The sequence below is a fragment of the Gastrolobium bilobum genome, unplaced genomic scaffold (genome assembly GCF_033153095.1).
Source record: "Gastrolobium bilobum isolate Gb01-03AN ecotype WA unplaced genomic scaffold, APGP_CSIRO_Gbil_v1 utg15598, whole genome shotgun sequence".
Classification (NCBI taxonomy): domain Eukaryota; kingdom Viridiplantae; phylum Streptophyta; class Magnoliopsida; order Fabales; family Fabaceae; genus Gastrolobium; species Gastrolobium bilobum.
Genome location: NW_026899987.1, coordinates 35,854 through 107,942, shown reverse-complemented (window position 1 = coordinate 107,942; position 72,089 = coordinate 35,854). Strand labels below are relative to the sequence as shown.

Genomic DNA, 72,089 nt, shown 5'->3' with positions numbered 1-72,089 from the left:
TTACTCATATAAAATATTAACAGTAATATTGAGACAAAATATGAAACAGGATAAATAGTGCTTTTATTTATTTGCGACAATACGAAGGTCCACATATGTCCTAATCTAATTAAAAGAGTGTCTCTAGGACATCCATATACTAACAAGCTCCCACTTGGCCTAGAGCCAATCAGACCTAAGTCGTATACCCAAAGCCTCATAATGACTATCATGTTTTCTCTGAGAAACAGCCTTTGTCAAAGAATTGGCTAGGTTATCATCTGTGGAAATATAATCCATCTTTACATCCATCCTATCAATGATTTCTCTAATCAGGTGATATCTGCTGAGCACGTGCTTAGATCTTTGATGAGACCTAGGTTCTTTTGGCTGCGCAATGGCTCCAGTGTTGTCGCAAAGCAACTGTATGGGCTCATCCACGCTTCGAACCACCCTAAGTTCAGATATGAACTTCTTGATCCACACGGCCTCCTTAGCTGCTTCTGAAGCAGATATATATTCAGCTTCTGTCGTTGAATCTGCTGTTGTCTCCTGCTTGGAACTCTTCCAAGATACTGCCCACCATTTAAGGTGAATACGAACCCTGACTGTGACTTGCAGTCATCTTTGTCACTCTGAAAGCTGGCATCAGTGAACCCTTTCACTGTTAGCTCATCAACCCCTCCATAGACCAGAAATGCATCCTTAGTTCTTCTTAAGTATTTAAGGATGGTCTTGACTGTTGTCCAGTGACCCTCTCCAGGGTTCGACTGCTATCTGCTCGTAATGCTCAAAGCATATGAGACATCTGGTCTCGTACATATCATGGCATACATGATGGATCCAATAGCCGAAGCGTATGGAATTCCACTCATGCAATCCTTCTCAGGCTGTGACTTAGGACACATAGCCTTTGAAAGATGTACCCCATGACTGACGGGAAGAAAACCCCTTTTCGACCCTTCCATGCTAAACCTCTTTAGCATCTTGTCAACATACGTCGATTGAGATAAACCCAGCAGCCTCTTGGATCTATCTCTATAGATCTTTATACCAAGTATAAAGGCCGCTTCTCCCAAATCCTTCATGGTGAAGCTTTTTGAAAGCCACTCTTTCGTTATTTGTAATGTGGGAATGTCATTTCCTATTAACAATATGACATCTACATAAAGTACCAGGAAGACGACATTACTCCCACTAACCTTCTTGTAAACACAAGGTTCATCCTCGTTCTTGATAAAACCGTTACTCTTAACGACTTCATCAAAACGAATATTCCAACTCCTTGATGCTTGCTTTAGCCCATATATCGACCTTTGAAGTTTGCATACCATATGCTCCTGATCTTTGATTTCAAAGCCCTCAGGTTGTGTCATGTACACTTCTTCCTTCAAGAACCCATTCAAGAAGGCGGTCTTGACATCCATTTGCCAAATTTCATAGTCGTGATATGCCGCTATTGCAAGCATGATCCTAATAGATTTGATCATGGCAACAGGCGAGAAAGTCTCATCATAGTCAACTCCTTGTCTTTGACGATACCCTTTCGTAACCAACCTAACTTTGTAGGTCTGAACGTTGCCATCTGCATCAGTCTTTCTTTTAAAGACCCATTTGTTACCGATAGGAACTATTCCTTGCGGTTTAGGAACCAAGGTCCATACCTTGTTTTGATACATCGAATCCATTTCAGATTCCATGGCTTCAAGCAATCTAGAAGAGTCAACATCCTTGACTTCCTCTTCGTAGTTACTTGGTTCATCATCCTCGACAGTTTGCTGATTCTCAATCACAAACCCATACCTCTCAGGTGGATGGAAGACCCTTGTTGACCTTTTACTTCTCCATTGGAGAACGTCGCCTGCGGAGCAGACTCGGGTTCCTCAATCTGTTCATGTGGTTCTTGAACTTCTTCAAGATCAATCTTACTCCCACTGGCTCCTTGAGAGATCAAATCCTTCTCAAGGAACTCAGCATTCTTTGACACAAACACCTTGTGTTCATCCATGGAGTAAAAGTAGTATCCCTTAGTACCTTTGGGATACCCCACAAATAGACATTTAGTACTCTTAGCACTAAGCTTGTCTGATGCCAATGCTTTGACATAAGCTGGCGATCCCCATACCCTGAGGTAACTCAGGTTGGGTCTCTTACCATTCCATATCTCATATGGTGTGGTCTGAACAGATTTAGACGGTACCCTATTTAAAAGGTATGCCGTTGTGTCTAAGGTATATCCCCAAAATGATTTTGGAAGTTGAGTCTCACTCATCATAGACCTGACCATGTCTAACAAGGTCCTGTTTCTCCTTTCGGAGACACCATTTTGGTGTGGTGTGTAAGGTGCAGTAAACTGCGAGAGAATTGCATTTTCTCTCAGATAATCCTGAAACTCATGGCTCAGATATTCACCGCCACGATCTGATCGTAATGTCTTAATCATCTTGCCACGTTGTTTCTCTACTTCATTCCTAAACTCTTTGAACTTTTCAAAGGCTTCAGATTTATATCTCATTAGGTACACGTACCCAAATCTTGATTTGTCATCAGTAAAGGTGATGAAATAGGAGTATCCTCCTCTAGCCTCTATAGACATTGGCCCACAAACATCAGTGTGAATGAGTTCTAATAACTCACTAGCCCTATGACTCTCAAGCCCTTTGGGCTTGTGACAAGTCATTTTCCCAGCTAGACGAGATTCACATTGTCCATATGATTCCAAATCCATGGAATCTAGGTATCCATTTGCATGCATCCTAGACAATCTTGTTTCGTTTATGTGCCCTAGTCTACAATGCCAAAGATAAGATTGATTATCTATCCTAGATCGTTTCACGGCTATATTGAGCACTTCAGTTTCCGTTTCCAGAACATACAATCCATTTATTAAAGAAGCAGTACCATAAACAATATCATTTGAAATGATAGAAAATGTACCATTCTTAATACTAAAAGTAAAACCATCTTGTTCTAAACAAGAAATAGAAATAATGTTTCTAGAAATGTTTGGAACATAAAGACAATTATTCAAATGCAATAAAAGGTCCGTAGGCAAAATAAGGTCGGCATCTCCAACAGAATGAGCAGCAACCCTTGCTCCATTGTCAACGCGGAGGTCCACCTCGTTTCTCTCCAATCTCCTTGGGCTCCTAAGCACCTGCAACATATTGCAGATATGAGAACCACAACCGATATCCAATACCCATGAGGTAGGATTAGCACAAGAATAATTTATCTCAATCATGAAAGTACCTGAGGTAGAAGCATCACCATGCTTCTTGTCCTTCACACTCTTCAGGTAGTCTGGAGAATTCCTCTTCCAATGGCCTTTCTTGCCACAATGGAAGCACTCATCATCGCTTTTGTCCTTGGATGCACTCTTACCCTTCTTTTTTCCTTTCTTCTTCTTGGGTTTTCCTTTGGGTTTAAGGGAGTCTCCTTTCGCAGGCTCCTTGCCCTTACCTTTTTCCTTGCTAGGCCCACCAATCAGAAGAGCATGTGTCCTATCCTTCTTGATAGACACTTCAGCAGTTGTTAACATGCTTAACAATTCAAGCAAGCTCACAAGCATCCCATGCATGTTGTAATTCATAATGAATTGACTGAAGGAAGGTGGAAGCGAGGTCAGGACTAAGTCATTACTTAGCTTGGCATCCATCACGAAGCCTAGATTTCCTAGCTTCTCAATGAGCCCGATCATCTTAAGAACATGACTGCTCACAGACATGCTCTCAGACATCCTGCATGAGAACAATTCTCTAGAGGCCTCATACCTCTCATGTCTGCCTTTAATGTCATACAACTCTTTGATATGTAAGACAATAGAGGGAGCATCCATATGCTCATGCTGCTTTTGCAGTTCAGGCGACATAGATGCCAACATGATGCAGACAGTCAACATATTGTCATCCATGTGCTGTTTATGGGCCTCGAAATCAAATTCCGCGAACCCATCTTCCCCTTCCTTAGGAACTACGGGTAATGCAGCATCCAGGACATAAGCTATTTTTTCGACCCTAAGAACAATTCTTAAGTTCTGTTGGACATTTAGCAAGTGCACTAGTCGTACAAGTAATAAAATGATAAGTAAAGATCGTTCCCACGAGGATTTGTGTCAAGCACTGACTAACCATATGTACTTGAGTTGAATCGAACAAAAATTTATAGATTGCATAGATTTCTTGTGACCAGAAACTACATTGAATTGAATTAAAACTTGATAAACAAATAAAATGTAAAATTATAATGTAAACAAGTAGTCAGATGTCATTTTCCCTCAAACATGAATTTATAGATGAAACAATTTCCATTATGAATTATCTACTATGTGATGTTGATCAACCTTTTTCTTATCATCTCAAGATGTAATCCCTTACTACCCTGATAGACACATTAATCAGAAACCTCAATCCCTTGGTGATTCTTTTCTTAATACATGCATTAATTACTAAGGTCTTAAGATCACATCAGAATCCTAGCATCAATCCCTTGACTACTAGAACACTGATGATGAAGTTGTCAAAAATAGAGAAACAATGTAAACATATTTGTTTTACACTATTCCTCAACATGAAGAATTAATCAAGACAACTTCATACAATCATATAATAGATAAACAAAACATCTAATTAACCATTCATAAATTCAAACTTGAGTTTCATTGAATCAGACTACAAAGGACTCTACTCAGACATAATACAAATAATAACAAGAGAAGAAGAAGAAAGATCAAACTCCATTGTCATGATAGTTGAGTCTTCAATCTTCAAGTACAATTACATGAAAGTATACTAACTATTACAATACTAAGTCCTAAGAATTTGGAAAGTCAGAGAAAATGAGGAGTCAGATCAGATCTATGAAAGACCTGATCTGATCTCCCTTCTCCTAGTGTGATGAGAAAAGTCAGAATGAGATATGATGGATTGGATCTGATATCTGGAATCTCCCAGAATGTGAAGGCCCCTTGTCCTTTTATAATTTACAAATTACAACTGAAAACTGACATGGGCGCTAAAACTCTCATTTCTGGACGTTTTAGCGTTCAACCTTGACGGATGCCCAACTGCTTTTAACTGTCTTGGGCGCTAAAACGCTCAGTTTTGGGCGTTTTAATGTTCAGGCGCTAAAACGCTCAGTTTTGGGCGTTTTAATGTTCAACACCAGCATCTTTTGTGCAACAGGGCGCTAAAACGCTCAGTTTTGGGCGTTTTAGCGCCCAACACTTAGAATTTTCTCATTCTTCATAATCTTCTTCCTTCTCTCTTTTGCTTCTTGAGCTTCATTTCCCTACAAAAACAATGTAAATTTTCAACATAAGCTTCAGAACTTGTATTTGAGAGATTTCCAGGACATTAACCTCTTTTCCATCCATTTAATCACACAAATTGATATTAATTCATGCTTAAAAACCTGATGAACTAAGGGTTCATCACAATTCCCAGATTTGAACATTGTTGTCCTCAGCAATGAATTAAAACAGAGAAGGACTTGAGATTCTTTACAGATGAAATTCATGAGGATGGACTTCAATTAACAAAAGATCAACATTTCATGATACAAAATTATAACCATGCAATCTCTTATTTCTTATGATTTGCCCAACATCATTTGTGACTTTTCAACAGATCAGTAAAGATGATATACAGAGACTTCCAAACAACAACACCCCCTCACTAGGAACTTCTCAAAAATTATGAGAATTTTAACACTCTTGCACACTAGTGTTTAAGGATGTACTTATCACTCACTCTTCACTGCACTCAAACTACCATAGGCTTGCCTATCTTCTCACTATTCATAGTAACAATGATCCATAAGGTAGATCAAAAAGGTTTTGGTATGATTAGCAATGAGGCTTGGTGTGTGGCTTGACTAAAGGTAAGGATTTCTGTGAAAGGGTAAGTTCAGATCAAATGAATCAGATTCAGATAAGAGGGAAGTCACAGTAATTAATCAATTTCTTCCTAATTCCCTCAACTTTCTTCCTTTTCATTCCTTGTTCTTTTCTTTGAACCTTTCTTCCTCCTTTTCTTCCTGACACTTTATATCTTTAACAAATTTTTTTCTATTTCTTTCAGACACTTTGTGTCTTTAATACTTTCCTCTGTCTCTTCCAAACACTTTGTGTTTCACAACCTTTTCTTTCTTTTCCTTCTTTCTTTCTTATGTTTCCAACACCTTGCATTCACTTATTGTAAAAACACTTTCCTCCCCACAGAACACTCCATCCCTTATCACTTATATGAAACTTTTAATCTGAAGGATTGGAATAAATGTGGTTCTTGGCTTGATAGACAACAGGCTAGGCTCAAGTGTTTCATGCAATTGGAACTTAAAGGTTGGCCATTTGACTTTCTGGTTCAAGAAGGAAATGCCTCTACCCTACACATCATCAACCATTTCAAGCAAGAAACAGGGCAAGTTCTAGAGCTATTCATGCAGTGAAGTGCTCTCTGAACAAAATTTTCTGTATAGGCTCAATTTCCTCACAGTTCAGAGTGCATGCTTGACTTTCTCTATATGCATCAAAACTAATCTTTCTACTCTTACACATTGAATGAGTCATGCAATCATTTCATTTAAGCTCAGCATGCAAGGTATAAGATTGTATCCTTTAATTTGATCAATCATATAAAACTTTGATCAGTCAAATCCTCATGAAATTCCATATCAAAACTGAAATCCAAATTCAATATTACAGCTAAAATCTAAATCACACAAGAAAACTTAGAAAAGAAAAAGATTGAGATATTTCCCTGTTTTGACTCATCAATTCGTGTGACATCTCCATGAAATTTGCTTGCCATTCAATCACACCCAATTCCCAGATTTAAACATTGTTGTCCCCAGCAACTAATTTGAATCTAAAGCAGCAATTGATCACTGAAACACATATATATATAACTCAATAGCATCAGTACTATCGCAATGTGCATCAATCAAAACAGTGAATATCCCAATGTACTAAACTGAATTACAAAAATAAACAAACAGCAAAATAAAACTAAAGAAAACTACCCAGAAACATGTAAATCATATGAGTGGACCAGCGCTAAAACGTTGAAATCAAGCGTTTTAGCGCTGGTCTCCAGAGACATGTGCACATTGATGTGCGTCGCATCGCGCTAAAACGGTCACGTCTGAACGTTTTAGCGCTCTGGACCAAAAAGAACAAAAATTCACACATAAATTTAAATTGCTGAAAAATAAAAGATTCAATCTCAAATATTAATGGTGTCTGCCAATGTTGAAGAACAAATCCCCGGCAACAACGCCAAAAACTTGTTGGACATTTAGCAAGTGCACTAGTCGTACAAGTAATAAAATGATAAGTAAAGATCGTTCCCACGAGGATTTGTGTCAAGCACTGACTAACCATATGTACTTGAGTTGAATCGAACAAAAATTTATAGATTGCATAGATTTCTTGTCACCAGAAACTACACTGAATTGAATTAAAACTTGATAAATAAATAAAATGTAAAATTATAATGTAAACAAGTAGTCAGATGTCATTTTCCCTCAAACATGAATTTATAGATGAAACAATTTCCATTATGAATTATCTACTATGTGACGTTGATCAACCTTTTTCTTATCATCTCAAGATGTAATCCCTTACTACCCTGATAGACACATTAATCAGAAACCTCAATCCCTTGGTGATTCTTTTCTTAATACATGCATTAATTACTAAGGTCTTAAGATCACATCAGAATCCTAGCATCAATCCCTTGACTACTAGAACACTGATGATGAAGTTGTCAAAAATAGAGAAACAATGTAAACATGTCTGTTCTACACTATTCCTCAACATGAAGAATTAATCAAGACAACTTCATACAATCATATAATAGATAAACAAAACATCTAATTAACCATTCATAAATTCAAACTTGAGTTCCATTGAATCAGACTACAAAGGACTCTACTCAGACATAATACAAATAATAACAAGAGAAGAAGAAGAAAGATCAAACTCCATTGTCATGATAGTTGAGTCTTCAATCTTCAAGTACAATTACATGAAAGTATACTAACTATTACAATACTAAGTCCTAAGAATTTGGAAAGTCAGAGAAAATGAGGAGTCAGATCAGATCTATGAAAGACCTGATCTGATCTCCCTTCTCCTAGTGTGATGAGAAAAGTCAGAATAAGATATGATGGATTGGATCTGATATCTGGAATCTCCCAGAATGTGAAGGCCCCTTGTCCTTTTATAATTTACAAATTACAACTGAGAACTGACATGGGCGCTAAAACTCTCATTTCTGGACGTTTTAGCGCTCAACCTTGACGGATGCCCAACTGCTTTTAACTGTCTTGGGCGCTAAAACGCTCAGTTTTGGGCGTTTTAATGTTCAGGCGCTAAAACGCTCAGTTTTGGGCGTTTTAATGTTCAGCACCAGCATCTTTTGTGCAACAGGGCGCTAAAACGCTCAGTTTTGGGCGTTTTAGCGCCCAACACTTAGAATTTTCTCATTCTTCATAATCTTCTTCCTTATCTCTTTTGCTTCTTGAGCTTCATTTCCCTACAAAAACAATGTAAATTTTCAACATAAGCTTCAGAACTTGTATTTGAGAGATTTCCAGGACATTAACCTCTTTTCCATCCATTTAATCACACAAATTGATATTAATTCATGCTTAAAAACCTGATGAACTTAGGGTTCATCAAGTTCCGATACCAGTCCATATTTGTTCGTATCGAGTATTGAGCGCAGTGACAGTGGATTAGTCATACTAAAAACTGAAAAAGATGTAAAGATGATTTAATTAATATATTTAGACATGTTGTATAAACAAATTATTAAAGACTTTAAATAATTTTCCCCTCCCACTATTTTATCTAAGTCATTGACCCTTCCCATTTGACTTAGGGTTAATCTACTTTTAGATTTTACCTTAGTGAGATTAAGAGTGCGATTATCTATTTTAACCCCCGTCTGTGATCGGAAGATTAATTTAAATAATGGGTTGATCCTCATCAACAGTATCTCATACCCTCTCTTAACATTAGGTTAACAACTCCTTGTCACTTAGTGGTGCATCTCATGCAACCAACCTAGCATTATTACCCTAAGCACATAAGCCCGGCTGAGCCTGCAACTTATGTCTCAGTTAAGTATTAACCAGCACCCTAAGTGTCTAACACTTCTAATACTACTCTTACTCAACGAAACAGTGGGTCCCAACTGAGTTGTGGAGCACCACTATGTAGAGGAGGTTCGAGTAATATTGGTGGTGGGAGGTAATCATATGCTTAATAATTTATTCCTTTAAGGGTTCCTTTTATTTGCGGTTTATTAGGTCTCATCAAACGCATTTATATTATTATCATGCTAGTCGTTATCGTATGTCAAACATCTATCGGATTACACTAGTCGTAATTGGACATGCATAATAATACATACAAACGCGATTTGTCCAATTCATGCATACTAGTCGTTCAAAACATAAAAGCATACATGCATATAGAACAGTTTTATGTGAGATGGTCATGGTGCTCGTGCATTTGTCCATCTTTCTTCTCAAGCATCGGCTCCTCGTCGTCTATACGCCACTAGCCTAATTCTCTAATTACATATAATTAAAGAAACTCCAAAACATCTTTGGAGGGACAAATGAAAAATTACAAAATTTAAAATTCAAATTACACCTCTAATTTAAATAGTGCAAAATTACACATTAATTTAAAATTTTGAAAGTCAAATTTCGGGCACCATGACCATCCCCTTCCTTTTTGCACCTGAAAGGTTAAACAGCTTGCAAGCACATAATATCAAATATTATATAAATATTTCCTCGCATATATTTTGATAATTTAACAATTAAAATATCAAAACAAGAATCAAAATTCAAAAATTTTCCAATTTCTCCCAATGGTCGAATTTTGCATCTTTATTCATAATTCAAATCTTTGTCAAATCTTTCTCAAAGATTACAAAAATTAAACCATTTATTCAACCATAACTCATATGGCCGAACCATACATCATCATATACAAAAATTTTATTAAATAAAATCATGGCGAAATAATGCATTTGAATATTCACATCATGTCAGAATTATATTCCCTTTTCAAAAAAATGTTTCTTTTGAAAACTTTCGCAAAGAATCAAAACAAACAAAACCATGAGGTCATGTAGATATAAACACCATAATCATATTAAACATGTTCATAAAAAAAATCCACTTGCAAAGAATTAATCTGTAACAAAAAGACCTTTTGACCGTGAGAAAATTAATTTCACGAACAAAGTACCATCACCCGCCGATGGTAAAGCGACCGGGCTCTGATACCACTTGAAAGTAAATGGCCTTGAAGGTCGTAGCATGTGAGAGGGAAAAACAAAATTTTTCATATGCGGAATTACACATGCAATCAAGAATCATGCTTTATGGCATGTGATGTTACCTTTGTTTGTGAGTTCAAAACTCCAAGACGATCAGTGTTAGGTTTGAAGGGTTCAAATCCTCTAACGTTGATCCACACCACCCACGTCAAGATGCAAGAACACTTTCTTGAAAGCCACCAATTGACCACCACAGAGAGGCTTCTATGCGCTCAATAGGTGAAGAAGGAGGCTAGGTATATGTGTTTAGAAGAGTGAAGTTTCCAGCATGAAAACTTCACAAGAGTGGAAATGGTATATAGAATAATTGGCTAGGTTCTTTTGAAAAACCTTAAGGAGGAACTCACCAACTAGGCGCACAAGAGAGAGAGAGAATTAATGTATCAAATCAGAATTTTTACTTCTTTTTTTTTTTTTTGATAACAAAATCAGAATTTTTACTTTACTTATAATGAAAATGGCGCACAAGTGAGTGAGACAAAGGTGGAGTTGTTGCAATTTAAAAATCCCAACAACCTCCCCTTTGAATCCTCATAAGACTAGGTATTTATCTAGTCAAAATTCTGAACCAATGGTCATCTTATGACCACCAATTCATGCGCCCCTATTCAGCCCAAAAAGGGTCCAGATACATTTGAGCTGTTGCATTCAAGTTTGAACCAACTAGCTTACTGATTCTCTCAACAACCAAATCTGATTGGAGCTTGTTGGTTTGACAAGATGACAATCATCTCCCACCAAAATGGCGCCCCAAATCAGCCCTTGGAGATCCCCATAGATCTTCTCTTGATATAAGGGATTTGTTCCAACAAGATATCATCTTATCCTTTTGTTATGAAACAACTTTTCATAGCCAATTCAAATTTGAATTCAAACGTTCAAACATTTAAAATCTAAATTCAAATTCAAATTCAAATTTCAAATTCAAATTCAAAATTCAAAATTCAAATTCAAAATTCAAATTTCAAAATTCAAATTTCAAATTTCAAATTTCAAATTCAAAATTCGAATTTCAAAATTCCAATTCAAAATTCAAAATTTAAATATTTGATAATTAATTTAACTAATTAAATTAATTAGTAATGTGTTGGACCATCCAAGCTCATTAACAATACCATGCGCCCTCTCCCTCTTAGGTGGGCTTCCAAACTTCATCTTTGGCTAACAACCATTATTAGGCCCAATACCTTTAATGCTATATCATCATGACATTAAGGTGTTAGTGTGTGACCCATTAAGTCCAACATAGCCACTGACATAAATGGGCTCGGTCCCAACAAGCTCACAACCCATTTAATGACAACACAGAGCACTAGCAATGCTTTGTTGCCCCAGAGCTAGTTAGATTAATGACTTGATCATCCTATTACACATATTTGGTTGCCGTATATATTTCTTTTCGTCTCGGTTACCTTCCCATGAAACCTAGGGTAAGGAAGCGTATCAACCCTTGCGGTTTAGGGTAAGCTTTATTCGAAATAGGGAATCTTCAATTTACTGACTCTAAATGCATATCATCTCATGATCTCTTTTACTATGCATAGATTCCCGAGTCCCTGTAAATGTCATCCTGATTTCTCCGATTTACAGATAACCTAATCTCTCACAAAGATTTGACGAATTCCTTCAGCTTATCACCCTAGCCTTGTGCTCTTTCAGGACAAGCCCAACAGTATACCTATGAGTCTCTATGTTTCAGGTAGACGAGGTATACAATCAAAGCATGCCTTCTAGAATACAGTCTAGGTAATAACTTCTGGTCTAAGGAAAGACATACCCAAATATAAAGAGACTACTCTAATGATACTCTCAGTGAGATTTCCTCATAGAGTCTCTTTTGTGGGTCTGTTCAGTGCGAGCTATACCCTTATAGATCCACCCACGACTTTAGGTAAGACATCTCCATATCTGTAGCTCATGAGGTCTTTACCTTGCATCCGAATACAAGTAGATAAGTCGTGCTAGTCTTACCCGAGATCACTGATCCCCATTCTCAGTGTCTCTAGACTAGGAACATAAAATTAGGAATAAATATCCAGTATCCTTGAATCCTCATGATCGTGATCTCATCACAGATACTCAAGAGATACATATTTTATTCCAAGGGGTTTATCCAGTTACTCATATAAAATATTAACAGTAATATTGAGACAAAATATGAAACAGGATAAATAGTGCTTTTATTTATTTGAGACAATACAAAGGTCCACATATGTTCTAATCTAATTAAAAGATTGTCTCTAGGACATCCATATACTAATAGACATCACCACTTTCTTAGCACAACAATCAATCATCACACAATTCTTGGACAACCAATCCATGCCAAGGATGATCTCCAAATTAGCCATCGGCAATCCAATCAGATCTATCGAGTACTCACGGCCATCCCACTGAAACAGGACATCTCGATGTACAAAGGAGGTATCACACTTTTCTCCAGTGGCGGTGGTAACTCGCAAAGGTGGAGAAAACACAGAAATAAGAAACTCAAGCCCCACAGCAATTGGGGTCACGATGAAAGAATGCGTAGCCCCGGAGTCAAACAATACATCTACGACATGACTACCAATAGAAACAGTACTTCTCACAAGGTTCAGAGCTCTGTCCGACTGCTGGCGATCTAAGGTATACACTCGGCCAGTGGCTGGTGGCACAACAGGTGCCGCTGTAGGTGGAGTAGGGATCATCTGAAGATGAATCTCTTGAATTGCTGGAGCTCTAGCAGCTGATGAAGGACACTCTTTGGCGTAATGTCCCTCCTTGCCACACTGAAAACAAATGGCTTGACCAGTGGCACACGACCCAACATGGAATCTCCCACATCCAGTACACCTGGGAGTAACTCTAGCTACACTCCCCTGAGTCAAAGTCTTCTTGAACTAATTCGGCGTCTGCCTAGCAGATAACTGCTTCCCTTTTCTTTTTCCTTTAAACTTCTTGTCTCTCCAAGAAGTGGAACTACCAGCTCCCTTCACCTAAGATACTTTGGCCTTTTTGGCCTTGCTCACCACACAAACGTTGTAACATCCCGGATGCTGACGAGGGCGGGAAGTGATCGCCAGTGCGCAAGGGAACGGACACGGAGCGACTCCTGGTAGGCTTCCAGCGACGGGGTACATGAATGAATCAAATAACACCGGAAAGAGAGGGATTCCAAAGATTGTGCTGGTGTAGGACAACCCAGCTAAGGATAACTTATAAGAATTAATTGGTAATACCTATACTAACAAGATGCATCTATTTTTCGGTAGCCCGGATCGGAAGAACTCCATAGTTAAGCGTGCTTGACTTGAGCAATTCAGGGATGGGTGACCTCCTGGGAAGTCTTCTAGGGAAGTGTGCGAGTGAGGACAAAGCAAGCTGAAAAGTCTCGTGTTAGTGTGTGGGGATAGTCGTTGATGCTTGCAAGTGGCCGGGCGTTACAAACGTCCTCAATAACACGACACTGCTGAACCAAGGTGCCAAAGTCTCAGGATGCCGCTCCTGCTATCCTATCTGCTATATCCTCATTAAGTCCCTTACGGATCTTAGAAGCCAAAAATGTCGGAGCAGGTATAGCAATCCTGAAGTGTGCAAATTTAGCCAGTTCATTGAACTTAGCCAAGTACTCATCAACTGTCATCGTGCTCTGCACCAACCGCTCGAACTCCCCCTGTTTTCTCTCTTGCGCATCATAGGGAAAATACCTCCCAAGAAACAGCTCCTCGAAGAATGGCCACGTGATCACATGACCCTACATCTCATAAGCCTGAAAGGTGTTCATCCACCACTCATGAGCATCTCCCTCCAACATGTAAGTAGCTATCACTAGCTTCTGCGGGTCCGTGCACTGCATCACCCTGAATATCTTGTCCAGGGCCTGAAGCCATCTCGCAGCAACTATTGGATCATAGGATCCATCAAAGGAAGATGGCTTATGCTTACGAAAAGCATTCAGCCAACGGTCTCGCGTCTCCTGGTCCTCCGCAGGCTCATAAAAGGTTTGCATTATCCCTGTGAGGTGACTCACACCCTCCATACGACTCTAAGTATTGTCCTCAGGAGCATGTTCCCCACCTGCTCCATGCTCATCTTGATGACTGGGTGGAGGCAGCAGCGGTGGCGGAGGATGCTGGCCACCAACATGACCAGTCCTCATCTCCTCTAACATAACCCTTATCATGGTCATGTTCGCCAACCGGTTCGCCTTGAGTACATCCTCTGTAGCTTTCCGGTTCGCCTCTCTAACGGCATCCAACATCGCCTGATTGGCCACTCTAATGGCCTCCTGGTTGGCTTGTCGAGCCGCATGAATCTCAGTCAATACAGCCAGGACCGGGTCAGACTGACCCTCTCTCGTCTCTCGAGTCCTCCTCGAAAGTACCATGACTCTGCATATGTTACACAAAGAGTGAGTTGATCAGGCCCACACAATGTAGTCACGTATGCATCATCATAGTAAAACCCAAAAGAAACTCACCAGACAGAACACACAGCAAAGCATCCTAAGTTATTGCAATACATACAGGCTTTTTTTTCCCTAGAAAGTGCTTTGATACCATAAAATGTATCCTCTCATGTGCACCCGGCGTATTAAACATACATATGGTAATGGCGCAGTTGAATAAATGCAGAAGCTAACTTTTTCTTTCCAATTATGACCTCATCATTATTAACCAAGTTGATTACTTATTCCTTTTTCAAAATATAGCCTGTATGTAAATTGCAAAAAAGAACTAACTGAATAACCTCATGATATAAATGTGTATCTAGTCACGGAACTACAACACGTAGACCGAACAATATCCTGATACTTTATACAACTCAAGACTAAATAGGCATAACAAAATCAATGTGGCATGGACAACCACCATGCTCACCAAATCAGGCAACATAGCCAAACAATGTCTCAAATCAAATAATAATCTACTGAAAGTAAAACATAGTCAACATCCAGGCATATAAGTAAAAATAAAATGCATAGTCAACTCAACTCCGGCCTCCTGTCGCTAGAGGTGTCTACCCTAGAGATACCTATACCTGAAAATGTGGCCCAACATGGGGTAAGATCTCTAAAAAGAAATCTCAGTAAGACAAGGGATCCTTAAGGATCTCTCCACCCCAAGCTCACTTACATGTGCAATATAAGTTTCAAAACAGTATAATATTATCATTTCCAAAATCTGTGCAATGCAGCATATATCCATGTCATGCGTGTGTATGCATCCTACTGGCCAGAGAATAAAAATGTAGGGATTACATACGACTACAACCTACAGTACAAGGAACACAACTTGTACCTCACCCACGGGTTCATCATCTTGTATGTCTCCACATACTTAGGGTTACCGTCTAGGTGATACACCACATACATATTATATGGCACTTGTACTTAATTAAATAGCTCAATAACATTTCAGTAATCATCACATAATTTCATAAACACATCATGCATATAAACCATCCCTCCATGAGGTATGGTGGAACCAATAATAGGCAAAACCGAGGACATGAAAGCTTACATCGCAAGCTATCAAACAAATCTCAAGAGTCCACACCAGTCCAAGGTCCACAAACAGCACGCTCACGGTCTGTTTGTAACAGAAACATCATCAACATTCATCATCTAGAATTTTATTACATAACGACAACATTTCCTCTTTCGTTTCATGCCATTAGGCTTCTCTCGAAGCCATAAGCCCTTAATCTAAGTGATTCTGACTTAGTTAACTTATTACAGAGGTTCAACTTAATCAATCATAATCATGGGTCCAAAAACCCAATCTACACTTCTGTTTTGATAAAACAGTGCACAACATCAAAATTCTCAGAATATCCGGATATTTCACGGTGCCATATCCGGATATCCTTATCCGGATATCACCAACCCCATATCCGAATATCTATATTCGGATATCACCAACCCCATATCCGGATATCCATATCCGGATATCATATCCAGATATTTCACGACAGATCCTTTCAAGGTTCCATTTTTAACACATACACGTCCAAGAATTCATTTTTAGACATATTTAGACCAGTGTTCATACTAATTACTTAATCATCTCATTACACATGCCAAGACTTAGCCTTTAACAAGGAAAAGTCATGAGTAAAGGTTGGGAATGTATACCAAGCTTCCAAAACAGAGACAAAAGGTGCTCTTGGAGCTCTCTACTCAGCCCCAAGGTTCTGTCACTAGAAGGCCACAAAATGCACCCACAAGGTTGGCCCTTTCTCTCCAAAAGTAGCTTTTGGATCAACACAACAAAGAAAATGGCTCCCACTCTACCAAAACAGTGAAGTCAGCCCACCAATCTCACAACACAGAGACCACAACTCAGAAATGTGCAGCAACACTCTATCACAAGGCTAGCTCTCACTCATCAATGGTATTTTGGTGAAGAAAATGTGAGGAAAGGTGATCACTTGGGCTCCTTTGTGAAGGAGGATGAAGGTGGCTGCCCAAGGCTTCAGAAACTTCACGTAGAGAAATGAAGAAACTGACCTAGAAGTTTGTGCCATGTCTATTTATATGCGCATTAAATTTAATCTCACTGTATTAGCACTAATAGATCTGCTAATCGTTTTAACTTAGAACTTCAGATTCTGAATCTAGCCATTTTTCTAGGATTTGTCATATTTTTATTATAATTTTCGCAGCACTTTGCCGGTACGCGCTTTTACGTTGCCGGTATCAGTCCTAACGTCAGTTCTCATTATTTTGACTCCAAACTTGGTATACCAGTCGTAAATATTATTTTAGGAATATTCTTACACTTATTATAATTTTTTTGATACTTCATCGGTACACACTTATACCGTGAAGCAGAACTGGTATCTGCACTTTTCGTTAGAAAAATGACTTTCAACGTTATTAAGCCCTTATATTAATTATTTAAGCCCTCCCATAATTATTCAAGGTCAATTATGGAATGTATCTCTTAACTCATAATTAAATTAATTAAATTCTTAATTTAACGGTGCAGGTTCTTACAGAACTCATTCAGATACCATTAGCTCGGCAAGACATGACACTAGCTAGGGTTAGTCTAGCTCGGCTAGCCCCTCTAAGAGCCCGTAACTTGGTGCACTAGCTAACCTCCATCAACTTGAACCAATAACCTTTTCCAAGCTCGTATGATGCAATGCGACCCAAAGCCACAATGCCCTTATTATCAAGAAGGGCCTTAATCATAAGCAGCATTGTAGCCCAACAGACCGAACTCTCAAACCATCGAGTTGGGGGCCAACTATTTTGGACCAATATAATGGGCCCTTTCCAACCAAACAAAATGGGCCCAGTCCATTAGTAGGTAAAAACCCCAGTATTAGTACAAGGTTAAGCCTCACAGGTATGAGCTTTTGAAGTCTAATCCTATTTTGCTGTTATTGTGCAGACACCTCACTTCCTTTGGCTTCCTACCTTCTCTTGGTGTACAATGATCTGTCTGTCTCCTAAATACCGTTGAACCACAAATCCTTCAATAACCTTATTCTCCGATCAAATAAAAGTACTGTCAACCTTATCTTTTAGTGGTCCCTTTATGTGTAGTAATGTATATATAATTATATTGAATCTAGACAAAGGTGTATTTCATATACGAACTTATTTTTTAAAATAAAAAAACAAAATGAAGATTTTTTCTCTTGAAAAGGAAAGGCTATTTGCAAGGAATATCATTTAATGCTAAGGGGAGACTATCCACTCAACTATCATTCAAACTTAAATGGGTCCCAATTACCATTGCCGACATTAATTATTTCTTTTGTTCCCCACACATCAATCTTTTTCTAATAAATTTACTTTCGTCATTGTTAGTTACTTAGAATGATAGATACTATATAAAAAAGTTGAAATATTTAACGTAACAAATTTCCAAATTATTTAATGTTATTTAAATAATTATGAACATTATTAAAAGACTCTTTATGGGAATATAAAATTATTTAAACTTTTGATATTTTTTTCCTTAACATATATAGCTTCAATATCAACCACATATTCAGATCTTTTCACCTGTATGTCTAACAAAAAATAATGACGAATTAACTTCAAGAGCAGCTAACAGTATTGTTTCGGACTGGACCCTATTTAGCACTAAAAAGCAGATCGAGATTCAATAATTATGATTAGCTTTTGTCTTCTAGTAATCATTAAAGTGAAGAGCATTTTAATGATAATGGTTCTAAAATAATGGATGTGATAGAGAATTGGAGAAGTATTCTCTCTAGATTGGAGAATGCATATGGGTTGATCTTAATTTTGCAAACATTGGTGGGCTACCATAAAAAATACGGAGAAGTGCGAGCAAGCTAAGAAAAACTCGAGCATGTAGCAAGCAGTTGGAGTCATGATGATCTTTGTATTTCATAAACGAACATCACATAAAATAAAGCTACTTCACAAAACATTACAAAAAATAGGTATCCTAGTTCATGAGGGGATATCTAACAGAAAAATATTTCAATACTAGTGAGAACAATTGAAGATCACAAAAGAAAATTTGATTTTATAAGATACTGAGACATCCAGCTTTCCTATTATTATATAAGTTTCCCTTGTGTTAAAAGTAATAATAAAACTAAATCTATCACCCACCATTATCTAATTAATACCATCGATATCTAATGACAATTTTGTTCAAATTCTACGCAAAGGTCTAACGCCATGCGAACACGTATTATCATTTTGCAATCCTTAAGATAACTATCCTTGAGCAGCGACAACGATAGCATCATCCGTCGCTACTCGCTATGTTAGATATATTAATTTTTGAAAATTATTGAATAAAAAATTTTTGGTATGGAAATTCACCGCAAATTCTGTCATAGTTGAGATGATAAAAATCATGTCATCAATTTCAGTCGCAATTTCATTTTTTTTTTTGGTCTTGTAGGGTACCCCTTAAATTTAATATTATGGTCCATTTGTGAATATTTAAGAACACATAATGGTTTATAATTAATTTAATCTTTTGATGAAAATATCTGCAAAGCATGATTTTAAATCACTTAATCATCATTTCTACTGGGCCACTTGTTAAACAAGGACAAGAAACTTTCCCATACTGGGCCAACCCCATTGCAGGCAAATCCTAATGGATACCCTGATGGAGATTTTTGACTTTTTTTTATCCTTAATTTATTGGGTGACAGAATTTAAATAGCAATTAGCAAATTTTGATTTGTATTATTAAAAATACTATTGATCCAGAGTTAACAATTAAATGAATATGAAAAATCATAAGGCTATATTGGGACCCAGAATTCTCAATCTAAAAAAAATCATTTATGGCCTACCAAGAAAGATGGACTTTAATCAACCATTCAACCAATAACACATGGTTAGCATGATCTTCAATTTATAAATAGGTTACCAGACACTTCCAACTCTCCCATCCCACCATATACACTTTCTTCTTTGGTTCAGATCTGAATTATATATATCCCTCAATTAATCCGTTGCAACCATCATGGCTGAGGAGAAGCACCACCACCTCTTCCACCACAACAAGGATGAGGATAAGTTTGTAGAGTCTGGTTATGCTGAGGAGGTTGACTACAAGAAGGAGGAGAAGCACCACAAGCATCTTGAGCAACTTGGAGAAGTTGGTGCTGCGGCTGCTGGTGCTTATGCCTTGGTAATTAATTTCTTTGTTGAAGTGTATTTTTGCTCACGATCTTTTATCCCAATTTGAAGTATGTTTATGTATTATTTTTGTGAGATAATTTTCCCCTTTTTCAATTTACTTTAAAGCGCAAGTTTCAGAAAAATTAAATTAAATTGCAAACAGTTAACTCGCCAAGGAAAATAAAAGCCTATTTGGATGAGCTTTTTTTCTTCAAAAGTTATTTTTTTTAATAAAAAAAAGTTCTTCTCGAGAAAAGTCTGTTTGGAGGCCAGCTTTTAAAAAAGCAAAAATCATAAAAAAGTCAAAAATCTACTTTTTCCAGAAGATAAAATTTTTAACTTTTAAAAAAGTAGAAGTCAAAAGTCAAATATTTTTTTCAAAAATCAAATATTGTTTTAAAAATCTAAATAGCTGTAACTTTTATAGAAAATATTTTTAAAATAAGAAAGTGATAAAAAAGATTTTCTTAAAAAGTCAATACAAACACACCCTATATCCCACATCATAACTGAGATTAGGGGTTCATTTGGGAGGATTTTTGAAAAATAAAAAAAATTATATAATGCTTTTTGAAAAAAGGACTTTTTACCAAAACTACAGTTATTTTTCTTTTGGATGTAAAAAGTATTTTAAGTAAAATATATTATTTTATCCCATATTTTAGATTATTTTATCTTTTTTAAATCGAGAATATTAACAGGATTCTCAGTGACGTACTTTTCTAATCCTAACTTTTTATCTAAAGAAATTAAAGAATGTTAGTTTTAAAAAAAGATTTTAATGTTTTTACATTAAATCCAGATAAGTTATTTACATTTATTTTCAAAACGATATTATTTTGGATTGAAAAATTAAAAAATTAATAATAAAAATTATTATAATATAAAAATTAATTAAAATTATAAAAATATTTTAATTTTCGTCTTAAAATAATGTTATTTTGAGTTTAATGCACTGCAGAAAAATTGAACTCTTTAAAAAAAAATATCTTAATTTTTTTTAACTTATGTTTTTCCCTTGAATATTGCACCCAAACACACAATAAACAGAAAAATATTTAAAAAAAAAAGTTTCTTCAGAAAAAAATGAAGCCCATCAAAAAATGAAGTTCATATAATGATTATAATTTATTAGGTTATAATTATTAAATTCTAATAAATTATAATCATTAGATTAACTGAAATCGATGATTAAGTTTAAGTTGTAAAAAATTACAAGCGAAAAAAGATTATAAGTATAACTTTTTTAATGAATAATAGATACAAAAAGTTGTGTAGCAAGATTGTATTATTTCAGTCTATCATGTAACTATATATGTATGTATACATCTCAAACACTTGTCGTTGTGATTTGTTTTGTCTTGATTGAAAACTGCTTGATGTATAGATTTTTCACTCTTTCGTGATGCTCCAAAAGAAAATTAAATGAAATTGATTCCCTTTGCCGCAATTGTTTTATGATAGCATGAGAAGCACAAGGAAAAGAAAGACCCAGAACATGCTCACAGGCACAAGATAGAAGAGGAGGTTGCAGCGGCAGCCGCAGTCGGAGCCGGTGGTTTTGCCTTCCATGAACACCACGAGAAAAAGGAAGCTAAGAAGGAAGATGAGGAAGCTCATGGAAAGAAGCACCACCATCTGTTTGGCTAAACATGATAAATATTATCAAGCTCAGAAGTATCACCACTTGTATATTATTTATCTTCCAATTCCAGTTTACTATGTGCCATCGGCTGGGTGTTTCTAAATAACTTTTAGCGTGTTTGGAGAGTGTTTAATTCTCTATCGTTGCTTCATGTATTTGCAAATATATATATAGTGTGTGTTATATTATGTTGAATATATTTATATATTTATATATATATATATATATATATTGATAGGTGATTTGAGATTATCTTATTTATCATTTTCTGCTAGGCATTTGTGTTAAGACTCTTCGTTAATTATGTTTTTCCTTTCATCATTAAAGCTTACTGATATATATATATATATATATATATATGAGCATTTAAAATTTGACACTAAATCCTAACCGTTGATTTCTATCAATTAAACTTATAATTAATTATTAATTTTTAATAAATGATAACCGTTGATTGACGGAAATCAACGGTTAAGATTTGGTGTTAAATTTCAAATTTTGACACAAGTGTCAAGGAATCTTATCTATATATATATATATATATATATATATATATATATATATATATATATATATATATATATATATATATATATATATATATATATATATATATATATATATTTTAATCGTTGATATCCGTCCATTTAACGATTATAATTTATTAAGTTATACCAATTAATTAATTATTAATTTCAAATAAATAACAACCCTTAGTTGAACGGAAATCAATAATTGAGATGTGGAGTAAAACTTATAAGTCATACATTGGAATCATATATATATCATATATATATATATATATATATATATATATATATATAGAGAGAGAGGGGGATATTCCGTACCATTTAACGATTTGGCATAATTTATTCAAAAGTTATATATATATATATATATATATATATATATATATATATATATATATATATATAACAACCCTTAATTGACACCTCATCTAATCAAAAAAGATAATTGCTACATGTGTCATTGAGTAAAACTTATAAGTCATACATTGGAATCAAAAGATCAGTCTATATATATATATATATATATATATATATATATATATAATGTTATAGAGAGAGAGTCGTTTTTGGGTTGAAAGAATAAAAATTGAAATGATAAAGACTATTATAACCCTAAAATAAATTTAAATTACAAACACACCATGATTTTCACCTTAAAACGATGTCGTTTCAATGAATATTAGACATTATTTTCTAAAATAATATAAAAAATGGACCCATATTATATATATATATATATATATATATATATATATATATATATTTGTTTGTGTGGGGTTAAGCTGCATGTTTTGCCTAGCAGCTGTTAGTTATATTTAAAATGCGAGTAAACTTTTTTCTTTTCATTATGTAAGCATTTAAAAATAATAATAAAACGTAATGATAAAAGCTGTGATCATAAATGAAATTTAAACGCATAATAATTAAAATAAATGCCTAACTATCATACAATGCTTATCTTAAGTCACTAAGGGATTCCCAAAAACTCACTTAGCATAATTCTCACTTTTACGATTTTTACATAACTGAACATGGTTCAGTATTTTGGACACTGAGCGTGATTTAATGGTTACAAGTCTCTCATATTTTAGTATATTATTTGAGATTTAATTACCTTTCCAACAAGGTATCACAAGTCCCTTACAGTTCTCATTTTCTTCGGTTATCATCGTTTGAAGTTGGACAAGTAAAACTGCCAGCCAACCCAAAATAGGGCACCAAACATACCTTACCATTTCTGCGATTCTGAACAAACCACTTAACCAGTTGCTCTCAACATTTTATACACTAAATAAGAAACCTTAATCTTTAATTTGACATATCATGAACCTAATTTGAGTAAAAATTAAGGAGGAATAATTTTTGCATGACAGTGACCCGACAACCCCCATGTGCAGGGCCATCTGGGCAGTCTCCACTCAAATGCGTCTATAGGTTGCTACATAGTCTCAAATTGTACCAAATTTTGACATAACATAGTTGACTCTCATGCTTCAAAATGATGTATGGAAAGTCCCTATTGGACCTCTATGGAGGGAGATATACTATCCTAAAGTCATCCTAAAAAATGATATTTTAGTATAAATTTTGGCGACACCTCCATTGTTTATTCAACCTATCCAACTTTATCCAAAGTGTGTTTTTATGCCTCAAGGATACCTTAGACAAGAGTGGCACTCAAGGACCAAGAATGCCTTGGTGCTCTTATAACCCATAACAATTTACATCATTTTCCTCAATTTACAATCCATTACTTACTTTGTCAAAATTTAAATCATTTCAATCACATTATCCAATTGCATGCATTCTTAACAATTTGCATATAAATCATAACCTACAATAGGTCTATTGCCCTTTCATCACATACATACTTTACAATATTACACAAGGTTCATGATCATAATATTACAATTCTCCAAATGATTAACATAAATACAATGAAGTCCTCCAAATATAACAAGATACAATATCTACCTAGACTTGGCCAAAATGAAACATGAACAAAGATGACATGATACATAACCATAATGCACTATACAATGTTCATGCTCTAAGTCTAGCCTATGCCAAGTGTGGCCTCAAAATGCAAAAAGTCTTCTAACTCCGTAAGCTCATCCTGTGGGCCTCTTGCCCATGTCTTCAGACCCGCTACAACCACCTAAAATAATGTCCCAAACGCTGGGTGAGATATACGAATATATCTTAATAACCCAGAGGTTCTGGAGATCACTCATTCCAATGTCTCACTCATATGTAAATGTGCAATAATGAATCATAACAACCAAAACGGTATATAGCAAGGGATTTAGAGAAGTAGGGATGCATAGGGAGAAAACATATGATGAAGCTGGAATGGTCATATCCAAAACCAGGCAACATCCAGCCTTTTGGCCTCGTCATGTAACCTACGGGCTCTCATCCAAGAATGTAATCCCAGAACATCATCCAAGGCACCCTCCATCTAATACACCCAAGACATTCCTAGAGTGCTCCTCAACGGATAATAGTTCTATGGCCCCAGGCTAACTGGAGCTCCCTCACGGAGACCTATCCAGTGGAAGTCCGCAACGCCGGAAGGCAACTATCTACTGGCCAGAGACACGACACATCCTATGTACCTGTTGCAACTTCGGCAAGTGCACCAGTTGTAAAAGTAATAAAAGTGTACTGAGTACGAGATCGTTCCCACGAGGATCAGAATTTCAAGCACTAGTTCACTAATCACGTTTTAGTTGGACAATCAAGAATTGAGATGAAGAGAATTGTGTTTTTGAGGAGCAATTAAAATTAAAAACAAGTAATAGCATGCAATTAAAGAAAATTCAGAATTAAAAGAATAATTGAAAAAGATGATGATGGATTTCAGAATTTAAAAACAAGCGTAGTTAAGGTTTCGACTTCTCCTAATCTCCTCAATATGTTATGAAATAAAGAATCAAGAGCCTTTTCTTAATGTATTGCCAATCAATTCTATCTAAGTTAATTACGGCTCAATTCCTTGTTACCCTAAATCTATGTGATCTCAGAAGAACCCTAGTTCCCCGGTTATTCCCCAAGAAAACATACATTAAGATCAAGAATTACAAGATTGTATAACTACCCTATGTCTATCCTTAGATCACAAGGATTATGATAAATTTATCAAGTAAGGGTTCATGCACCAACATCCCTATTGTCATACAATTCTCCAAAATCATTCTATAAGGAACAAACTCATAGAAAGCATTAAAGACAGATAAATTTATTCAATTATAAAAAGAAAAGAATTCAGAGACAATTTAATTCATAAACATAAAGATTCAATTAGGTTCCATCTACCCTTAACTACATAAAAATCTAGCATATCATACTGAATTCAAAAGAAATAATAAAGAAAAGAGAACCCCAAGCCTCCATTGGTGTGATGTTGACTTGGTTCCTCAGTGTTCCAGTGCTCCGCAACAGGATTCCTCCTTCAATCTTCGTGTATTGGTTTCTGAATTGGTGTCTTGGTCTAACCTTGAGCTCCTTATTTATAATCTTTCAAAGCCACATCTTTCTTTGCATCTCCCACCGTATCCGTATAAGATTTGTAATTGATTTTATAATTGCTTTCTTTTGCGTTTAATATCTTGTACATTGGTGATATATTTTAGACTTTGAACCTTGTTATAATCCTTCTTCAATCTGCTCATGAATCAGGTTCGATATGTTTCTGCTTTAGTTCTGTGTCACAATCTGGAAAATCTTTATTAAATCTCAGCAAATCTTAGTGAATCTTTGTTGTTTGGAACGTCCTTGGGCGCTCAAGCGTGCTATTTGGGCGCATGAGCGTGCTAATACGCCTTAAATTATTGTTTCTGCCTGCCTGAGCGCGCTCGAGCGTGCTACTGGGCGCTCGAGCGTGCTCCTCGAGGATGAAATTATGTCTTCTTGGGCGCTTGAGCGTGCATCTGTGCGCTTGAGCGTCCTGACTTGCCTAGTTTGGTTGTTTTCCTTGTTTGCACGCGCTTGAGCGTCCTCTTGTGCGCTTGAGTGTGCTTTTCTGGACCTTGAATTGTAATATTTTGGCTTCCTTTGGTCCATATTGAGCTTTCACTTCTTCGTCATGATTTCTTTAGCACTTTTTAGTGCCAAATCTTGTGGATTTACCTTCAAAATGCAAATAACATCAAAACGACAGCTCAATTTCCTATCTTATGACTTATATATTGTAAAACCTTGAATTCCATGCATTCTATGATATATTTCTCATATAATTTAGCCTTAAAACATGGTAAACCAAAGGTTTATCAACATTCCCAGATTTGAATATTGCTGTCCTCAGCAATCAATCAGAATAAACTAAGGGATTAGGGAGTAGGAATCTCAATAGCATCGAATTTGACAGAAATAATTCATCAGAGACATGATAACATAGCATTCAGACTCTAAAGATTAATACATCAATCAATTAACTTCATAATTCATCAGAAAAGAAATTCTTAAGATCAAGAACCAAGGAGATTTCCTTTAGCACCCTCTCACTAGGATTTCAATTCACTTACGCTCAACTGTTTAGAGGGTTGGTGTTTCACTCGAATCCCACTGAATTAGACTACCATAGGCTTGCTCATATTCTAGCTCTCCACAGTAATAGTAAAGTATTCAATAGATCAAGAGGTCTTTATTCAGGTTGTAACTTGGTCTGGCTGGGAAGGAAATTTGGAGAAAGGTTTTCAAGATTAAAATCCAGATTTTGAAGAGGAATGGATGTTCTTTAGAGGTCTTTTTTTTTTTGCAAAATTTTCACAAAACAGTGGCTTAGGGTTTTTATTCATTACAACTCTAAAAACTTAATTTCAAATTCAAATTGCTCTAAAAAATTAATTAAATTCACAACTAAATTCAATTTGCATAAGAGAAAATAAGAAAAAGGTTGAGATGATTCCCTGTACTAGCCGGATGTTCTGTGTATACTCATGAAGTCTCTCCGGTCAAATAGCACTCTGGCTGACGAACTACGCGTTTACCATTCCCAGATTTAAATGTTGTTGTCCTCAGCAACTAATTTAAATCTAAAAAAAAATCGCGTGGATAGTTTAAAAACTAGTCGATTCCTCGTGAAACAGCATCATAAAAACCATCTATCAACAGCGCTGAAATACCATACTGCATCATAGGGTTATCTCAAATCATAAAAACATAAAAATCCAAAACAAAATAAAATTGAAATAAAGCATATAATGAGAATGACCAATAGTGATCAATCATCCATCTCCTCGTCCTCTGCATCTCTCACTATGGCGGGTGTCATGACTGTGTCCTCACCATCCTCGTCCTGGCCATCAGTAGCCGGAACTGTGCTGCCTCCTCGCTGCGCAGCATCAAAAGCATCCTCCTCCTCGGATCCATCATATGGCTCTGGCTGGAAGTCCATCAGGCTGAGGTGGCACAGAATGTGTGTCTGGTAACCGAGCTGCTGCCTATGCATATGCCGGTTCCTACGCCAGATGAATCTCACCTGAGTCTCAAGAGCAGTCAGTCGACTCTCTACCGATCCTGCAGCAGCTGATCCGGAAGCCTCATCTACCTGGGCTGGTGCACGTCTTACTCGCCTCCGCCTACCTGCCTGGGCTGCCTCCGCCACTAATCCATCCTCCTCTATAGGTTCCTTCAACTTATCTGAAATCCATTTGGCATTTATATGTGGCAGCAAGGTAATCTCTCTTCCACCTGTTTGGGAATCTCCACCCCTACTGCCTTACACATGAACTGTATAAGTGAGCTATGGCCTCTGATGCCTTCGCACTAGACATGAAGAACTTGATCACCATTGGTTATCCTGTTTACTCAAAAGGAGCCCTCTGCAAGGGCAGTCTGAAGGACGAGGCCAGATTCTGGTCTCTTTTTGCCAACTCCAACCTCACCCCCTCCACTCATGATGCCACTGTCAAGTGGGCATTACAGGTGCAGATATACTGCATTATGAGGAACATTTATTTTGATGCAGTATCCCTCATCCATGGCAGCCTGAAGAAGGAAATCAGGAAGACTACTGTCTGTCTTCCTTGCCTGATTACAAAGCTCTGTCTGAGAGCTGAAGTAGAGACTTATGATGATGAAGACCTAGTGCTGGGGTCTGTCTTTGATTTTAAGACCTGGAATGGTCTGAGGAGCACTTATATCGAAATAGACATGCCAATCCCTGAAGGATTTAGGCGTAATGTTGTTGATGATGAGGAAGAAGAGGGCCTTGAGGCTCCAAAGAAGACAACCACGAAGGCCACCCCTTCAAAATCAACCACTTCTTCCTACACCCAGGCAAGAAGAACCGTTCCCGCTCCCACCAAGGTAAAGAAAGAAGCCCCTGCTGCTACTGAAAGCAAGCAGGGCAAAAAGAAATCTCATGCTAAACCACCTCCAAGAGAGGGGGAACGCTCCAGTCAGAGGCTGAAGAGATCCTTCAGCAGCACAAAAAGGGCAGAAGGAGCATCTTCTGAGAAACCCATCACCCTCTCTGACAAGGAGGAAAGCAGTGAGAACAATGAGCCTATTGCCAAGAGACTGAAAAAAGGAGGAACGTTAAGACCTGCTGCTAAGGAGGCATCCCTAAGTAGCTCTGCTACTTCTGAAGCCTCTGACGTTTCGTCCCCTCCTCCATCACCTGCTCATTCTCCACCACCATCATAACCCTCTCCTAGGCAACATAAAGGAGAGAAGATTGAAGAAACAAATGCAACCCCTGCTGCAGAAGAACAGGTGGCTGAGCAAGAGGCTCAGCCACAAAAGAAACTTGACAAAGGAAAGAGGATTCTTGTTGAATCTCCTAAAAAGAAAAAGCCAACTATGCCTAAGCAAATCAGCCTGGGAGGGCCCCTCTCTTGCCCCATTATCCATCCCAATACTTCTGGGGACGAGGCCCTTGCTAGGGCTTTGGCAGAAGAGGAGGGCATGGAAGTCCCTCCACTGATGGAGGAACAAACTACTACAACTCCCTCTTCTTCCAAAACAAAAGAGGTTATGATCAGGCAGGCACCTGAAGAACCTCTAACTGCTGGCAACAACAAACAATAGAAGAAAAAGAAGCCATCTTCCCCCATTCCAGCAATCCCCATTGCATAAAAGAGAAAATCTCAAATTGGGATTGCTGAGATTTTTGAAATGATGGGGAAGAAAATGGAGAAGCTGTTACCTGAAGCACCATCCGTTCCTCAGCTGGACATGGCCCGCACTACTGAAGAGCTAAATGCTCTAAGGAACAGATTGGATAAACTCTCATCTTCCTTCATCAAATTCTAGGAGCAACAAAAGGAAGACAGGGAGCAGCTCCTCAACACCATCAAGGCCAGCATCAAAATCATCAGTGCTGCACCTTCAGCACCTACCCTTCAAGCTGTCAGGAATGAAATCAGAAAGACATCTGAGTCCCTGCAGTTTGCTCATTCCATGCACGATACCAGAGCTGAGAAACAACTTAGGAAACTCTACCTCCCAAACATTGAAGAGCGAACAGAAACCAAGGAAGCCCTCAAGGCTTTTGGTGCATATTTGGAGGGGAGAATTTATCAGCTGGAAAATCAATTGCTGGATGTAGAGGGGCAGTTGGTGCATATCCACAATGGTAGGATAATGATGAGATCCACCATTGTTCACCTCACTGCTGTGATTAGCGATCTACTGAAGGACGCAGAGAAGTGGCTCCCCGAAGCTGAAGTAAGAAGATTAAGAGACCAGCTTGGGAGAAGGCCACTTACGCAAGAGGAACTAGATGCTGAAAAGAATTCTGAGCTGGGCAAGAGACGTCCACATTGAAAAGGAGAAAGACCCTCCTATTTTTGTTTATTCCCCATTTACTGCTTTATTGTTATTTTCCTTTTGTTTTCTTTTCTGTTCCCTAGTGTAATTTTAATTCCTTTGTGAAATAGAAAAATCTTTTTTTGATTAAACTATTTGGAGCATACATTTCAGTTATACTATTGTGGCTGTGAAAATTTGAATAACCAATTACATGAAACACAAAGTCAATAAGTAATTATTCTTGTTCTTACTTTGAATGCTTGAGATAGGAAAGGTGAAGCGAATTTAATCTTCAGATTTTTGAAGGATATTGATCTGTGTGAACTATAACTGGTAAGGAACGAAAAATGCCAAACACTTACTCATGAGAGCGTTCCTGAGGTGTCATCACAATGAAACTTCTAAACTTGCCTTGATGCTGTAAGTACTGCTGAAGAACAGGTGAATTTCATTGACAAGGATCAACCTTCAAACACTCAACCCCTCACAGTCAAACAAACACTTCCATGCCCATTCATACGACAGCACAACCCCACATACTCATAGTCATCCCCAGGTCAACTAAAAGGGGCAAGGAACAAATTCAAAATGAGCAGAAAAGGACAAGAAGAAAGAAAACAAAGAAAAATGGGAACAACCATTCAAAAGAATTCAGAAGAAGATACCAGACAAGATTCCTCTAAAGGAAGAAAAGAAGGTACAAAAAGATAAGGTGTTCCCTCAAACAGAAAAGTCCAACTCTGAAAAAGAAAAACTGAAAAATGTTCCTTAAACCAAGATCTGCGACCATTCCATCCTAAAACCCCATCAATCCTTTTCACAAAGATCCTTTGAAATGAAAGACACCTACACTTCTTAGGAAAACAGCAGATAAGCAAGTTTGAAGAATCACATCCAAGAATGGACAGAGAAACACCAAGCCCTTAGTGATAGTGAGACAGAAGATCAGCACCCTTCACTTACTTGGGAACAAAATCTTTCTACTTGTCACCTATGGAAAGTAGTTCAGTCTTTGAAAAGATTATGATTACTTACTGGCTCAGGTTTCTGAAGTTGAGCTATTCTTTGAAATTGAGCATCCTAAGCCACTATTTCTAAGTTGTTTGAGGACAACCAACAGTTTAGTTTTGGGGTGTTTGATGGGATGAAAATTCATTCCCATCTAAGTCTATTTTGATGGCAAAATACCATATGTTCCCTCCACTGATGAGCAACTTTAGCATTAAAAGCACGTGTTTAATATTTTTTGACAAAAACACAGTGGGGAACAGAAGTTGACGTAAGCCCTTGGAAAATATATAAAAGGGGAACGAATTGAGAACATTAAATACACTTGCTTCACTCACTCAATCTCTCTGAAACTTTGCAGGAAACGTTGAAAAGAAGTTTCCATAAAGCATAAGCGGTGCAACAATCAAGCAAGAGGAAACGTGCGCAGCAGAGAATAAACGATTCCTATTGGCTAAAGAGGAAAGCAAGGCATGGGGATGATCAGAAGGAAAGAAAAATCTCAACAATAATTGTCCCATCCGGCCACTTGCGCCCCTCAAAGTATTGTTCACACCGCCCCTTTCATGCAGTCAAGAAAACAACTCCAAGAGAATTACGCACTTTGTCATTCACTCTTCTGCCTATAAATAGGACGTTCCAATACGAGAACATCATTGAATTCCTTAAGAAGAGATCACTTAGTTTATTTTTGTAGTTTTTCTTTTGTATAGTTTTAGATGTAGTTAAGCAACAATATTTCTTCTCTATTTTGTATCACCCACTTGAGACTCATCACGAGCAACAACCATATTCTCCAATTTCTATTTTATTGTAACCTAATTTGTTTCCATTTAAATATAGAGTAAACACCATTTTTGGTCCCTAACAAAAAACACGGTCCCCACTTTAGTCCCTTACAAAAATAAATTAGTCAGTAAGTCTCTAACAAATTCAAAGTGGACCCATTTTAGTCCTTTTGAGGGACTAATATGGGTCTTTTTTGAATTTGTGAGGGACCACGATTTCAACTAAATGTGTCCACTTTGCATTTGTTAGGGACTAACTGACTAGTTTATTTTTGTAAGGGACTAAAATGGGGACCATGTTTTTTGTTAGGGACCAAAAAGGGTATTTACTCTTAAATATAAGTGTTATTTCTCTCCTTTCCACTCGTTATCTCAGAACTGAATCTCGGGTCTATGGGATTTCAGTTTAGAATGTTTAAAGTAGTAGCCATGGGCTAAACTATTTGTGGAATGGAAAAGCTGCAAAGTTCTTAAAGAATTATTTTCAAAACTCTTGTACTGAGCTTTTGTATTTCTCTGGTTAAGTAAGCTATATTCATTGTGTATCAATGGAAATTTAACACATACTGAGAAAGGAACTTCCATAAGGAAGGGATTTCAGACAGCTTAACCAGAGGGGGAAGGCAGTGTTGTGGAAACAAGAAACAACACTGTTGATTGCCTTAGGAATAAAGGACCACTTCTTTCATTTCAAGGTTCTGTACTAAGTACCTGCTGGAGTCAAGGGAGCCATAGCAATATGAAAACTTGTGAGCCATCTAGTCCATAAGCTGAGGAATCAGACGTTGGCAGTGAAGAGACTGGAACAAATACAGAAGTGTTAAGTCTTGAGCAGAGAAAATAACTATTTAAGAATGGAACAGTGAATCTGTTCCTTCTGTTAAAACTGTTTTAAATCATCCACACTGTTGTCTCTTAATTACTGTTATTACTGTTTGTATTTTTCTCTTTATTTAATCTTGTATCTATAAATTGTTCCCTCTCTCAACAAGAAGGGTATCATACATAACGAAGCGATGAACTGTTTGCTGTCAGATTGAACCTACTGTTCTTGAGGAACATTGTCAAGACAGTAGGGAACGTTTGACCAAACAGGTCAATTACTAACTTTTCTTTTCATTTTCATTCTTTTTTAAGACAGTCTAAGGCATTAATTAGAGTTCTATCCTCGTGGGAACGATAATCTGGGCACTAATAGTCCCTTTATTACTTGATGTGTGCACTTGCGCACTTGGGTTGAAAGTAAGAGAACACAAGTGTTTTCTCTTACTGAACTAGAACGTTCTTCATCATAATATATTTTACACCCAACAAGCTTTTGACCCTACACATGTTATAACTACATTCTTGACATACAACCTCCAACTACTACCACCAAGGGGCATGGTGAAGCACACACGGAGATTAACCCCAGTACCAAGGGATTACCTTATTGAAGTTCCCAGACTAGCTAGCTCCAATGCCAGATACACATGAACTTGGTCCAACCAGAAATGCCTACACAACAGGTCATTCCCATATCCATTAGAACCACATAAATCCATACACTTGTTTATTCAAGCATTCATGCAATTTGACATAAATACTTACTACAATCCTTTTGGTCAAGGACCAAAGGCAATCCACCAAGCTCACTGCTCAAAGATCACGTTCGGGGCAGACAACCTACAATGATCACACAAGTATCATCAATTCAATTGTAAATGAAGTTGAATTATGTTGCGTAAAATTGGCAAGTGCACCGATCGTACCAAGTAATAAAAGATGAGTAAGAATATCGTCCCACGAGGATTGAGGCACCGAATTTATTTTAACTATTCCTTTCTTATTGGATGAATAAAAGTTGATTTGAGAATATTTGTGATTTGTAAAAATTGAGAATTATTCAAAACTTGTGAACAATTCAAAGATGGTTTTGAAAACTAGAGAATAAAAGATTAAGATTGAGAAAAATGTTTAAAAAGCTATTGCGGTAAAGGACGTCAACACCTTTCCGATCCCCACCTTGCAATATTAATTAATGTTTACATTTAATTACTCATTGATCAAACAATTCACCATCTATTAATTGGTTGGTTAAGCCCTAATTCCTTAGTGTTCTTAACCTTATTAACCCTATTAGAATCCTAATCCCTTAGAAATCCTTTTTCAAGTTAATCCTTTAACCCAATGAATTTTCCACGTTTGCAGTTCATGTAGCCTATCATAGTGCATACATGAACTGTTATTTTACCATTGTCATGAACTAGAATCCCAATATTCCTATTGAAAACCCTAATCCTCGCAATCCTGATAGAGTGATCAATTCTAAAAGAATTAAAAGATGAAGAACAGGATAAAATAAATGCAATTTAAAATAATTAAATATAAATTTAACCAAACTACAAGGGGTTCACATCAAGGGTTGTGACCCTTACCACAATAATAAAAACTAGCCAGACATATTCATGTCTGACAATTCAAAGTATTGAAAAGAATTCATAAATAAATAAAAACCATAAAATTGGAGAAGAAGCTTGCTCTGCGTTCTGCCTCCATCAATCTCTCTCTGTGTAAAAGTTTCGTTCTCTTGAGGTCTGAGTCTCTATTTATAGAGTCTTGAACCTTGTTTAGAATCTTGATCTAACCTTTTCGCAATCTCAGTGCAATCTTGTCTCTGATTTAAAAAGGATTTAATGCTGATTGTCTGCACCTCCCACGCTACTAGCGTGGTTCCCACGCTGTGAGCGTGGGAGTTTTTGTGAAGAATCCTGGAGCTCTACGCAACTAGCGTGGTTGCCACACTTCAAGCGTGGGTTTGTGAAAAGGCTAGCGCTACTAGTGTCAGTGCCATGCTAGTAGCGTGGTAGCTTCTGCCTGAATTTGATTTCTGGCGCTAGTAGCGTGAGTCCCATGCTAGTAGCGTGGATGCCTCTGTTTGAAATTGTCTTCTCACGCTTACAACGTCATACCCACGCTCTCAGCGTGGGCCTTCAGTTTAACAATTTCCTTTTTAGCTCCAGTTTGTCTGTTTTTCCTACAAAATCAACACAAAATCAATATGCAATCTCTGATTGAGATTTTAACAGATTATCAGTAATATTTGCCCTTTTTTCTTAAGATTAATCAACATTCTTTCTCTTTTTGGCTTAGATTTCCCTATATGCTGAATGCATATCAAATTACAAAGCAACACCCCCACACAACCACACATAGGTTCGGCCATCAAGGCTCTAAATGCATAATCATGTTTTAGTTTTATTATAACATTCCAATAGCTTCCTAAGCTCACCACAACACCACTTCAAGTCCTTAATTCCATTTCATTACAACTCAACACCATTTTCTCTAAAATTCTTCATTATGGCCAAAAATTACATCCACACACATCCAATGATTTTGCTTCCAATTCACATGCATCGCACCAACACACAACCTATTTAAACTTAGCTCCAACCATCATAACACCAATTACATCAATTTTTCATCGTTTTTTCCTTATTTCCCTACATGGTCGAATTGTGTATGCATGCATACCAAAAGGTTTTCAATTCAATTCCACACTTCCACACATCATACAATCCTATAATTAACCAATACAACTACTCCACAACTCAATTTTCCAATCACCCAACAATCTCCATTCACAAAGTCATGCATATCCACCACAAAATTTGCCTAAGTTATCATACTTTTTCTCAATAAATTTTATGAGTTCAATCATCCTAAAACATCATTCTAAGACATATTTATCTAATACACATTTAATTTGAGGTCCCCAACCACCTCAATTCACATACACATACTCTAGGGTTCATGAAATCAATCAACCAAATTATCCAATGAAATGTGTTGAAACTTACCAAAGATTAAGGCCAAAGACTCCTCCACACAATACCCAAGCAATGGTTGATCAAACAACTCCAACAACACCAAATTTTTCTCACAAATTCGTGGCAATGGGTGTCAAATTTCTCCCAAACTAGAGAAATGATAACATTATCCACCAAAGATTAAGTCCTTGAATCAACTAATCCATTCCAATCTAATACATTTATTTAGCTCCAAACATCCTTAAAACATTATCCAACAAGCTTCCGAGCCCTTTTTCCTCATTATGGCCGAAATGATAACATATTTGCCAACACTAACTGTCCGCACCATTTAATTCATGAAATATCCATTTCTTATCTGATTACCCTAAATTTTTAGTATATTATACTAAACATGTAGAGATTTAATTTGGTACTATAACACCTCGTAATTCTAAAATACTTAATTACAGTTAAAATATGGATTAAAGGGTAGGATTAGTAAAAATCCTGAATTCTGAGTCAAAACACGTAAAAAGGGTAAAATGGTAAATTGTCAAACACGTAATCCTAGAAAATGAAATGTGAGCAGAAGGCCTCAAATGGGAAAAATAACCCTGGAAATGGATCCAGAACGAAAAATTGAGTGGTTAAGCAAGTTTCTGAAAATTTGATAAATAATGTATTTATCCGATAAAAATACAACGATATAGTTGCACCGAAAAGCGTGCCGAATGAATTATGAGCTATAGGCTTTGAAATAAGTTATAAATGATACATAGGACTAAGAATTATGATTCCTGATGAAAATTGATTGAAATTAGGGTTTTGGGAAAACGTGCCCACAATGCACATAACAGCTTAAAATTGTGATTTTTCTGAATGACCAGAAAACTCAGGGTTCATCTGATCAAGGTATAACACCTCGTATTTCTAAATCACATAATTAAAATTAAAATAGATATTTAAGGGTAGGATTAGTGAAAATTCTGAATTCTGAGTCAAAACACGTAAAAAGGGTAAAACGGTAAATTGTCAAACACGTAACCCTAGGAAATGAAAAGTGAGTTGAAGGTCTCAAATGGGAAAACTAACTCTGGAAATGGATTCAGAACAAAAAATTGAGTTAGGCACATTTTTGGAAATTTGATGAATAGTGTTTTACCGGATAAAAATACAGCGATACAGCTGCACCGAAAAGCGTGCCGAATGAATTTTGAGATCTAGGCTTGGGAATAAGTTATAAATGGTACATAGGACTAAGATTTATGATTTTTGATAAAAATTGATTGAAATTAGGGTTTTTGGGGAAGTGTGCCCACAGTGCGCATAATAGCTTAAAATTGTGATTTCACCAAACTACTGGAAAACTCTGGATTCATCTGATGAAGGGCAACTAAATGTTAAAAATTGAAGTTTCTAAAGAGTCTAGGAGTTAATTGGAGTTTAGTGGATTAAGCGAGAGATTTGAATTTATTTGAAATGCACTAGGTGGTAGTATGACCCACCCCACTTAAGTGGACAAAGCCACATGTGCATAGTCACTATTCATTCTCTCATTCCCTCCTTTCCAAATCTGCGACCCTCCCCCTTCACTGTGCAAGTTTTTCTTTGATTTTTCCTCCATCAAAACTCCATCAAAATCAACAAATTTTCACACCATACTTCAAGTAAAACATCATCCAAAACCAATCATGCTACTCTCAAGCCTTGAAAATTACTAAATTGGGAGAAAACCTTGACCCATGCCCACAGTTTTGTGAAGGAAAATGGGTGTTCTTGGTGTTGATTGATCCACCATTGCTTGGGCATTGTGTGGAGCAGTCTTAGACCTTAATCCTTGGTAAGTTTCAACACATTTTATTGGATGATTTGGTTGATTTATTTCATGAATCCTAGAGCATGTGTTGTATGATTGATGTGGTTAGGGACCACAAATTGAAAATGTATTAGATAAAAGTGTCTTAGAATGATATTTTATGATTATTGAGCTCATAAAATTTATTGATGAAAAGTATGATAACTTAGGCAAAATTATGATGGATATGCACGACTTTGTGAATTGGAATTGTGGTGGGATTATATACTTGAGTTGTGGGGTAACTGTATGGGTTAATTATAGAATTGTATGATGTGTGGAAGTGTGGAATTGAATTGAAAATATCTTGGTATGTACATAGGTACAATTCGGCCATTCAAGGAGAAATAAGGATGGATGTTGCAAAATTCATGTAATTGGTGTTGTGTGGATTTGATCTAAGTTTAAATGGGTTGTGTGTTGTTGTGATGCATGTGGATTGGAAGTGAAACCATTGGATATGCCTAAGTGTTGAATTTGGCCTGAAAAAAAGAAATTAGGAAAGTTGAGGTTGAATGGTAATTTAATGAAGTTGAGGACTTGAAATGATGTTGTTAGGAGCTTGGGAAACCATTGGGATGTTGAAATAAAATTAACAACCAAAAGTGTGAAAAAGGGCCTTGAAGGCCGAGTTGATATGTTGTGTGTGGAGAGTGTAATGCTTTGTATTTCAACTTGAATTGATGATCCTTGTGTGGTCATTGTAGGTTGCCTCCCATAGACGTGATCTTTGAGCAGTGAGTTTGGTGGATTGCCTTTGGTCCTTGACCAAAACGATTGTAGTAAGTGTTTATGTCAAATTACATGAATGCTTGAATAACCAAGTGTATGGTTTTATGTGGTTCTAATTGATATGGGAATCACCTGTGTGTAGGCATTTTTGGTTGGACCAAGTTCAGTTGTATCTTGCATTGGAGCTACCTAGAGAGGGAGTTTCAATCAGATAATCCTTTGGTATTGGGGTTAATCCCCGTGTGTGCTCGACCATGTCCCTTGGGGGTAGTGGTTGGAGGTTATATGTCAAGAATGTAGTTATAACATGCTCAAGCATAAGTATATATATTGGGTACATAGGATGTACCGCATCTCTGGCCAGTAGATAGTTGCCTTCGGGCGTTACGGACTTCCATAGGATAGATCTTCGTGAGGGAGTTCCAGTTGACCTGGGGTCATAGAGCTGTTATCCGTTGAGGAGCACTCTAGGAATGTCTCGGGTGTATTGGTGGTGGGTGCCTTGGTTGATGTTCTGAGAACACATCCTTGGATGAGAGCTCGTAGGCTATATGTTGAGGCCAATAGGTTGAATGTTGCGTGATTTTGGCTTTAACCATTCTAGCTTTATCGTATGTTTACTCCCTATGCATCCATACTTCACTAAATTCCTTGCTTTATCGTATTTGAAAGCATGGAATGGTTATTGGTACCTTAAATGGACATTGGGCTAAATAATGAAAAATGAAGTTAAGAGTTTCCTTGAGTAGCCTTTGATGAAGAATGAAATCCATGAAATGTATGGTAACCTTACTAGTACCATTCGGCCACTATGTGGTTATATGACCTAGGTATGATTTTTAATTCAATTAAGTGCTTGGTTGTATAAATCAAATAAAACTAAGTCTATGTTAAGTATGGTGAAAATGTGAAAGCTAAATTGGCCTATGGGTTAAATGAATTAGGTTAAATGTATTTATATGTAAGACTTTAAGAATATGTCTAAAATAGAGTTTGACTTGTGAATTGGTATGAATTGGCATGAATTGGTAAGTAAGAATATGTTAAGGATTATGTGAACTAACTTGAAGAGGAATTTCGAAATATATATGTACAGAAGAGGATTTCTTCAAGTGCAATTAATTATGTATTGACATAAAGATCATGTTTGAATAGGTGATCTTAACGGTTACGAATATATGGATAACTTTAGTGACGTACGAGCAGGGTTTACAGAGAAGCTAATTCCAGGTAATCTTCTGGTTTCAGAGTTTTCTTTGCTATGTTGTTCCACCATAGTCCAATAGGATCTTAGTTCACATGGTATATGTTGTGATGAATGTAGATATGTAGTATAGTTGCATTCATATAGCTCATGCATCTGATATGATATGATAGATATGACATGATATGATAGTTATAATATGATATAAAATAGTATGAAATGATATGATACGTTGTGATATGATATATTATAAGAGGATATGTTATGTTATAATACATATAAGTGGATAGTGAGTTTTGATTAGTGAGTACTTATAGGTGTGGAGAGTATTGGTGTCGATTTCTTTGTGGGATACAGCCCCTGGAAATTATGGAGGTATAAATATGTATCTTTTAGCGGGATACAGCCCCTAGAGAGCATATATTATGACTTCTTTGCGGGATACAGCCCCTGGAAGTATAGGTTGAGATTTCTTTGAGGGATACATCCCTTGGGAATCTTATAGGTATATGTTATAATCTCCTTTGCGGGATACAACCCCTGGGAGTATAGGTATAGTTCAGGATCTCTTTGTGAGATACAACACCTAGAAGTTTTATGAATGTGTATGGAATATGTGATTTTTTCTATGCTATGTTATCTGTCATTTATGCAGGAAGTGAACTTAGAGGTGGAGACTACTTCATAAACCCTGGGTTTACTAAGATGGTTAATCTCACATAGTATGGTGTAACATCCCGAGCGCTGACGAGGGCGGGGAGGGATCGCCGGTGCGCAAGGGCACGGACAAGGAGCGGCTCCTGGCAGGCTTCCAGCGGCGGGGGTACATGAATGAATTGAATAACACCGGAAAGAGAGGGATTCCAAAGATTGTGCTGGTATAGGACAGTACAGCTGATGATAGCTTATAAGAATTAAATGGTACTACTTATACTAACAAGATGCATCTACTTTTCGGTAGCCCAGATCGGAAAAACTTCACAGTTAAGCGTGCTTGACTTGGAGCAATTCAGGGATGGGTGACCTCTTGGGAAGTTTTCCTGGGAAATGTGCGAGAGATGACAAAGCACGCTGAAAAGTCTCGTGTTAGTGTGTGGGGATATTCGTTGATGCTTGCAAGTGGCCGGGCGTTACAAGTGGTATCAGAGCAGGGCCTCTCATCCAGTACGGTGTGGTTCGAGGATGAACCAGGCAGAAGCTGGTGGGCATGTAACATCCCAGGCGCTGACGAGGGCGGTAAGTGATCGTCGGTGTGAAAGGGCACGGACAAGAAGCGACTCCTGGCAGGCTTCCAACGACGGGGTACAGGCTTCCAGCGGCGGGGTACATGAATAAATCGAATAACACCGGAAAGAGAGGGATTCCAGAGATTGTGCTGGTATAGGACAACACAACTAAGGATAACTTATAAGAATTAATTGGTACTACCTATACTAACAAGATGCATCTACTTTTCGGTAGCCCAGATCGAAAGAACTCCACAGTTAAGCGTGCTTGACTTGGAGCAATTCAGGGAAGGGTGACCTCCTGGGAAGTTTTCTCGGGAAGTGTGCGAGTGAGGACAAAGCACGCTGAAAAGTCTCGTGTTAGTGTGTGGGATAGTCATTGATGCCTGCAAGTGGCCGAGCGTTACATATGGGGACTTACATTTCAGGTACTATAGATGCAGGAGAGCCCTCATAAGGCAAGAAACCAATTCGGAGTGGCTAGAGATCTTAGCTAGAGTAGATAGCTAGCGTAGCATTCTTGAGCATCACTATATATGTATATGTTTTGTAGAGCATGATATGTTATGTTTCATGCATATGTACAATATGGATTTACATTTTGAGAGGCATATGTAGCCTATATATAGTTGTGTATTATGCAGTTTTAGGTATAAATATGTATGTTATTATGTGGATTGTTATCAGTAATGACACGGAGCCATATTCTGGTACACACACACACACACTAGAATATGGATTGGACTTTTCTATTTATCAAGTGTTATGTATGAAGTGGGATTTGATCCCTAGATTAGTCTAATTTAGAGTTGTTATGCTATCCGTAAAGACTCTATTAGAAATGATATCTATTGTCATATTCGGATAGTGATTTGATCATTAGATATGGTCACAAGTTTATTAAATATAGAGTCTATGTAGGTACATGACTATATAGATTATGTTAGATTAAAAAATAAATTATGTACGACGATACGTAAAGATAAATTAAAAAAGAAAAAGTCAACTATGTTACTCGGTGTAACAGTGATACTTTTACATTAAGTCTTCCGCTAAAATAATTACTTATACGAGTTTTGTAACCATATGTATGTTAATAAACCAGCTGAAGACGGGGTGTTACAGTTGGCCACCCTGATGAGCTTTAAGGCCGGGCTTTTATATTGGAGTCTGAAACTTTTTTATTAAATAAGTTTTTATACAAGTCAAAGTTTGGATCCAACAACCAAAACACACAGACCAAGTCAGGCCTACACGAGCCTAGCTAAAGGCCCCTTACTTGTTTAACACCCGGTGTTGCAATGCTGTGATTATAATATTTATTATATATTTTTATATATATTAAGTTTAATAATCATTAACCTAATACCCGACTGAATTATTAATTGGTTTGAATTTAATAATATTGTATAAACCAATCTCAAGGCAATTTATACTCGAGTTCTCTCTTTTTTTTCTTATTTATCATTCAAATTTTTATTTCATAGAAATGTAAAAGTAAAATAATAGCTATAATTTAATAAAAAAGAATTGAAACCAATGTCTTAGTTGTGCAAAATTTAACGAATTTGTCTAATAGTTTTATAATTTTGAAAAAACTATAATGTTATGAGGCGTTAAGAAAAAAAATATTTAATTTTAAGGAACATAAAAAGTTTAAATTATTAATAACGACCCCACAAAAATCATTTAAAATAAAACTTAGTAGTAAATGGCTATTATTTATGAACAAGTTATTTTTTATTCTACAGTTAATTGTTACAAATTAAGTTATGTGTTAATTAAATACATAAAATTGGAAAAAAGTTATGAATAACTTTTTTTTTCAGTAGTCACTCGTATTGTGTAAGTAGCTAATAGTTGGAAACAAAAATTTATATTACATTTATGAAATTAAAAATAATTTAAAAATGATTATAGGTTGTTATTTAATGGTCATTTATGCAACTAAATAACTGGCATTACAAATTATTAAGAGTCTCAAGTGCTTCTAGTGAAAGGAGCATCATCATAGACATAAAAGCAAGCAGCAGATTTACAAATACGCAAAAGGATAAGACACTTGGCAACATATATGATTAGTGCGCTTGAAACTAATAAAGTCATTGCCAATTACTCATACCATAAGAAAAAATAGTGGATTATCACAAAAAAAGAAAAAAGAAGAAAGAAGTAGTGGATACAGCTGGATATAATTGTAGTTGAATGGTAATTACACAGGAGGGCAACATGCATATTAATGAAAAAGATGAAAGCACGAATAATCTTTAAAATGCACTTAGCCCAAATGTTTATGATGGGAGCTAGGAATAAATAAAGTCGATCACCTACATATAAGGACTTGCACGACGGACAGTTCATTTAATGCGACATATCTAACACCTCATGTAGTTAATCAAGATGTTTTTTTTTTTTTTTTTTTTTTTTTTGTGAGCATCTAAGTAAAGAAAAGGTAATTAAAATTTTCTCGTCGGGAAATTCCTAAACTAACCCTATCACTTTACTTTCGACCTTCATTTCTGTGAAGGTCAGTCCCGTATTTCAACATCTCTATTCCATGAGTCAAACCAATAATCAGAATTTCCTCCCCACCAGCATATTTTCGTATAATGTGAATAAGTACTTCCTTATTAAAAAGAGAAAAAAAATAAGGATACGGAAGGAAATAATCATAAAAATAAAGATAGTATAAATATGTTTTTTTCCATATTTGATAAATGATGTATCGAGTAGTCAGTATACTACATACTTGTAGTACTGAAAATATTTTCCTTTCCCATACCACTCCCTTGATTCCACCTATTCAGTCTTTTTTTTTAATACATTGAGGAATCGAACACATACTCTATTATATAACTACTCACACCCTTTATTATTAGGCTAACCCTAGTGGCTTAACCTATTCAACCTTTTTAGAGGCACCATTCCGTTCACCATACTTCTCTCTAATATTCAACATACTAATCTTACCGACAAGCAACTCCTTAAAGTTGCTACATGTTGGTCCCTTGGCACTCCGTCAAGGGAAACTCATTTATTCCCAAGATGATGACCAATTGTGCAAGTGCATGCATCAAGTAACAAATGAGAGTTTTAATGCCCATATTATGATTCCCACAAAAAGTATTGCTAGTATGAATTCTAAGCTGTATTAAAGAATGAAAAGAATAAATTAAATAGTATTGAATTGTTCTGGGCAGTCGTTCCCAGTTATCACAGTGTTGTTCAATCTATGACAAAAGGTGCAGTGCAGCTTTAAAATAATTCCTCGCGTCGTTATATACTCAAATTCTTCTTAATTCAAGGACGAACGACAAAATCATTGAAGAGATATTTGTTGTGTGGTATGAAACAGTAAGAATAAATGCAAAAAATAAATTGAGCAATAACAAGAACAACATGGTGAAGTGATAGACGGAACGACGGTTAAAAGAAAAGGAATGGATGCAGTGATCCGCTATAAACTAGTTGTAATTTAGGCTCAAGACCTTGTCCAATGGACTTGTTCAAGTCTCTTTCATTGCCAATAATGATTACTCAAGCTCCTGGACTTAAAAAGAAAATTTTGTAAGTATGGATTAGATAAGTTTTCTATATGTATATTAATAACACTACTGGAAAAGTCACGAATAGCGAGGGAAAAATTCCCTTGCAAACTGCGACGGAATTTGCAAGGGAAAAACAATTGTGAGGGAAAATAGGCAATATTTTCGTTACTACATCGTCGTCGCAGAATCTGTTGCAGTTCGGTCGCAATTCCGTCGCACTTTGCAAGGGAATTTTAATCCCTCGCAAGAATCATAAGTCTGCGACGAAAACAGCGAGGGAAAAAATCAGCGACGAAAGTTCCCTCGCAAAATCTAGGATCTGAAATTTGCAACTGAAATTTCATAAATTCCCTCGCTGTTTCCCTTGCAAACTGCAAGGGATTAGTATTCCCTCGCAAATTGCGAGGGATGTATATTCCCTCACAAAATTCAAAAATAACATATAAATCAAATGTAAAAGGGCTTAAATTAGGAATTTGCCATTATAGGTAGGAGAAGACTATATAGAAAATATGCAATATGCGTATGATAAAAAGTCATTAAATGCGTCGTCGCATCCTTTGTGGCAGACATTGAGTTCATGTAGTGATAGTAGTGCCTATGTCAGCTAATCGTAGGAAAGATAAGATTATGTTGAAATTTAATGTGTGTGTACAAATGAATTGGTTGTGAGAAGCAGAGGAAAATGTCTTAAAGAGACATGTTCTAGCCATCATCGTCGTCATCACTATACAAATGAATGAAAAGTGACGCATGCTTCTTATGCCACCAAAAGGGCACTGGTCTTTGTAGTTGGGCTTTAACCACTTAATTAAAAGTAAAGTTCAGCCCAATAAAAAAAGCTAGGGTTCCCAGTTCAAGATATTCAGCAGCCATTTTTAATGTGTGTGAATAGCATTTTGAAGACAAGGGAGTGAAAAAATCAATCACTATAAAAGAAAATAGAGAGGGAACCATTTCAGAAACTTCACAGGATAATTGAGGAAGGAGCAGTCTTTGATCATTCTACAATATCTCCTTCATGTACCGTCTGATCGAGCTGAGATTTGTTGGCATATTCCCGACTCATCATTCTTCATATCCGACGGTGGCTTTTCTGGTTGGAGGTCTGTAACATCACCAGAAATTCCAAACCAAGGTGGTTTGTGTGTACGATTGTACTGTAGGCAATTATCTTGAGAGAAAGTTTTTTTTCTTCTTAAGTTCACCGTTGGATCGTGCTGAAATACTTTAAGCAAGGGTTACACTCATTATACTTCATGTACTAACGATCAGTTTGTCGATTGGAGCTCTGAATAGGGACTTGTGCAATTACAAACAGAGGATGTCAGTATTCCTGCTCTGTATCGGGCAATGAGATACAAAGGGGAATAGTTATACTTGATCTTATTTTTTATTCTATTTATATATATATTTATTTAGATACATTTGATTTTTTTAACTATTTTTTCTTTTAGTATTTTATTAAGTATTCTAATTTTTCATTTACCAAAAAAAAGTATTTTAATTTTTCATAACATATGATCTTTTTTGATCTCTTTATTTTCTTCTTCTAAGAATGGTAGAATAGTTATACTTAATTAATTTTTTAATGGTGTTAAAGAGGGGGTGTGGATGAAAAAAACCACAAGCAATTAAGTGATTAAAAAAATAGAGGTGTAAGTAATTAAAAGTAATACCACAAGGGGATTTTTTGAACTTTTCCCAATAAATAAAGTTATATCTTATAAAAAAATTTCTCATTTTTTTAACTTTTTGTGACCAGGTTTTTGCACATATATATAAACTTTGTCATATGATGATATTTTAATAAAATTATAAAACTCAATGTGTATTTTTAACTTTTTTTTTCATTATGTATAGTTTTTATAGGTAATTAATATATTGTTGAAAATCTGTGTAAAAGTTATAATTGTAAATATAGGTATATAAGTGAATTATTGAATTAATAATTTCTATTTCCAATATTTTTAATAATATCGTGTAAAAGTTGTTCCCCTTCTCACTTTCACTTTCACTTTTCACCTCCATCCATTTCCCCCCTTGCATTTCTTCCTATTTCCCTCCATCCATTTCCCCCCTTGCATTTCTTCCCGTTTCCCTCCATCAGTTTCCCTCCATCCATTTCGACCGGCCGTTGCCCTCTTTGTCGTCTCGTCTCTGTTGAAGTATTTGATATTTGCTGTGGTTGCGAGCTTAGGGCTTCTCTGTCTTCGGTGTGGTTGCGAGCTTACTCATCACATTTGTTGTGGTTGCGTTTCATATTTCACATCTGAGGAGAGCCAGAAGCTTCTCGATCAAACTTCGGCGGCCAGACTAATCACTCAGCCGCCGGATTTCTCTGGTATCAACGACTTGACGGAGATTCTCGCCGCCGCCACTTCCGGTCAGTTGCTAACGATCCGCGAGCTTTGCACCCTTCGCCGCACACTCACAGCCGCAAGGGAATTGTTCGATCATTTGAAACACTTGGATTCCGCTGCTACTCATCCGCATAGGTACATATACAACTTTTTCTTTCTTAATTATTTGTTTTCTGTTTTTCATTTTTCTTTTTTGCTTTTCTGTGTGTTTTAATCAAATCGTTTAGTTTGAACTGCAAGATACTCAAAATATTATGAGTTTAATTTTGATACATTAACGGTGTAAATGTTTAGTTTGATACACATAGTGAGTAAAACCTCCTTGTCCCAATCTGATGCTGAGTTAAAGATTATCTAACCTGATGCTCATAATTTTTTTATGGGTATATATAAGACTATCATTTGTTTAATTTGCTTCTCTCATGCTCCGTCCAGTACGCTCATATGCTTTTCAAGTTCTTTCTTTTTTGTTATAATCTTAAAATTTTGTTGAATTGATATTGTTCTTATCTTGGAGTATTTTGAGTACTGTGACCATGAGTCTATTAATTGGTACCACTGAGAGATTTTCTGATGTAGGCCCACATGAGGAACAACCAAAAATGTGAAGGACCAGTATAATTTGCAACTGTTAAATGGCATGTTGCATATATTCCACAATTCTAAAATGATTAAAAGGGCATCATAATTTGTTGACGCGTTCTTCCTGTTGACAAACCAATCGATGAATTCATAGCTTTATCATCTCTGAATCAAGTGCTTAATTCGGACATGCCAATTCATTCTCAAAGAGATATGTTTTTATATAAATATATATCTTTGTAAAGTCTTTCTAACCAGACCGAACTAGATATAAATATATATCTTTATCATCTCTGCATCTTAGGCATATCTTAAACATATTATGCAGTCAAAACCATCATATATTGTTCCTCTTTGCATTTAGAATGCCTCCATTGTCTTTGTGGACCTTAATTTTGAGCAAGAACTGTTGAATCTTCTGTGGCCTTCTTGTTATTTTTTATTTTTTGTTGTTGTTGTTGTTGTGATAATAGACAAATATTCAGAGAGATAACATGGGAGATTAAAAACACATTTAGTAGTAAAAATATTGCTAATTTCTAACAGAAAATTTGGAGATTTTCTTGTAGCTATGAGTATTTGCTGTTCCTTTTACAAGAGTGGAGGGGTAGAAGAAACATCTTACTTCAGAGTTCAGCATCTTTGACAAAGTTGTTTATTTTTTTTTTGTTTTTTCCCAAATAAGACCACTTTAACATGTATAGCTTGTTTCCTTTTTTGTCTTTCTGTACGTGATTATTTATTGCAAAGAGAAAAAACCCGGTAAAAGTTACTTTCATACTATTAATTTGGCACGAATTGTTGTTCCATTTGAAATGATTTGGCTTCATTTCAATTACCAGTGGCTTTTTTATTGTGTCGTGTAGGCAAAGGATTTGTATAGTATATGCTTGAGGTTCCCTTTTGCTTTAACATTTCTCGTGTGTCACGGATTCATGTATAAAATATCCATAGTCATAAGGGGACATATCTTCAGTTTCTGGCACTAATCAAATGCATAATGTTGGTGAACCTCCCTTGATACTAAGTGAACTTAGCACACAAATCTAAATGAAATTTTTTTTATTGATTTCCCTGTCACATCATATGATTAAATAGTAACTACTTTTTGTGTGTAGTTACTTTCTTAAGAGAATTTAATTGAGCATTTTAATACGATGCAAAAGATCTTAAGAGACCCTCTTTGCCAGAAAGGAGAGATTGAAGAATACCCAACAACCAAATATTTGTTTTAATTAAACTAATTTGTCGGCAGAGGAACTTACTAGTGACTTGAGTTTGTCACAGGTTGCCCATGTGCATATGGGCCACTCTTTGTTTTGGTATATTAGAAACACAAATATAACTAACCTTGATATACAGTAAAATAGGGGCTAAAGAAAAATACTGAATAGAGAAGCCATCAACTGAAATGCTGCACATAATGTTCCCTGTTTTTCATCTCCAATGTATGGGAATTTGGCGCAATTGGATCTTGTCTGGGATATTTTTAAAATTCTTTTCCCACTAACTTATGCCGTGTCATAATTAGTTTGAGAAGAACAAAATTGGTTCAGTGACAATGAATATCACACGAGTATAAAAAACAAGATTGCCCTTGAAGTTAAATTTTTTTATACATGTGGTAATTCTAAAAAACTTAAAAGTACTGCATCACATGTGGTAAAAAAAATGTATACTCATTAGGTAATTCAGGTATGAAACCATCATTAGATTCAGGTATGACCCCAAGCCCACGCGGGTATTCATTTTTTTGTTCTTTATTTTATAAAAACTTTTTGAGATAAAACTGCTTCTAAAAAAATATTTTAAGGTTGAATTTGTTCTCATATTGCCCAAGATTCTTCGTTGTTCCATTTCCTATAATACAATGAAAGAAACTTACTGGTATGCGAATCCTAGTCTAGTTGAGATTATTTGCTATCTTATCTACTGTTAACAAAACTATCACAGTTATGCTTATATATCTGAAATACAATGGTCCAGATGGCATGTTAATTGGGTGTTCTATATCTTTCTGTAGGACCATTTGCCATAAGTTTTTAAATATATGTGGATACCCTCGAGGGCGTTAATCTTTTTTAAATTTATAAGATTTTTCTTTTTGTTGTTAATTCTCAAGCGTTCTTCCTGAATTATGCTTCATGATAATTATATATATTAGGATATGGTTGTATTTAGTTCTCATTTCTTTACTTATTTGTGAGGAATATTGACGAGGCAGTACATGTGGTGTGCAAGCCTGCAAGCCATTATTTTTATATTTTGGTCATTTTGGATAGATTGGTTTTCTTTTTTGTTTTTTTTTGGAGATTATTCCTTTGGTTCTTTAGTGTTTTATAACAATTCCCTATTTATTTTTAGAATTATGCATAAATTCAGGTACAAGGAATTCACATAGTATCATCTTTCAGCAGCTGAAATAGATGATATCAGGCTAGTTTTTGTAAACTACATCTCTTGAATCTTATCACCTTTAGGCGTGCTTTTACTGCTTGGACGTAATATCTTTAATAGTTAGTAATTATTAGATCACTATAATGTAAAATAAAACTTAAAATTATCGTACATCCATGGACAGTTGTAATAATTAAAAAGCTTATAATAAAAATTAATGACAACTTCTTTATTAGGTACTTTGTTTATTTATATTTAAATGATGGAATGAATGAAGGACAAAGTGGGATAGACATATGCTGGAAGTCTGATACCTCTACTCTACTACTGCTCTCTAGTCCCTAGTCTCTCCCGCTCCTATACTTGACGATGCTTTTCTTCTGCGTGTCTGTTTTACTCTCTGCTTCTGATGCCATAGCTACTGCTACTGCTGCATCCCATAGCTATATGCATAGACCTGCTACATGAATTACTTATCATTTCTTTATATATTACAAGTTAAACTTATCCATCAATTACTTATAATTTCTTTATATATTACCAGTTTATCTTCTATGCTTAAATGGCTAAAATTTATTATTATTTATTGTTTGGTGCAGTTGGAGACATTTCACCATATATTCTCTTGTGCACATTTGCATCGACCGTTCGTTGAGATTTTTTACTTCAGGTCTTTCAGGTAACAAACTTTGAATGAAAAATAATTGCATGCTTGTATTGTGATGACATAACTTTATATATGTAATGCCCCATGTTGCATAGTATGTCCCCCTTATCTTGTGTACTTTCCCATTCTTTGTTTGCTCCCCCTAAATGCATGTCCCCATTTGCTGGTGTACTACCCTCATTCTCTGGTTGCTTGCTGGAATTGTTGAATGCATGTGTTTGTTTGCCACTTACGGCAGTATGTTGCATCATATATGCGGAAATTACTCGGTGTTTGCTGGTATTTGAATTCCACACTTACTATAGAATCTGATGTCATGATATTATGGTATTTGGCCTTGTGTTTTCTGATATTTACAAAGTCAGGAGTATGGAAGACGATCATGATAGGAGTTGGATGTACAATCGTCTAACTGATAGAAGACAACTAACTCGAGCATTCTTGGAGGGTTTGGAAACGTTCATCCAATTTGCTCTGGAGCAAATAGGTACATCAAGTAACGTTATCAGTTGTCCGTGTGTGAAATGTAAGTGTTTTAAATTTCAAACGCCGGACAAAGTCAGGGAGCATCTGTGTAGATGGGGCTTCATTCCGGACGATGCTTTTTTCGTAGCAATTTGCGAGGGAATTTTCATATGACAAATTTCCCTTGCAAATCTATTTGCGACGAGGGTTTTAGCGAGGGACCTTGTTCCTTCGCAAATTCCGTCGCTGATAGATTTTGCAAGGGAATTTTGCTGTTTTGCAAGGAAATTTTTCCCTCGCAGATTGAGAATTTTCTAGTAGTGTAAGTAAATCATGTTAGAAACATGATATTATAAATAAGAATGCTTCTCATGCCAAGCAAGTTATTTAATAATTTATGATAAGAATTATAGGAGTTTAATAAGTATATGTTTAATTAGGAAATGATTAATATTATTTTAATAATTAGACAAATGAAGTCTAATTACATACCAAAGTCAAGGATCCAGGGAGCTTCAGCATTCCATGCACTATAGGAAAAGTGGAAGTGGACAATGTTTTATGTGATCTTGGAGCTAGCATCAATGTCATGCCACTCTCCATGATGAAGAAGCTTAGGATTACTGAAGTGAAGCCCACAAAGACGATAGTGCAACTGGATGATCGCTCTTCAAAGCAAGCTTATGGCATCATTGAGGACATATTGGTAAAGGTAGGCAAATTCATCATTCCTGTTGATTTTGTCATCCTTGACATTGAAGAAGATGTCACGATTCCTATGATTTTTGGAAGACCCTTCTTGGCAACTTCAGGAGCACTGATTGATGTACTTAAAGGTGAGTTGATCTTACGGGTAGACGGAGAGCAAGCAATTTTCAAATTCTTTGACAAAGAAGTCCCCTCATCCGTAGCTCAACCGGAAGATCAAGTCTACTTTATTAGTGAAAAAAAGGTGAAGAAGAACACAATGAGGAGTCTTCTCAAGAAAGTAAACCAAAAGTTAAGATGGAGAAGCTCAGTAGCAAAGGAAAGCATGTAAAAGTCAAGTTCAAAGTTCCTGAGACTACTTTACCTCATCCATATGCAGAAGAGCACTACGGTAGGACACAATTTTTGAATGATAGAGCTTGGTTATCACCAAGCTCATGCTTTGAGCCACCATGAAAGTAGATCAGGTACGTCAAGCTCGTGACGTTAAACAAGCGCTAATGGGTAGGCAACCCAACACTTTACTGTTTTTAATTTCACTATTTTAGTTATTTTTACTTTGAATTAAATAATAAAAATACAAAAATATAGGAGAAGGTGTTGAGACTAATGGCTATCATTGAGTGAATTTTACAGGTGAAGAAAATGGAACAAATAACAAGAGAATGACTAGTTGTTTTTATTTTTCAACGTGTTTTCTTTGTAGATTTAAATCTGTTGCTGAGGACAACAACATTTAAATCTGGAAATGGGAAACACGCAGTTCATCAAGCACAATTGAGTAAGCTGGAGGAACTTCATGAGTACATACAGAATATCCGGCTAAAACATGAAACTATCTCAAATCCTTTCTTCTTTGCTTTAGCTTTAATTTTTTTTTAATTGACTTTTTAATTTTTAGTTTGTTTTGAAAACCCCAAAGCCATTGTTTTTGTGAAAAGTTTGAAAGTTTTACTCAGTGCTTTTAAATGAAAAAATGGCGAAATTTTTTTATCAGTAATTGATTCAGAGCATGATGATGCACTTACTTGAATATTTTCATAATGAGCATCAATGTAATGATTTTCATGGTTCACTGAATATTCTCTTAACTGATGAATTTTTTTTTTGAAATAAAGAATAGGGAAATAATTGTGCATTCATAGCCGTGAGGTTTTGAGCCTATACAGAAAATTTTTATTGAGTGTGCATCCCACTATATGAAAGACTCTAGAACTTGCTTTGTTTCTTGCTTGAATTGGTATGTGATATATTCTATGGATATGATTGAGGCATGTTCTTTCTTTAAATTAGATGGCCGAATAGCCAACCATTGTTGATATTCCTTAGTTAAACCTATTTGAGCCTGGGCCTGTTTATTCTTTGAAAAACTTATAAAGATGAATAAGCCACTTTCCATATAAATCCTCACCTTATTTGAGATTAATTTTCTGATTTAAATTGAGGAAAATGTGTTAATTGTTGATGATATAAATTGTGATGTATGGAAGTACAGGGAAAAAGGCAAAAGCCAAGGAAGTAAGGTTGGTTAGAAAGAAACAAAGAAAAGGAAAAATACTCAGAAAGTGAAAAAGAAAAGAAGTGAAAAGAAAGAAAGAAAAATTGTTCTGAGAAAAGAAAACGACAAACAAGAGAAGAGTTCAAAAGAAAAAGAAGAAAAGAAAGTTGTTTACAAATTGTAAATGATTACATTTATTCCTCTTTGAATCTGGATTTAAATCTTGCAGCTCATTCTCTAAATTTTTCCTTCCTTTAGCCAGGCCAAGTTATAGCCCTAAGAAAAATCTCTTGACCTGTGAGATATGTCATAATAGCTGTGGAGAGCGAGAATATAAGCAAGCCTATGGTAGTGTTGATTCAGTGGGATACGAGTGAAACACCAACCCTCTAAATAGTTGAGTGTGAGTGAATTGAATTCCTAGTGAGGGAGTGTTTTAGGAAATTTTCCTTATTCTTGATCTTAAGAAATTTTGTTGCAGCTTTTAACTGATGAATTATGAATCTTGTTGATTGATGTATCATTCATTAGAGTCTGAATGCTCTGTAATCATGTCTCTGATTGAATCATTCCTATCAAATTCCACGCAAAAGAAGATTCCTACTCCTTATTTTCTTAGTTTTTTTTGATTGATTGCTGAGGACAACAATATTTAAATCTGGGAATATTTGATAAACCCTTGGTTTACCATGTTTTTAGGCTAATTTATACAATAATTACATAGTAGATTGCATGGAAGTTAAGGTTTTACAGTATAAAATCATAAAGAATGGATTTCTAGCTAACATGTTGTAATCTTGCTTATTTTGAAGGTATTTTGACATAAAAGAATGCTAATGGAGCAAAAAGAATGCAAGGAGATGATGGAATACCAAAGAAAGCCTCAAGGGAAGCAAGTTACAAGTGTTTACAAGCTGAAGGATAGTGTTTTAGCGCCCCAAGAGCGCGTTAAAACGCTCTAATAAAGGAAAGCAGCTTGAAGGAGAGCGTTTTAGCGCCCTGATGAGCATTAAAACGCCCTGACAGCCACAATTTCCATTCGAAGAGAGCGTTTTAGTGCCCTGAAGAGCATTAAAACGCCCTGAGGCAGACAAGAATACACAAAGAGAGCGTTTTAGCGCTGTAATGGGCGCTAAAACGTCCTGACGCGATCAAATTCAGGCCCATGGAAGATTTCGTATCTTAATCAAGATTTGAACCTGATTTCAGGGAGATTAGAAGAGGAATTAAAAAGATATATTCTCCTCTATAAATAAAGGGCCTTGGGACCAAATGATTGATATTCAACACCAGTCCAGAGAATTACATAGAGACCTGAAGGAGGAATCCTGTTGCGAAGCGCTGGAACACTGAGGAACCAAGTCAACATCACATCAATGGAGGCTTGGGGTTCTCTTTTCTTTACTATTGTTTTTGAATTCAGTATGTTAGGCTAAACTTTTATGTAGTTAGGGGTAGATGGAACCCAATTGAATCTTTATGTTTATGAATTAAATTGTCTCCGAATTCTTTTCTTTTATAATTGAATAAATTTATCTATTTTTAATGTTTTCTATGAGTTTGCTCCTTATAGAATGATTTTGGAGAATTGTATGACAATGGGGATGTTGGTGCATGAACCCTGACTTGATAAATTTATCACAATCCTTGTGATCTAGGGATAGACATAGGGTAATTGTGCAATCTTGGAAATCTTGATCTTAATGCATGTTTTCTTGGGGAATAACTGGGGAACTAGGGTTCTTATGAGATCACATAGATTTAGGGTAACAAGGAATTGAGCCCTAATTAACTTAGAAAGAATTGATTGGCAATATATTAAGAACGGATTCTTGGCAGTTTAATTCATAACATATTGAGGAGATTGGGGAAGTCGAAACCCTAACTACGCTTGTTTATTAAATTCTTTAATCAATCATCACCTTTTCAATTGTTCTTTTAATTTTTATGTTATTGCTTGTTTTTAATTTTAAATTCTTCCAAATACAATTCTCTTCATCTTATTCTTGTTTGTCCAACTAAACCGCGATTAGCGAACTAGAGCTTGAAAATCGATCCTCGTGGGAACGATCTCGTACTCCGATACACTTTATTACTTTACGACCGGTGCACTTGCCGAGTCGCTATCATTTACTAACTCGGATATGAGCACTCTTAGATCAAGATTGGCAGATTTTGGTTGTTCATACATATTGCGAAGCCAACTTTAGTGCTGATTATCTTGCTACTATTCCACTTCAGAATGCTTCAATACCGGATGATACAATTTTTGCGAATTCTTTTAGACCCTTACAGTTTCTGCTCCAGGCGGACACACTATTAGAGTTTGCCATCCCAGTAGGGGAATGTGATAGCTTTGTCTTTATTTTTTTGTTTGTTTAATTTGTGAATTTTCTTTTGTTTGTTTTTCATCCTTTTAATGTATCAAAAAAAAATACTAGCTTTAACTAAAATGACCATCCTTTAAGAGAACAAACATTTTTCCCCCAAAAAAATCACTAAATTTGATTTAACTAAAAAAAGCCCATTTGAAAGCAATTGGGCGTTGGAAAAATATGGGCTAATGGTCTATTAAGAAAAAGAAATCCTAAGATCAAAATAGACAAAGGAGTAGAAGGGCTCATTTGCTAATGACTGCAAAAGATGAGGAGAAAAGATGAGTTCATTTCTGCACGAAGGAACCACCAATAGAACTGGACATGGTGATCTTGCAACAATCTTGAGGGTGAAGGTGGCTTGATCTCACGGCAAGATGGATGGCCATGGACGACAACACTGCGATGGTGCGATGCAGCGTGGGTGGCACTGTTCATGGCGGTCAGGTCGATCTAGAATGGTTCACAATGAAGGCATTAAGGAATTTTGTGTTGCAGTTTCACGGTGCTATCAACGGTGATTCATAACCCCTGGTATAGTCTTTCCGATCTGAATGACGAGGTTGGCGGCAGAGGCTTGATGTGGCAACAAGCACACACAAAAACCAGACCCAGTCTGGCGGGTCACTGGGACTCAGAAAAAGTCGAGCGGGTTGGACGGGTCTTTAAGGGTTGACTGCATACTCGATCCGAATGGTGATCCCAACTTGTCACCCCACCGGGTCACCAGAACCTGGGTTGTCTAGATTTAATTACACTGATTTTAGGGCTATTTTAATTTTTATCATGACAAATTTTTTCCCAACCCACATAATATATAATTTTGTCTCCTAAAACAACATAAACACTTAGCTCTTCAATAAATAAAAAACTTTCAAGGACTAATATGATAATTTCAAAATAATAAAAAATGGAAAATAAAAGAATGTATACTTTGTACTTTTACAAATTACCATCATAAACTTTAAAGTATTATTATTTAGTGCCAAAATTGAATTATAATTATTTCTCTAATTGGTTTTTCTATATAGTTATTGTTACGGATTTATGTATATCTGCACATTCAATAAATTATTCATTGAAATCCTTAAATTTGGGTATTTTAATCCTTAGAAAATAAAATATGAAAATGATTAAATATCATATATAATGTTTAATAATTTAAATTAAAATATATAATAATCATAATATTGAATAATTTTTATTTGAAACTTTTTAGTTTAATATTGATTTTTATAATAACTACTTTTTATAATCATAGTATTTATTTATTCTTTCTTTTTTTACTTTTCATTCATTAACATTAATTAATATACATATATATAATTAATAAATATTCATAATAAAAATAATTCATTGGTTTTTCAAATTATAAATTAAATAAATAATTTTTTTTATAAATATTGTAAAAGATATTAACATTAGAATTGTATATATGTAAAATAAAAATTAATAGTGAAGTAAAAATTAATTTAATTATTTACCAAAAAAAAAATTAATTTAATTATAATATTTTTTTATATAATTATAATTTATTAGTATTGTATATTATATATAATTATTTTTTATTTTTATTTTTCCTTTCAAAGGATATATATATATATATATATATATATATATATATATATATATATATATATATATATATATGAGAGAAACATTTGTCCTTTTAAAGGACATAACTTTGTATCATTTAAGATAGGGGTTTATATCTATCATGTCACATGACACCAACAACTTTTCTACACACACAATATTTTGTGGGGCCCACACTTTCTAAAGCAAAATAAAAAAAAAATTAAGGCACACAAAACGAATCTATATAACATTACACAATCACTTTTCCTACAACATAACTCTTATAAAACCCTTTAAGATTATAACCATTGATTTTCGTCAATCAACGGTTATAATTTATTGCAAATTACTAATTAATTAATAAGTTTGACCCAATAAATTTTAACCGTTGATTGACGAAAATCAATGGTTAGGATCCAAAATGACACAAAGTTATATACTTTAAAAGGATAAATATTTTTCCTATATATATATATGGAAAATAATTATCTCATGCAATAGAAACAAAGTAGTGAGATCCATTACTTTTTCTTTTTAAAATAGTGGACCCCGCTATATTGTCTATGTTGCATGAGATAATTATCTCATGCAACACGATATATATATATATATATATATATATATATATATATATATATATATATATATATATGTTCGCTTTTTCTTACTGCAGATAAGTTATCTGCAGTAAGCCTAATACGACGTCGTTTTGGGGCAGAAATCATGATATTTTTGTAATTTTAATTTATTTCAGAGTTATAATAGTCTTTATACTTATAATTTTTTAAGATTTAAATATTAAAACGACGTCGTTTTGAAAATAAATGCAGATAATTTATCTGCATTAACTGCAGAAACATTTTTCCCATATATATAGGATCAGGTCATTTTACACCCGTGTAAGATAATTAATGAGATAATTATCTCATTAATTATTATTAATGATTAATTAATATTAATTGATTTGTGTAACTTCCTAAATTGTAATCGTTGGATGCACAGAAATCAACATTTTCTCATGTTGTATGAGATTTCAATTCTCATGTTGTGACCCTTCGATTTGCGTGCAAAATTTTTCTTTTATTTTTTTAATAATTGTGTAGTCCACCATTTACTGAGTCACAACATAGGAATTCAATTCTCGTACAACATAAGAAAATCAAACCCCATATATATATATAATATATATGTATGTATTAAGCATTTTAATTTATAATTTAACATAGATACTGTTAAAACAAATTAGGATTCTGTCAAGCCATTAGGATTAGTCTAGTGGTGAGGGATTTGAATAGTTTGTATAAGGTTATATGTCCAAAGCTCAGTACACTCATTGTATAATTTTTTTTTAAGATTCTATCATGTTAGATTAAATATAACTCAAGTAAAGTATCAATTGATAAAATAATCATAATTTAGAAACTAAATAAAAAATTAAATAAAAGAGTTTAGAAGCTTATGAGAATACCATGAAAGTCAACTCGTCTCAATGAGATAATTAAAGTTACATTAACTCAAAAAAAATTACAAGTACGTGTGTTCATTTACTAAAGGGTATATATATATATATATATATATATATAAAATGAAAATTCAGTCACTGGACGGTCCAGTGCACTAAGTTCTCCCGCGAGAACTTAGTTACTAAATATTATAATGGTGTTCTCCCGGGAGAACATAGTTATAATATTTACTATAACTGTGTTCTAGCGGAAGAACTTAGTGCACTGGACCAAATTTTGTATCCACTCACTGTACAAAGATGGATCAACGATGATAAAGGAAGAGAGAGAAAAATAAAATCATAACCATTCAAAGGTGAATCAATTAATATAAGAAAATAAATAAAGCAAACGACATAGTTTTGAGATGGCCGGAGATAAACTTATCTCAAGCTGTTGAGAAATGTTTTTCCCATATATATATATGGGAAAAACATTTCTCAAGCTGTTTGAGATAAGTTTATCTCCGGCTACCCCAAAACTACGTCGTTTTATTTATTTATTTCCTTATATTAATTGATTCACCTTTAAATTGTTATGATTCCCTTTTTCTCTCTCTTCCTTTATCACCATTGATCATCTTTGTACGACTATGATTTAGTAGCCGGAGAAAAGATTATCTCAAGTAGCTTGAGAAACGATAAGCCATATATATATATATATATTTATGGGAAAAAAATTTCTCAAGCAACTTGATATAAGTTTATCTCCGGTCATCCCAAAACTACATCGTTTTATTTATTTATTTCATTATATTAATTGATTCACCTTTGATTGGTTATGATTCTGTTTTTCTGTCTTTTCCTTTACCATTATTGATCCATCTTTGTACGGTTATGATTTAGTAGCTGGAGATAAAATTATCTCCGACAGCTTGAGAAATGATAAGCCCTATATATATATATATAAGCAAAAGGTATGTACAAAATATTCAATCTTAACATATTGGGTAAAATTAAGGGGATATATTGTTGTATATACCTTTTGGGAGAGGTTATACTTACTACTTTTTTTTCTTACTACTTGTTATTACTAAATCTTAATCGATTTCCGTCAATCTAGCGGTTATAATTTATTGGGTCACACTTATTAATTAATTATTAATTCTAATAAATTATAACTGTTAGATTGACGGAAATCAAAAGTTAAGATTTGGTAGTAACAAGTAATAAGAAAAAAAAAAGGTAGTCAATATAATCTCTCCCATATCTTTTTATTTATTTTATTTTTTAGAATGAGAAATTTACAACACCTGTTTCAAAATCAAGGGCATTTACCTTTCGAAAATTGGAAAATCAACCCCCTTTTCCAAACTTTGGTGCATCTGTGTAAGACATAATCATGAATTTCACCCGATAAGCTTTCACTCCTTTCAACAAAAGTAAATGGTTTGGCTTGAATCAGGAAAGCTTCCAACGAAGAAAGATCAAATGCAAACACTTAAAGCAGCCTCAATTCCACAACAACTGTATGTGGAAGAAAAGAATATATACTTCTCTTATTTGCTAAAACTACACAATTGTATTGAGACGATGATAGAAGCCTCATATATCTACACATACATCATGTTCCTGTTCTATCATTCAAAAAATTTAACCTATTACCCCTTTGCATCATTTTATTTTATCCTTGTTCTGGTAAAAAAAATAAAATATTATTACAGGAACAAAGATGGAGCTGGAATTGGGACTCAAAATAACTAAAACTAGAGATGATGTTACTTCTACCTCTGAGTATCAATTAGCCAAGGACAGAGCAGGACCAGTCTTTCAGTCTAGAGAAACAAACACCATGTTCATCCTCACTGCACATCTTAAAGGTTAATCTACTTCTCATTCTTATATAACAGATTTGTTTGTCTTCCTTTTTTTTTTTTTTAGTCTTTTATGTTCTTGATGTGATATATCAAGGCAAGTATCCATGCAAACACAGGTTATAAGAGGAATAATATTGACATCAAGATAAGTGAAGATGGTAGTAAGATATCAATTAGTGGACAGAAGCCAATTCAGGAAATGTTGATGATGGGATGTGTAATGTATAGGAAAGAGGTTGAAATTACAGGATTCAATAAGGTTTTCAAGGTTCCTGATGGGGTGGTTTTGGATAGGATCAAATCCAATTATGATGAAGAGGAATGGATTTTGAAGATTGTCATACCAAAATTTGTTAAAGGAATTTGTCGGGCTAGGATAGAAGAGGTCAAGGAAGAAGAATCTGATAGAGGAAGATCAGAAGTAGAGAAAAGTGAAGCTGATCATATTCTTAATGGTGTTGTTGGGGAGACAAGCCAAAAAGGATCTAAAGAGTCTGAAGTTCAAGAAATGGAGGACAATGAAAGTCTCATGGAGAAGGTGGGAGGAGTATCTGACAAGAAGCTTGATGATGCCAAAAGGGAAATAATTAGAGAGACAATACAAAAAGAAGTAGAAGAATCCAACTTGGGAAACAAAGATGGAAATGGAAAAAGTGTGAGAAAAAAGGTTGGCAATGAAGGATATCCAACAATGAAGATATCAGAACTAGAGCAAAATGTTGATGTATATATCTCACAGAAAATTGGAGATACAAGCCAAGATAAAGAGTCTGAGGTCCAAAAAATGAAGGAAAGTGAAAATGTTGAGAAGAATGAAGGAGGGATATCTAACAAGATGCTTCATGATGCCAATGGGGACATAATTGAAGAGATGATCCAAGAAGATATAGAAGAATCTAAGTTAGGAATTGAGGACGGATCAGAAATAGAGCAAAATGCTGGTGCACCTATCATGCAGATCATTGGTGATACAAGCCAACGAGTATCTAATGAATCTGTGAAGAATTTGGAGAGTCAAAATGGGTTGACTGAGGAGGACACATGTGGAGAGTCAAAACAAAAAGAATTTGGAGAACCCAAGTGTGAAGCTGCGGATAGACTTAAAGAAAGTGTGGAAGAAAGTAGTATGGAACAATTCAAAGCAATGAAGACATCAGAACTTGATGAAGATGTAGATGATCATATTCCTAGAAATATTGATGGTATAAGCCAAGAAGAATTTAAGAAGTCTAGGATTCAACAAATGGAGAAAACTGAAAGCATTGAAGGGAAGATGAACGGAGGGGAATCTGAAAGGAGGCCTGTTGAAGCCAATATGGATATTCAGAAAAACATATTTGGAGATACCCTCCATACCATCCAAAAGGACATCATAAAGCCTAAGATTGAAACTGAGGATGGAGATCAAGAATGTGTTAACAAAAATGCTGGTAAGGTAGGATTTGATGCAGTCATAACTATAAAGGAAGAGTTTCCTAAGCAGTTACCAAAAGCTACTCCTGAGGAAAGTGAAGGTTTGAATGTTTCAAAGATGAAAGAAACTAAAGATGTCAAAGAAGCAGTGGTGAAAAGAAAGGGAAAAGCGATTGAGTATTTTGTGGAGAAGGGTGAAAGTGAAGAACCCAAAAGGATGTATGTGGAAGAAAGGAAAGACATTCAAAAAGAGATAATGCAAGAGAAGAATGGAATTAAGGATAGTAATCAACAAGATGCATTGGAGAATACTTTTAAAGAAGGATTTAAAATATCAAACAGTACAACTGATGAGTTGCCCATACAGGTTGGGGAAAAGTTGATTGAAGGAAGTAAAGGATTCGAGGTTGCAAAGAAGGAAGAGCTAAAAGAGGTGACCAAAGAAGCAATGACTGAAACTGAAAGTTTAATGGAGAAGTTGAAAGGAGTTGAACCCAAGAATAGAACTGAAGAATCAAGCAGGGTTATTGAGAAAAGCACAATAACTGAGACCTTACAGAATCAAGTGTTGGGCACTGTACAAGAAAACCTTCCCAAGAAGGTGGTAGAGGAAATTGCCCAAGATGAGAAGGATAAAATTGAGTTAGGTAAAGTGAACTTGAAAGGAGAAGGATCTACAAAGATCCATGTTGAACTAGGTGAGGTTTTTGAGGAAGACACAACAAGGGACAGAATGGAAAAAGAAATTGGAGAGCCAAAACTTCAGTCTAGCGATCATCTAAGTGGGAAAGAGAATGTTTATATTGGAGTATTTGATGGAAGCAAAAGTAGTAAGTCTCCAGAGATTAGAGAAACAGAAGATGTCAAAGAAGATGGTTCAAAAATTGAACAGCCTGTGAAGAAACTAAATGGAGACAAATATGAAAAGATGCAAGTTGAAGAAAATGGAGGTTTCAGGAAAGATTTAACAAGGGAGACTACTCCAAAAGAAATAGAGGTTCCTAAGATCCAAACAATGGAAAAAGATAAACGTCCTTTGCAAGAAGAGATGAGTAAAGGAAGATTGGAAGTAAACAAGGCTTTAAAAGAAGAGTTTCCTAAGAAAATGGTAGATTCACTAGCTAATAAAAGAGAGGGACTAAAAGGAACAAAGATAGAAGAAGCAAAAGATGTCAAGGAAGTGGGTGCAGAAATTGAACAATTTGTGAAGAAAGTAAAGGGAGAGAAACATGGAAAGATACATGTTGAAGCAAATGAGGGTTTGAGGAAAGATAGAACTAGTGAGACAACAAGTAAACAAAGAGAGGATCCTAAGATTCCAACTAAGGAAATGGATCGACAACGCTTGCAAGAAGAGATGAGCAAAGGAAAATATGAAGCAAGCACAATAGCAAGAGAGTTTCCTATGCAAATGATAGAATCACTAGGTAAGACAAGAGAGGGACCAAAGGATAAAGAAATAGAAGAAGCAGAAGAGGTCAAAGAAGAGGTGACCAAATTAAAAAGTGAGGAAACAAAAGTTGAGTCTACAGCAAAGGAAAAATGTCCACAGTCTGAGGATGAAAGAATTAACCAGACTTTGAAAGAAGTGGCAGAGGTAAAACATCCAAAAGCATCAGATATAGGAACTCCTGAAAGAGAGTTGCAATCTACAAAAGGCTCAACTGAGGAGGTTGAACAAGGAAGTGCAAAGGATAAGACACAGAAGACAGAGCTGCTACCTCCAAAAATTCAAACCAAGGAGACTCATGAATCAATAAATGAAAGTGTGAACCATGATATTTTAAAGCCAAAGAATGCAAAAGAAGTAGGAGAAGGCGGACAAAGCACTTATAACACACAAAGCAGTGAAAGCACTAAAGAGGTTGCAAGTATAGAAGATCAAGTGGCTAAACCATTGTCAGCACCAAGGCTTCCATCAACTCAACAGTCCGAAGTTGATGAAAGAGATAAACTATATGAAGGTTGCAAAGCAGAATACGATGCATCCCTAGAATCACAAAAGGGAGATCCTACAAAAGATATGAAAATTTTAATTGAAATGAAGATGAACCAAGAACCTAAACAAAGGGAAACTTTGAAGCCAGAAATTCCTCTAGAAAAACAGCTAAAAGTAGGAGGACAAGTTACTAGAAAAGATGAATTTCACCAAGGACAAGAAGTGGGAGAGACAATACAAGAAGAAACTGAGGGGCCTAAGAATAAAATTGATGATAGGGATCAACAATATGTGCAAAGAGATGTTGGCAAAGGAGTTGGAAAAGTAGAAACTATAGGAAAGGAGATGCACAAAGAAGAAAATGTAGCAGATGCTGGCCCAATAGTTGAAAGGATGGAAACAAAAAGAGACTTGAAAGCAACTCTTGAAAGAGAGAAATACATAACTCAGAATGTTAATGATGAGAAGCCCAGGATAGAGGAAGAAATTATAAAAGATGACATTGAGAAAGTGGATAAAGCTAAACACATTGCAGAGTCAACGAAAACAACACAAGAGAAAGAGCATCCTAGGAAATCAGAAGTTGTTAAGAAAGAAGCAGAACCTTTGCAAGCAATATCTTCACTTCCAAGTGTAACAAGTATGGAATTTAAAGAGGCAGGAGGACCAAAGAATGAGTTTGAAGAGCTAGACCTGAAAGAGTTTTCACCTTTAACAGCAGCAATGAAAACAAAAGAGCCTATTGAATTAGCAAAGCCAATTATGGAAGGGAAATTTCCAAAGACAAGAGAGGATGTACCAGAATCAAGAGACAGGGAACAATATGGTTATGGCACAGAGGACACTAAAGCACCAAAAATCGCAGTATCTCAAGGAGCCAAACCATCAAAGTTGCAAAGCCAAAGATATACTCCACAATCCATAGATAAAGAAAACAGGAAATCAGAAAATGTTGTTGAAGCAATTGGAGCATATGAAGCATCCAAAGAATCACCAAAGAAAAACATTGTGGAAAATGAAGAAAAGGAAAGCTTGCAGCCACAGATCCTTGAAAACCAATGCTTTGAAAATGAACAAAAAGTTGATGGCCAAGAAGAAGCACTTAGTCAGTGTGGGTTGCAAGAAATAAATCAGGAGGAAACCAAAGGCCCCAAGATTTTAAATGAGGATAGTGATCAACAACATGTGCAAGAGAACAATGATAAGAAAGAATATCAAACAGAAAAAGGTGTAGAAGAAGAGTGGTTGAAACAAGAACGAGGAGCAGAAATAGTTCTGGATAAAAGGGAAGGACCAAAGGTTGCAAAGAGTGAAGAAGTTAAAGAGGCTTCCAGAGAATTACTCAAAAGAGAGAGGGGAAAAACAACTCAAACTGCAGAAGAAAAGAAGCCTAAAATGAAGGAAATAACTCAAGAGTTTGAAAAGGCTAGTGGATTCAAACAGGTTACAGAAAAAAAGCATGAAACTCGAGAGAAAGAACACCAAAGAGAATCAGAAGAAGTCACTTCTAAAATGAAGGTGGAACCTCCAACAATGATTGAAATAACTCCAAATAAAGGAATTGGAAAATCACAGACAGAAGAGATGCCACCTTTGCCTATGGAAATCCAAAGAAAAGAGCCCCATGAATTATCATGGCCAACCATGGAATATGAAATTCCAAAGATAGAGGAAGTACAGCAAGAAAAGGAGGGGGAAAGGCTCATTCATGGACTAGAAGCAACCACTTCTAAAGAAGAAGGACTTGCGCAAGCTACAGCTACGCATTCAAAAGCAAAAAGTAATGTTGAATCAAAAGGTGAGATTGATAAGCCAAAAGTGAATCAACTTCAGTCTCCATCTACAGAATTGTTGAGCAAAGAGCCATGTCAATTAGATAAGTTTAGTATGAAAGAAGATAATTCAAAGGCACAGAATAAAATGCAAGAGTGGGAGGAAAAAGAATCAACTCATTCCATTCAAGGCACTACAGCATCAGAAGTTGTAGCTGATAAAGTGTTTGAACCATCAAAATTTTCAAGCTCATCATCATCCCCTCAACAATTTGAAGCTGAAGGAAAGGACAAAAAAGATCCTAGTCATGAAGTTGGAAATCAAGAATATCAAGAATCAAAGAAGAGGGACTCCAAGACAGATGTTCAAGAATCAAAGAAGAGGGACTCCAAGACACATGTTCAAGAATCAACCAAAAGTAAAACAGACCAAGAAGATGAACAAATAGAAACTATACAACCAGAATCCACAGCAGATCAACTATGCATAAACAAAGATCATGAAGAAAGCCATGGAATGCACAAAATTGCAGAAGAAAAAGCTTGTGAGGAAGAATCTCAAGTATTAGAGGAGCAAAAAGAATGTAAAAAGAAAAGGGACGACAAAAAAGGGTCAAAGAAACTGTTTGTTCCATTGGTCATAGCAGGATCAGCCCTTCTTGTCTCTCTAATAGTTATCTTTGTTCGGCATAGAAGAGCTAGAAAAAGGTAAATTTGTGTTCACTAAAATCTAGTTTTCCATTTTCACTAAGAGCAAAATCTTATGCAGTGTGCTATAGAAATTGATATATCATATTATTCATATATAAATATAAAAGTATATGATATATGAAATCCAGATAATTACCTTTCAGAAAATGAGAGTACGAGTGTCGATGCTTTATTCTTATGAAGGTATGAGAAAAGATAAAACTTTATATATAACTATAAATAAGCACATTTTTTGTTTTGCAGGCAGTAGTAAGTAGTACTCAAAGTGAATTGAAGTTCACATTACATATATCAATTTTGAAATGAAGCAAATTGTATGGAGAAGAGAATGCGGTAGCTTGTTTTTATTATGTACATGACCGCTTGGGAATGCAACTTAAAGCTATTAACTCTATTATGTTGGTAAGTGTTATGCATCTATGAGGCTTTGTAAATTATCTTTATTCTTCTCGTAATTCTGATTTTTCTTATTTCATTTTTCTCTTTATAGGTACAAGTGCAACTAAAGGGTTGAGGTTGTTGCGATGGGTTACTTCCTCCTATATGGAAAAAAGGCCAAAATTTGTAGATATATATAGCCCGTTTGTTATTCTTAGCTAAGTGCATTTTGAAGGGTTAAGAGAGCGAGAATTTGAGAGAAAGAGGTGAAAAGGGTAGTTGAAACTTGGTGAGTATAAACAACTGGCTCTTAGTAACAGTAGACCCTTAGATTAAAAAAAAAAAATTTATTGCTTTATCAGTTCATCCATTACTCCATTAATTTATTCTAGTCGTGCACCACTATAATGGTAAAGTCCTCTCTCCCAAATTTTCAACATAACATAATCAATGTTTGACATGATATATCCCTTCAATTCAAAGTGAAAAACTTGACTTTTTATTTTCTTAACCTTTTAATTTTTTATTTTTAAACAAAATTTAATCACTTTTTAATAAATAAAAAAATATATACTTTATTATAAAAACACATATTATTAAAATAAATTAAAAAATTTGTTGTAATACATATTTATAATTTTTCTTTTAATCTTAATTTTGTAAGTTACAATGATAAGTATATTTCATTAAATTTCTGTATATTTCATTAAATTTCTGTAATATGACTTTATTAGTAGAGATGTAAAAAATGCAATAAGTGAGACAATTTTATCAATGAAAGCTTTAAAAAATGTAATGGGGATACACAATTTAAACCCTATAATGCACTCGACAGATTTAAGAACTAATGTCAGCTTGCAAATAGGGGTGTAAATGGACTGGATTTTTGGTTTAAATAAGTCATACCTATTAAAATATTTTAAGTTCGATGTGATCTTTTAGTCTTGTGTAGATCCAAATTATAAGTCTGGTTTGACTTATATTTAAAAAACAAAAGTCTTTGACTAGACCTGTTAGCTAGTTAAGCCTATTAGGCATTCAATAATTAAAAAATAACTAAAATAATATTACTTTTTTAATCAAAATTATTAAAATAATAATTTTATTTATTTTATTTTAAATAAATAATATCATATAGGCCGGCTTAGAAGCTTATAGACCCGCCGTATAAAAGAAATCATACAACCTACTTTCTAAGTAAGCTTTTTAAAAATATGAATCTGTTCTATTTGACTATATATAATTGGTTGAGGCTGGTCTGATGTAAGTTGGGTCGTAGACCCCTGTTAGGCCGCCTGACCCATTTACACATGTGTTGCAAAGAATATATTGATTATTGACTTGTGGTAAATAAGTCATACAACTTCTTTACAAAATAAAATAAAATAATAATAAGTCATACAACTTATACATTGACCAAATCAAAGGACTAGTGAACCTTGAAAAGAAATTCAATTCTGGATATTACTCGAACAAATCAAGGTCAAACCACCTCACTAACTTCCACTGGAAACTCAAGCTCATAACAGATTCATCTCTTAAGTCTAACACTTTTAAAATAGGAAATCATAACAAGGGAACAAAGGTCCAAATACGACAAAGAAGTTAATCATTTGTTATATTTTCAATAGGGATTTCTCATTTTCTGCATAGTATATGAAAACAAATTGGCTTAAGGGAGTAAGTATATCATTAGTTCCAAACTTCATTTCTATTATATTTAAAAAAAGCACTACTAGAAAATTCACAATCAGCGAGGGAAAAATTCTGTCGCAAAACAGCAAAATTCCTCAAAAAATTGGTTTGTGATGGAATTTGCGAGGGAACACAGTGTGTCGCTAAAACCCTCCTCGCAAATATCTTTGCGAGGGAAATTTGTCATATGAAAATTTCCTCGCAAATTGCTACAGAAAATTTCCCTTGCAAAAAGTAAATTTCTCTCGCGACCTGCTTACAGTGTTTTTTCGTCGCAGATTGCGACAAAAATTGCAGGTATAATTTCCCTCACAAATTAGCGACCGATAAAATATGTGACTATCATCGCAAAATCTGCGACCGAATACAAAATAAATCCGTCGCAGAATTTGCGAGAGAATATGTTAAATTTCCATCACAAAATTTGCGAGGGATTGTATTAAATTTCCATTGGAAAATTTGCGAGGGATATTTTGATTTTTCCCTCGCAATAGGCTACGAATTTTGCGAGGGAATTTTGAAAATTTCCGCCACAGATTCTAGAATTAAAAAAAATTAAAATTAAAAAATGTATTAAACTTTTGTTAATTTTCCTGTAAACAACAAGGGTTCCAAATTAACATAAATACGTAAATTCAGTAACAGAAATCCAAAAATAATACTGGATAAACAATTAAATTAAAATCAAACGGTATATCAACAAAAGTGAACAACAACAATCCTAAAAAATATAACTAAAATATCTCTAAAGTTCTAATCAAAATAAAATACAAAAAACATCTGACATATCTCTAAAGTCCTAAATCAAATAAAACATACAAACAACAACTAGTATGCCTCTAAAGTCCTAGCAAAGTCATCATCATCATCAGGGTCATCATCTGGCGTCGGTCCCTTCATCTTCTTGCAGTTGGCTTCCTTATCCTGCATCAAAAGTCGGAGTTGTTCCTGCATTTGCTTCATAATGTCCGCTTGTTGTTTCATAAAGTCCACTTGCTAAGTTAGCTGCTCTGGCGCAGCATGTAGTTGCTCCTGAATCTAGGAGTGGGTCACCCTCATCCTTTTAAGATCATCTGCAAATACATTATTATCAAACAATAAGTTAAATTTTTATCCTTAATATTATTAGAATAAAGATTGAAAACATAAAAGAATTAACTATGCCTTGAGTTTACCTGCAGAAACACTGTCAACCTGGGTAGAGGGCCACTTACTAGGCTTCAGCCGGCTAGCATATCCTACCAGCCCGACCACCCTTCCTTTCTTGTTGAATCCACCTGCAGCTGTAACCAACATATTCCCATTATCGGAATAGGAGGAGCTGGATTGACCGTCTGTCGGCGCCTGTGCGGACCTCTCCTCTTCAACCTTTTGATAGTTTTCCTGCAAGTAAAGAAAAACCAGCACACATGTGGGCATGTAAAATATGACATAAACCGTCATAGGAAAAACAAACGTCAAATAATAAATGCTCAAACTGCAATTTGCTCCGCTCTCGGGTTTAACCACCGCCTCTGGCCAGCTGCAGACTATTGTTAATGTGTTCGCTCGAAGGTAGCCCAATCAACCTTTTCTGGCGGTACTTCCCCAGAAGCCTCTTAGAAATACAAATGAGAATCATTAATTCATTAGTTGCAAGTACGAATTGTTGAATACCGAACTAGAAAACAATTTATACTTACTATCATTTTTTTATGCTTGCTGATTGAAATCGACCCTCCAGCATATGTGGGTGCTCCCTGCTTGGCCCTATTTTGCTTATTTTGAGCATATCTCTTTTGAAACTCAGGGCAGTTCTTCCATTTTTCTTTCAATTGGGTTTTTAAATTTTCACTACACCATTCATGTTTGCCGATGTCATATCTTACTTTATGCATTTTATCTACGAAGCATGTGGTGGCTTTGCAATGCCAAGCTCTTGCTAGGTTATGGCGATCCTTTGGCAGCCACCTATAATGATCCTGTAAATTGCCAATTTTTTCGATTAGCACACAAATTGGTGACAAATGTGTAGTTAGTATATATTTTTGTAATAAAACATTAGCTATACGAGATATACATAACTTACCAGGAATTCACTCAACCAACCAGCACGAATGGGATCATGAATCTCTTTCCAGGTGCTCCATAGATGAGAAAATTCTGGAATATTTGATTATTAATGAATTTGATGATCTCATCATACGACTCAAACCTGGCAATGTTAAATCAATTTATTTTATTATAACAATTGAGCAATCCTAGAAGTCACATTAGTACATCATTAGTAACAATTACAACTTACTCTGTGGTGCCTAAAGGACGAACCCATATACCTCTAGTTTGTGGATCACACCTCCCCCACTGTGGCTGAAGTGCCGAAGCAGCATCTCCTCTGTCGCTTGCAGGGGATGCAGCCTGCAAAAGGAAAAAGTGTTAAGCATTAAAAAAGTTAGTACATAGATGCTTAAAAGAAACTATAATATATATCTAAATCACAAAATGATGGTTTACTTGAGTAAAGAACATTAATTAATTGAGTTAACCCTTAAAAAAGGATCATACCTCCAAGGCAAGTCAAAAGCAAAAAAAAATGGCATTAAGCCCAAGTTATGCCAATCATTTTTGGCACCAAAATTTCATAGTTCCCACTTAAATTATGTGAAACTCCCTCACAATTTTACTGCCAACTTTTAAATATTTCCTTTGACTCCCTCCAACCTCATTTTCCTAACCTTAAAAAAATTTCAAAGAAAATGCCTATTGTCCGTCCCCTACATATCTAGATTTTATATTTTGAAAATTCTCCATCGCAATTGTGAGGGAATTTAAAAAATAAATTATAATACAGATTTTTAAATTATTAAAAAAGATGTTCATAATCTTTTGCAAATTATGTAACGACTTAAAATAATAAATTAGAAGATAATTATAATAACATTATAATTTTATGCATAATTAATTAATCAGAATTTAAAATATAAATAAAAAATACAGATTTTTAAATTATTAAAAAAGATGTTCATAATCAATTGCAAATAATGTAACAACTTAAAATAATAAATTAGAAGATAATTATAATAACATTCTAATTTTATGCATAGTTAATTAACAAAATTTAAAATATAAATAAAAAATACAGATTTTAAAATTATTAAAAAAGATGTTCATAATCAATTGCAAATAATGTAACTACTTAAAATAATAAATTAGAAGATAATTATAATAACATCATTTGCCGACATCCTCACGGCCCGAAACAGAGGAGGAATACTGACATCCTCTGTTTGCAATTGCACGAATCCCTCTTGAGAGCTCCAATCGACAAACTAACTGTTAGTTATGAAATATAATGAGTGTAATCTTTGTTTAAAGTATTTCAGCACAATCCAACAGTGAACTTAAGAGCAAACCTTCTCTCAAGATCGCTGGCTAAAATAGAATCCTGCACACGAACCACTTCGGTTTGGAATTTCTGGTGATCCTACATACCTCCAACCAAAAAAGTCACTGTTGGATATGAATAATGATGAGTGAGGAGTATATCAAAAAAATGTCAGCTCGATCGGACGGTAGATGAAGGAGATATCGAAGAATGATCAAAGACTGCTCTTTTTATCTTAAATTAGTGTATTTTTTGAAATGGTTCTCTCTCTCTTAAACAAGTGGATCAATAATCAAGATTGAGTGAAAGACTTCTAACTCTTACAGTGGTACAACAATATATATATACGAGTGTCACTTTTCATTCGTTTGTACAGTGATGACGATAAGGGTGGATGAAGCGTGTCTGTTTCAGACATTTCCCTTTGCTTGTCATTCACACTTATACAATTGCACATGCTAAATTATGTTCTTTAACAGACTCCATGAGATATAAACAATTGAAGAATATAGATAGACGAACACAATCCCAATGGTGACATTAAATAAATAACTCAACAACAACTTGTACCAAAAACTGAAGAGGTATACATATAAACAAGCTTCTGTCCAAAATGTATTCCAACTACCAGAAGTAACAACTACAAAATTGCAACGATCAGATTAATTAAATATAAGATAGGAAGACACTGACTAATTTTGAGGATAATCCAACGATTAAGCAAAGAGATATTCTCCTTTGTACATCATTGCCCAAAGCAGAGCAAGAATACTGGCATCCTCTATTTGCAATTGCACGAATCCCTCTTGAGAGCTCCAA

The 72,089-nt window shown here is 35.4% G+C and overlaps 3 protein-coding genes across 3 annotated transcripts; all 3 read left to right on the top strand.

Moving 5' to 3' along the window:
- The first annotated feature begins 19,714 nt into the window (after nucleotides 1-19,714).
- On the top strand, nucleotides 19,715-21,878 carry LOC133294652 (abscisic stress-ripening protein 3-like). Its single transcript, XM_061493362.1, has 2 exons — nucleotides 19,715-19,969; nucleotides 21,424-21,878. Exons 1-2 carry the CDS (start codon nucleotides 19,802-19,804, stop codon nucleotides 21,607-21,609), a joined length of 354 nt encoding a protein of 117 aa, XP_061349346.1. The 5' UTR covers nucleotides 19,715-19,801; the 3' UTR covers nucleotides 21,610-21,878.
- A 7,381-nt stretch (nucleotides 21,879-29,259) lies between these two features.
- Nucleotides 29,260-54,225, top strand: LOC133294654 (uncharacterized). Its single transcript, XM_061493364.1, has 7 exons — nucleotides 29,260-29,343; nucleotides 29,395-29,887; nucleotides 46,038-46,545; nucleotides 49,989-50,068; nucleotides 50,418-50,543; nucleotides 50,991-52,010; nucleotides 53,540-54,225. Exons 1-6 carry the CDS (start codon nucleotides 29,260-29,262, stop codon nucleotides 50,996-50,998), a joined length of 1,299 nt encoding a protein of 432 aa, XP_061349348.1. The 3' UTR covers nucleotides 50,999-52,010; nucleotides 53,540-54,225.
- A 5,628-nt stretch (nucleotides 54,226-59,853) lies between these two features.
- LOC133294653 (uncharacterized) lies at nucleotides 59,854-66,339 on the top strand. Its single transcript, XM_061493363.1, has 3 exons — nucleotides 59,854-60,001; nucleotides 60,115-65,830; nucleotides 66,324-66,339. Exons 1-3 carry the CDS (start codon nucleotides 59,854-59,856, stop codon nucleotides 66,337-66,339), a joined length of 5,880 nt encoding a protein of 1,959 aa, XP_061349347.1.
- Nucleotides 66,340-72,089: the final 5,750 nt, after the last annotated feature.

What these genes read in the sequence shown, in the direction of transcription:
- LOC133294654 (XM_061493364.1), top strand. Translation starts at nt 29,260, where the DNA reads ATGGGGAAGAAAATGGAGAAGCTGTTACCTGAAGCACCATCCGTTCCT. An exon ending in GCACTACTGAAGAGCTAAAT is followed by an intron (nt 29,344 to 29,394) that starts GCTCTAAGGAAC and finishes ATCAAATTCTAG; the next exon opens with GAGCAACAAAAGGAAGACAG. An exon ending in TTTTACTTCAGGTCTTTCAG is followed by an intron (nt 50,069 to 50,417) that starts GTAACAAACTTT and finishes ATATTTACAAAG; the next exon opens with TCAGGAGTATGGAAGACGAT.
- LOC133294652 (XM_061493362.1), top strand. Translation starts at nt 19,802, where the DNA reads ATGGCTGAGGAGAAGCACCACCACCTCTTCCACCACAACAAGGATGAG. An exon ending in CTGCTGGTGCTTATGCCTTG is followed by an intron (nt 19,970 to 21,423) that starts GTAATTAATTTC and finishes GTTTTATGATAG; the next exon opens with CATGAGAAGCACAAGGAAAA.
- LOC133294653 (XM_061493363.1), top strand. Translation starts at nt 59,854, where the DNA reads ATGGAGCTGGAATTGGGACTCAAAATAACTAAAACTAGAGATGATGTT. An exon ending in CCTCACTGCACATCTTAAAG is followed by an intron (nt 60,002 to 60,114) that starts GTTAATCTACTT and finishes ATGCAAACACAG; the next exon opens with GTTATAAGAGGAATAATATT.